This window comes from Bidens hawaiensis, unplaced genomic scaffold (genome assembly GCF_021521415.1).
Source record: "Bidens hawaiensis isolate Kalapana, Puna unplaced genomic scaffold, B.hawaiensis_p1.1 tig00023985_1, whole genome shotgun sequence".
In the NCBI taxonomy this organism is placed as follows: Eukaryota; Viridiplantae; Streptophyta; class Magnoliopsida; order Asterales; family Asteraceae; genus Bidens; species Bidens hawaiensis.
In genome coordinates this window covers 284799-356887 of record NW_027493769.1, presented here as the reverse complement: position 1 = coordinate 356887, position 72089 = coordinate 284799, and the positions used below count along the sequence as shown (strand labels likewise).

General features: G+C 36.4%; 3 protein-coding genes, 1 non-coding gene and 2 pseudogenes across 6 annotated transcripts in view; 3 read left to right on the top strand and 3 right to left on the bottom strand.

The window, feature by feature from the left end:
- Positions 1 to 31, bottom strand: part of TRNAW-CCA (transfer RNA tryptophan (anticodon CCA)) — a 72-nt gene extending 41 nt beyond the window's left edge. The window contains exon 1 of the tRNA in view: positions 1 to 31. This exon is cut by the window's left edge and continues 41 nt beyond it. This is a non-coding gene — a tRNA (tRNA-Trp).
- Positions 32 to 4311: 4280 nt separating this feature from the next.
- Positions 4312 to 5887, bottom strand: LOC143568403 (uncharacterized). Its single transcript, XM_077054569.1, has 2 exons — positions 5661 to 5887; positions 4312 to 4929 (listed from the first exon to the last, which is right to left on the bottom strand). The coding sequence occupies exons 1-2, from the start codon at positions 5800 to 5802 to the stop codon at positions 4469 to 4471; spliced, it is 603 nt and encodes a 200-aa protein (XP_076910684.1). The 5' UTR covers positions 5803 to 5887; the 3' UTR covers positions 4312 to 4468.
- A 1290-nt stretch (positions 5888 to 7177) lies between these two features.
- LOC143568410 (chloride channel protein CLC-f-like) lies at positions 7178 to 12485 on the top strand. The gene is made up of 9 exons (XM_077054576.1): positions 7178 to 7531; positions 8604 to 8994; positions 9063 to 9257; positions 9335 to 9789; positions 9866 to 9970; positions 10041 to 10253; positions 10711 to 10920; positions 10999 to 11231; positions 12109 to 12485. Exons 1-9 carry the CDS (start codon positions 7193 to 7195, stop codon positions 12194 to 12196), a joined length of 2229 nt encoding a protein of 742 aa, XP_076910691.1. The 5' UTR covers positions 7178 to 7192; the 3' UTR covers positions 12197 to 12485.
- A 27497-nt stretch (positions 12486 to 39982) lies between these two features.
- LOC143568401 (AUGMIN subunit 7-like) lies at positions 39983 to 45155 on the top strand (annotated as a pseudogene). The gene is made up of 9 exons (XR_013141573.1): positions 39983 to 40101; positions 40193 to 40266; positions 41866 to 41927; positions 42190 to 42281; positions 42381 to 42506; positions 43273 to 43363; positions 43441 to 43548; positions 44058 to 44155; positions 44830 to 45155. The product of XR_013141573.1 is annotated as an AUGMIN subunit 7-like (transcript).
- A 1261-nt stretch (positions 45156 to 46416) lies between these two features.
- Positions 46417 to 55519, bottom strand: LOC143568409 (putative WRKY transcription factor 2; annotated as a pseudogene). Its single transcript, XR_013141574.1, has 6 exons — positions 55488 to 55519; positions 53842 to 54322; positions 52900 to 53031; positions 47407 to 47964; positions 47174 to 47332; positions 46417 to 47005 (listed from the first exon to the last, which is right to left on the bottom strand). The product of XR_013141574.1 is annotated as a putative WRKY transcription factor 2 (transcript).
- A 7526-nt stretch (positions 55520 to 63045) lies between these two features.
- On the top strand, positions 63046 to 71591 carry LOC143568408 (peroxisome biogenesis protein 5-like). The gene is made up of 15 exons (XM_077054575.1): positions 63046 to 63252; positions 66846 to 66974; positions 67485 to 67614; positions 67691 to 67884; positions 67974 to 68222; positions 68317 to 68439; positions 68525 to 68683; positions 68761 to 68951; positions 69033 to 69279; positions 69362 to 69446; positions 70042 to 70151; positions 70221 to 70445; positions 70524 to 70589; positions 71064 to 71158; positions 71244 to 71591. Exons 1-15 carry the CDS (start codon positions 63136 to 63138, stop codon positions 71320 to 71322), a joined length of 2199 nt encoding a protein of 732 aa, XP_076910690.1. The 5' UTR covers positions 63046 to 63135; the 3' UTR covers positions 71323 to 71591.
- The last annotated feature ends 498 nt before the right edge of the window (positions 71592 to 72089 follow it).

The following is a 72089-nucleotide window of genomic DNA, read 5'->3' as shown; positions in this document are numbered from 1 at the left end:
GTCAGTCGCGCTACCATTGCGCCAAGGATCCTTGGTGTTACTTAACTCTTTTCATTTTATATAATTCAAATCATAATACAGAAAAAGTAGATTTCAAGGCATCTTTGATCCAAAAGCAACCAATCACCAACCTTTAATCTCATTCTTCACCTTGTTAGATTTTTTTATATGTTAGATAATAAATTAATAATGAATTAGCCATTCCAAATAATAATAATAATAGAAAATGGATAGAATATAATAATATCTTAACGTACGATATGTACGCGAATACCCTATATTTATGAAATCGATCCATGAAATCATATCCCAACATCTCGGAATCGTCAATACATATCCAATTAATCGTCGGTTCATCGAAAAAAAAAGTTTTGGATCGTTAATCAGGCAATTTTTTACTTTTTTCACGAAAACCGGTTTGCTGAGCGTTTTATTTTTGACTGAGCATTTTAGAATTTTTTGCCTTTGAGCGTTTTTTATTTTGCCTTTGAGCGTCTCGCATACCTATCGTACGTTAAACAATTATTGTACAGTGACCTTATCTACTACTACTACTAATAATAATAATAATTAACTGATTGGTTATTATATGATTGAGCTAAAATATTTGGTTAAACGATCCGTTACGCTATGATTTATTATTTAAATGCATTTGGAATATAAAATTTTGTTTATACCTCACGTAACATTTTTCAACAAAAACTAAGTGTTAAAATAGTCAGGATATTAATTTGATATTTAGAATCACTATGAATCTTTTAGCTATTATATTTTACTCTAAATCTTTGCTTGTATTTGATCTTTGTCAATTCTCCATTTTTGGGAACGAACTCATGTTTGACCATGTGGAAGCGGTCAATTGATTCGCCTGAAGGTTAGGAACTGGGAAGTATATATGTGTTTGCTTTTAGGTACTTAGTATTGTGCAACAAACTCATGATCTATTGTAGTTTTGCTTTATTATTCTAGCAAATTAATTGCCTATAACCTTCAATTGTGTTTTTTTACGGTTTTGCTTTCTAGCAAATTAATTACCTCTAATCTTCATTTATGTTTTTTTACGATTTTGCCTTCGGATCCAAAACATAAGAAAGTCTATTGGACGAACAAAATGTGGCAAATGATCTATATATGTCATAGGAGGAATTGTTAACAATGCCAAAGTTGCAATACTTACTAGGATGATAATGTAGAAGCTCAATAGATGTATATATTTGTTAAATATGATTCACTTTGGTTTGAATTATTGAATATAATATAAATGTTTGGATTATACGGATTTTATATTTGTATATCAAATATTAAATGTATATATAGTGTACTAAAAGAAATTAGTAGGCCATTGAAATTAATAAAACCAACATTTTATACATTGTTCTTCCAAAACACCCGTAAAATTGACTCTAACTCATTGGTAGAGCAAAGTCAGCTCCAAAAGCGTCGTAAATTGATACGAGGAGTTTTGAAATCGAAGTAGCATTCATAGTGGTCACCCGTCGTGACGAGAAATGATTCACCACCTAACTTTGATAGCAAGCGCCAACCATATCTTGTTGTACATATTGGTGTTCAGCAGATTGTAAACATGTTTAGAGTACACTGAGAGTAACAACCATTAACCCCCTGCATACGTGTCACGTATTATTGGGATTCATTGATTGCAATAGTGGATTGATCGACCAAGGTATGGCAAGAGGATAGGATCGTAGGGCATACTCCAATTTTTTCAATATTTTTTCCGAATACCCTTAGTCATTTATTTACTAATTGTTTTCAATTTTGTAGACCTATCACCAAATCATTGTCGCAATTCCAATAACCAAGCGAAGAAAAATATCATTGAAGCTAGACGTTTGGCGATTATAACATTATTGTCGACGTTCACCAATCGACATTAACGAATCAGGGAGTTGTGGGGCTTTCTACTATTGGAAAGTCAGAAAACAATATAAATATCTAATTAGGTGAAGAGTTGGTTTTCTTCAAATTTATCCTTATTTTCAAAGAAATTTGGAGGGAATGATGAATAATGAAATCTTGCTCATTTTAAGACTTAGATTACCAAGTGGTAGTTTGATTCATTATTTATTTTATGAGCTTTATACATTAATATATAGTTTATAAATGTTGATTACTTTTGTTAGTAGCGTCTCTGTGTATTGAACTTGCAGGCAACCGGCTCAGGTCCTTTGTCTCGGGTTATGGTAGTGTTGATCTTCAGGACATGGGTAGCTACTTCGAGTCCATCTTTCATGTAAGAGGAACTAAATGTTAGATGTATTTCAAGTTTTACAAATCTCAATTTTAAATCCAACTAGATAACATCCGCCGCGTTGCGGCGCCAACATAATTTCGCGGATTTGGTCGGTATCATTTAATTTCGTAATGACAACAACACTAAGTCTAAAAAATATTTTTGTGAGAACCTAAAACAGTATCTTCACACTTACAACTTATGATAAATGTGTCACAAATAAGCTTTGTATCAGTTAGCTTTGTTACAATAATGACACTAAACTCGACAATTAAATGCCCAAAAGAGTCACATAGCTTATGATACCAAAAAATATCATATTTAAACAACGTTTATTCGGCTGGTAAAACCAAGCGTTGTGCGGCGAGTCGATGCGAAGTCCCTCAGTTTTGGTTATGCTCATTACGGTACCGGAACTAAAAAAACTCGCATAGCTTATGATACAACAAAACATATCCAAAACGACGTTTATACGGTCGTAAAACTCAAGTGTTGTGGTTGCGAGCCAATGCGGATTTTTTCTATTTAATAACGTTCGTTGCTGTACCGGAACTATAAAAACAAAAAAACTTATAGTATATGCTATAGATAATATCAAGTTGTCGGTCCCACAAAACTCAGTGTATCGAAGCTTCACTATTTATCTATACAATGTAGCAAATCAGTCGCGTTGCGGCGGCGGGACACGAATTCCTGTTGGTGTCATTTAAGTTTGTTACAACACCAAGGCTAAATAAAAATTAAGTTTGTAAAGACCCAAAATAATATTAGAACACATAAAGCTTATAATCAAAGTGACAAGAATTTAGTTGTCATGAACTAAGTTCGTGCACATATATGATATATGCATTAAACCCTAAAAGTAAATTAATTGACGTCCAAAATAGTATTGAAACTCGTATAACCTATGATACGGAAAAAAACATGTTTAAAATGATGCTTATTCGGTAAAAGACGGACATTGCAGTGGTGAGTGAATGCGAATTCGAGAGGCATCGGCTACATTTGTTACGGTACCGAAAGGAAACTCAAAAATTAATTTCGTCAAGTTAACATATTTAAGAAAACACGGGCGTTGCGTGACGAGTGAATGCGAATTCGAGCGGCATTGGCTACGTGTGTTACGGTACCGAAAATATACGCAAAAACTAATTTCGTCAAGTTAACATATTCAAGAAAACACAGGCGTTACAAGTTGACACAAATACGTTCGTTATCAATTAGATTCATTACAAGTATGAAACTAAACCTAAAAAGAATTATCATACTTAAATAAAAACCATACTTTTATACATAAATATAGATAATAAAAAACACACAAAAGAATAACTTATAAGCATTTGTAGCCAAGGGATTAGAAGATAACAAAGAAAACAAAATGATGATAAGGTGGTTCGAACTCAGCCATATAACTCTTTTGAAGGGCAATTATTGCAATGCCACAAGCATCTACGTTGAATATCCCAACCACCCACATTTCCAATAACTCACACATAGAGGTGCATAAATTGGGTATTAAAAAACCCAGGTTTGGGTATAAAACCGGGTTCGAATACTATCGGGTATTAGAAAATCATGTATTAACAATACCCGGGTCAGGTCCGGGTATTGCCTCTTATGGCAAACCCCTATGTATCGGGTTCGGGTCTGGTATATAACCGGGTATTCTAAACCGAGTATTTGAATACCCAATTTCCGGGTATTGAAAAAACCATATTTTCGAGTTTTTTCAGGTATTTTTCGGTGTATTTTCCAGTTATTTTTCTGGTAATTTCGGGTAAAGATCAGGTATTTGAAAAACCCGGTTTCGGGTATTGGAAAAACTTGGTTCCGGGTATGGTGGTTCGAGTTTTCGTGTACTACCGGGTACAAATCGGGTCCGGTTTAGGTACGGGTTTTGGTACTAAAATGCATAAAGTATCCGTACCCTACGGGTAGGTTTGGGTACATGTATTGAAAACCTAGGTGTAAAAAAACCGGTATTAAAAACTGGGGCATAAAAAAACCGGTTCCGGTTCGGGTTAAGGTTTTTTATGCACCTCTACTCACACCCATTCACCAAGCCCAACAACACTTTTCATCTGCCTATATGGGTCTAATTGCATGTGAGGTCCAACTCTCAATACACATTACATGCATTCATTCACATACTTCACATTTCACATACACAAAATGTGTACCATTTATACATTAGTGACTTAAAACATGTAACATTTACACACCAAAAAAGAATACAAATACAAGTAACCCAAACAATATCATTAACTCAACACAAAATAATGAAGTTAATCTACTTACCATATTTCTTGCTTCCCATACTTCTTCCTTCTCCAAAATCTCTTCACATGTCACTTGCAACTTCTCCGCTTTCGTCTTCACTTCCACGGCTTTTACTTCCGCGTCTTCAAGCCTCTTCATCATCTCCATTTGTTCTAACATTACCTTCTTTTCTTCCACCATTAATTCGACTTGTACCTTGAAGTGTTCACTCGCTTTCGACATTGCTATATATTGCACCTCGACCGCCATCTTTTGCTTCATTAGTTCATCAAGTTCGGCTTTCATGTCATCGAGAGTTATATTTTGATTCAGTCTTGTTTCGGTTTCGATAATGTTGGAACTTGGATTGCATGATTCATAATCGTCTTTTCCAACATCTTTTAACTTATGCAATTCTGCAAATTAGGTTAATCTTTTGATAATTAACCACCAAAATTGTTGTTTAAAAAAGGAGAAATTACGAATAACGCGTGGATTAGAAAAAACTAGGGTGTGTATGAAATCGAAAAAACGAATCCAAAAACAAAATAACCGAAGTGAAACAAAAATTAACAGTTTGGTTCTATATTTTCTTGAAAACCGAATTTTCGGTTCGGTTATTCGGTTTGAGAAAACCAAACTTAACCGAACCTATACATTTTCATTTTTTTTATTTTGATTTAGAACTAACTTATAACATTTAATATATATAGTTTAACCTATGTAAATAAGCCAAATATATAATAAACAATTAATATTAATGGGTTTATATCAAATACAAATTAAATTAAAGTGCTAATGATGAGAATCAAGTAGTGCAATTATATAAACATAGTGCAGTGTAATTACACATATTGTAATTATGTACACATATTGTAATTACATAGTTACATTACTTGATTCTCGCAATTAGCACGCTCATTTAATTTGTACGTTAATCTTCCCCTAATATTAACTAACCTAAAAAATTAAGCACAAATTCATTCCCGTCTATCTTTGTTCAAGATTTTGAATCACATGTGACGAAAACAAACAAAAACCGAACGATTCTCAAAATCTCAAAAACCTAAACTTCTAATCATGGTTAAGCTACAACCCAAAACCGACCCATACACGCCCCTTAAACAAAAATGGAGAAAGATATTACCAATTTTAAATGCTTCTTGTGCATAATAAAGTTTCATCATAGAAATTGTCATAACATCTTCGCAATCTACCTCGTTTTCGTCGATTTGTTTTTCATCATCATCATCTATCTCAAAACTTGTCACAGATTTGGTGTCCTGCATTAAGTAGTACAAGATAACAAATTATAAACCGATATTTTAATAAGTTAGTAGCTTACCTTAGTGTTTCATTGAGACTTTGAAGATGAAATTGTCATTAAACATTTAAACAAACAAGATGAAGATGAAGAAACTTGAATATAGTAAGTACAAACATATGTGTAAATTAATTCCACGTGGATACATGTAGAGGTGCCACATGTGAGATATATAAACAGGTGGTGGTGTACTTTGTGAGTTATCTGAATTTAAATAAATTTTTGTCACATGACGTGAAAATATTTAAAAAAAGAAGTTTATATGATTCCAATGTATATCGTTATTATGCTTAGAAAATAAAGGTTGAACACAAAATCTAAAAAATATAAATTAATAAATGTAAGTACTTTTTAAATTTTAAGAGTACAATATTAATGAGTTTATAAACTATAATGCATAAAATTAAGATATTTTAAAAACAATTTTGTCTTAGATATCATTATGTACAGTTAATTTCAAAACATTGAAAAATACTTATAAATTTGGTCATTTAACTTCAATAATATTTTCTAAATTTATAGAATAGTTATATGCTTATCCCTTATTTAAAATCTAACCACTTTCATGACGTTTAAACGACTATAACTGTTTCACACTTTAATATGTTTTTAAAAATTATACTATAAAACGGGCAATTTATCCTCTTTAATTTGAGTATGATATTGTCATACTTTTTTCATTTTAAAAAGTTAACGTGTTACGTGATTACCAGTAAGGATCGACAAACAGGTCGGTTGGACGGATTCACGTAACGGGTTTAAAAGTGTTAAGGTCGGTACGAGTCGATATAAAAACAGTTAATTTGATTCGGGCCGGGAGGGATGAGTTCAGGTCGTAAGGGATCAAGTCCGAAGCATGCACCGACACCAGTTTTGCGTACAATGTCATCATCGTTTACGCGTTTGGTGTTGTGTTTGTGTTTGTGTTTCTCCATTCGTATCGTGCTGGCACCGAGTTAGTTTATATAAAAAAATAAAAATCATGTAAAAATTGTTGTTGGCTTGTTGCATCAGAAACCATAATCAATCTTTATTATTATTATTATTATTATTATTATTATTATTATTATTATTATTATTTCCGATCACCGTTTCTCTCAATTTCCGACCACCACCACCACCATTACATTAATATTACACTTTTCACACTCCTCCTACCTAACGCATAATAACAATATAATAACAAAACCTAATTATTCCTCATAATATTTTTTTCAATTTCACGCAACCGATCTCATCATCAACACGATCCAAATCTCACAATCAATCGATTAATCCGATTAATTTTCCATTTCAACAGCTTAATTGAATCATCAACCATCATGAATCGTACAGACACTACTTAGGGTTTCATTATGAATCACAGTGATGATAATGCGGTTCTTATAGATAATAATAATAATAATAATAATAAGGATGATTTGGAATGTCAAGTTTCACCGGCATCATCATCCGGTGGAAGAAGAAGTAGTAGAAGAAGTATTAAGGCTCTATGGAATAAAGTGGACCGGGCGTTTACGGATATTAGATTGAGCATTAAGTTGCGGTCGCCTAGGGCGCGGTGGCCGGATAGAGACGTTGGTGATGATGATGAGGTTTTAGGTGATGGCGCGCCTCCGGAATGGGCGTTGTTGGTTATTGGATGTCTGTTAGGGCTTGCCACGGGTTTGTGTGTCGCTGCATTCAATCGCGCGGTAATGTTGAGTAATTATGTTATTTAGGGATCGGGTAATTAGTTTACGAGTAGTTTTAGGATGTTGTTGAATCGAACTAGGCCTTGTTCATGTTTGTTAGTTAAGTTTTTTATCTGATAAACGGACGGTTCACTGATAGCATTAGTGTTTGTTCATTAAGGATCTTAAATAGGTCGACACGTCTAAGACCTGTTTAAATTCGTGTCTAAACATGTTAAAGATAACTTTTCATTTTAATAATATTCATTTAGATCGAAACAGAAGGCAAGCGGGCAACAAGCTGCGCTGCTAGCTCCTTTTGGAATGCAAAACCATGTCTTTTATAAACTAGATTGATTTTGGAGTGATAACATTACTATGTATAACCTGGTGAACTCGGCTATAAGTAGTTCCACAGCCACAGGGGTGAGGAACCCAAAAGTATCAAATGCAAAAGGAATAAACACGTGTTGGTTGTCAATGCACACTTTCTCGTGTTTGATCACTTTGCATGAAGTGACTTTTAAGATTGTTTATATTTTTTTAAAATAAATATATGCCCTACTTAGTTTTACGCGCCCTTAGACTTCCTTCCTTAGCCACCTACGGCCTTCAACTTCAGTAAATACTCAATAAACAATATCTAAATAGGTCTCTTAGCCTTACTGCCTTAGCCCTTATTTATCGTGTCTCTAAATAGGTCGTGCTGTGTAACCTGTTTCTAAACAGGTTCGGGTTCGTGTTTTGAAAAAAAAAATGACGTGATTAGTTATCATGTTCATGTCTTATCATGTCGTGTCTGACCTGACCTGTTATGCCAGCCCTAGGTTTGGCTAACAAGTTTTTGTTGGTGTTCATTTATTTATTAAATGAACGAGCATAAACTAACTGCCTGCCGAACAGTTCATAAACAATTCCCCGAACATTCGGTTCGTTTACAGTCTCATTAAATAAGCAAATATGATTTCGGTTATCTTTTTATTGTGGGATCATTTTACATGTGAACCTACACTGTTATCTTCTTACAATTACTTCTACAACACAATGCTAAACACCCCTGCAACTTTACCTGACATTAAAATACTGAATACAGGTGCATGTAATACATGGATGGGTTTGGGCTGGGACTCCAAATGAGGGTGCTGCTTGGCTACGGTTGCAACGGTTAGCTGACACGTGGCACCGGATTCTTCTGATTCCAGTCACTGGAGGAGTAATTGTTGGAATGCTGCACGGTTTACTTGAAATTTTGGACCAAATAAAGCAGTCGTCTCACGGGTCAAGCTTTCTATCTGGATTCTATCCAACAGTGAAGGCTATTCAAGCTGCGGTTACTTTAGGTACGGGCTGTTCACTGGGGCCTGAAGGCCCAAGTGTAGATATTGGAAAATCATGTGCCAATGGCTGCTCGTTAATGATGGAAAGTAATAAAGAACGCAGGTTAGCTCTCGTTGCTGCTGGTGCTGCTGCGGGCATATCTTCAGGTTATTTATGTCATTTTACAAATAATCTTTGAATAATCCTAATATTTTAACACTATCCTTTGTTTCAGGTTTCAATGCAGCAGTTGCTGGTTCATTCTTCGCTATTGAAACCGTTTTAAGACCTCTGCGCGCCGAAAACTCACCTCCATTTACAACTGCAATGATAATATTAGCTTCTGTTATATCTTCAACCGTCTCAAATGCTGTTCTTGGTGAAAAACAGGCTTTCACAGTGCCTAGTTATGATTTGAAATCTTCTGCAGGTCTTTCATCCTTACATCGTGATTCCCATTAGTGATGTTTAGATCTTATATATAGATAATATTTTTTATATATGCAGAACTACCTCTATACCTGATATTGGGCATGCTATGTGGAGTGGTTAGTGTATTATTCACCCGTTTGCTAACATGGTTTAGTAACGCGTTTGAGTATATCAAAGAACGGTTTAATCTTCCTGCTGTTGTGACCCCGGCCCTAGGTGGTTTAGGGGCTGGTATAATAGCACTTAAGTACCCTGGGGTATTATATTGGGGATTCAATAACGTTGATGAAATTTTACATACTGGAAAGATAGCTTCGGCTCCTGGAATCTGGCTTCTGGCTCAGTTAGCCGCGGCTAAAGTTGTAGCCACGGCTCTGTGTAAAGGGTCTGGGCTCGTTGGTGGGCTGTATGCACCGAGTTTGATGATTGGTGCTGCGGTTGGTGCGGTTTTTGGTGGCTCAGCTGGTGAGTTGATTAACTCGGCTATTCCTGGGAACACTGCTATTGCTGAACCGCAGGCGTATGCGTTGGTAACGCTTTTTGTTTAGTTATTGAGTTTTGTTGGTGGTTATGAATTATATTTATGAGCGTAATGTTATATTGTAGATTGGAATGGCAGCAACTTTGGCTTCGGTTTGTTCTGTCCCGTTGACTTCAGTTCTACTTTTGTTTGAGTTAACCAAGGATTATAGAATCTTGCTTCCACTTATGGTAACTTTATTTTAGAGAAAGTTATGTGAATTTAAATACGATTTCTGTTAATAAAATTTGTGATTTTTAGGGAGCTGTTGGATTAGCAATATGGGTACCGTCTGTAGCAAACCAGTCAAAGGAGAGTGATACAAAAAAAGGTTATTCTATGCTCTCACCAGTTGACAAATTTGAAACGTGGAGGCAAACAACAGGTGATTCAGATGATTTGGAACTATGCGTCATGGGACCCGATGGTAACCATGAATCGGTTGATGAAGATATTATTCTTGAAGACTTGAAGGTTATTTATATAGACTTTGTCACAAGCTAACTTCACGAAATTAATACGAACTTTACACGTTTGAAACCAACTTACATTTATTCATGCCTTTAGTAACCAAGTTACTTTTATTGTTACCAATCGTAGTAATGATTAGGTTCATGCCTTTTTTCACTGATTTTGAAAAAGATTGTTGATGTGATGTAATATTTGTCATTTCAGTGGAATATGTATTATGTGATTTATGTCATCTGGCATGTGTGTGACATTTAATAATTTTTAAATGTTATTATTTTCTAGAAAAAGATCATTTTTCCAGGAAAAAGATAATCTCTTCAACCTATAAAATAATAATTTTATTGTCATATTTTGACAATAAGTTATAAGTCCGAATCTATTTCATGTAGTTTGCCAAATTTGTCACTATACAAACGTGTTTTAATTGCGTAGTGACAGTTTCATTTATATTGTTAATTAGGTTGCACAGGCGATGTCAACCATCTACCTTAATGTCGGATTAACTTCAACTATTAAAGAGGCTATACAATGTATGGATAACGGCCAACAAACATGTGTGCTTGTCGTTGACACCGAAGAACAACATTTAGAAGGGATTCTAACCTATGGCGACATTAAACGTGGCATGTTGAAAAACTACGACGAAATTGAGGGTGTTTCAGTTCCAAATGTATGTTACTGTTATTACTTTATATTTAACACACTTTTTGTTTACTTCATTATTATAAACTGAATTGTTTTGTTGCAGTTTAGCGATAACCTTGTTTCTTCCGTGTGTACACGAGGGATAAGTTATCGTGGGCGAAAACGCGGGCTATTAACGTGCTATCCTGATACGGATTTAGCAATTGCTAAAAAGTTAATGGAAGCTAGAGGAATAAAACAATTGCCTGTGGTACAACGTGCGGTTGATTTTCAAGAAGAAAGAAAACGCAGGATCGTTGCCATACTTTATTATCATTCAATATGGAATTGTCTCAGGTGACATAACTATCTTCATTTTATATATAAGTTAATAATCAAAATAAATTTGATTATAGGGAAAATGACCAAAATGTCCATTTGACTGGTCAAAGTTACCTTTTTTTATCCATTGAAGGTCTCCCCAAAATGTCCGATCCCAAATCCAGTCGACCCGTCTAGTTAGTAATCACTACCTGACTCGATTTTCAACCAACCAGGTCGAGTCACCAGGGTTTTTTCAAAAAATCTGAGTACCAGACGAACCTCGTAGATTTCAAAAATTGTCGGATCTCCTGGAATAAACAATTGATCCGCCTGGTTTTCTGAAATTTTGGAAAAATCGTGTGACGGGATTTGTATTTATATTTCCGGATCTTTTAAAAATCTGTGTAAACTAAAAAAAATAGTGTGATATGGATTATGATAATGTTGTTTGTAGTGGGGAAAGTGGGAAAATAGAATCGGTAGTTGTATGTTCCCGGGGGCGCGCGACTTTTTTAATTAATTTTAATTAAAAAAAAATTTAATTTTCCATCGACATCTGACAACCAGACTGAAACGTGGCTGGCCGCCGAGAATATTGTCGGCAAAATTCCAGGCGGGTCGACTGTTTTTTTAAAAAATCTTGGCAACTCGACTAGGCACTGACATGTGGCGTGACCTGGTTGGTTAAACATCTAAGCGGTTTGAATGTTTTTTTTTTTAATTATAGCGAGTCGATTAGATACCGACATGTGGCGTGACTAGGTTGGTTGAAAATCTTGTCGGGTAATGATTATTATCTAGGCGGGTCGGCTAGTTTCAAATGATAACTTTGACAAGTCAAATGGACATTTTGGTCATTTTCTATTGATTATATACATCTTAATACCAATCTGGAATTATTATTGTGCAGAGAGGAACTGAATCGTAGGGGGCATGCGAGGTTAGAAGACTGTATCGAAGAAGACAGTATCGAAGATAAGATTTCTAACGGTCATTAATTCAATTTATTTCCCACATCGGATGTTTTTAGTGTTGCTTGCCAAAGCGGAAGACTGTACAGTAAGCTGACGTTTCGCATTGTACTGATCGAAACGACACAAGGGGTATACACTTTCCCAACCACGTAGGACTCGTATTTTGTGAGCGAACATGTTATATTACACGTGTAACATACCGATTCGGTATACCATTCTTTGACGCCAGTCGTAGGATTATTAACAAGTTGTGGTAAATAAAGTCTGATTTGTACTTTGTAATGTTCGAAGTGAGCCGATTATGAGGTTGATTGGCTCACCAAGATTGAACCGAGTCTAGCTGGGTTCAATCTTAAGTGAGCTTGACCCGAGCTTCAGTATAACTATAATGTAGGAGTATTTTTATAATTTAACTTATATTTATATAATAAATATCATATGTAGAATTATGATTTAAAAAAATATATTTTTTATTTATGTTACCAACTATATATCAAAAAATATAATTATATGTATCTACATAAAATAAAAAATAGTATATTACATGTTTGGAAAATTGTTTTTATAACATCTTTTAAAAAGTAAATTGCTTAAATAAAATAAAACAAACATGGAGATCAAATAAAATGACACTATCTGTCATGGGGTTTGTTTAATTACAATGTTCATTTCACTCTTATTAATTTATTATTTCACCAAAGCAAACACAACATTAGGTTAATCCAATTCATGTATTTGTATTCCAAATGTAAACCATTAGACTTTTAGATATGGATTTAGTATAAACAGGCTCGATGTAACATCCCGAAATTTCCAAAATAATATTGTATTACTTAATAATAGAGGGAAAGTTTACTCGGGTTATCGGGAAATAAATAAATAGAGTAGGAGTTGGTATGGGTCGGGCTAGTGTTGGGTAATGGATATGGGTTATGGACTTGGGTTATGAAAGAAGGAAGGAGAGTCCATGGGCTTAAGCCCATGATCCCTAAATATAAATACCATTAATCACCATTTAATCCTCATTCTCACATATTCCGTACACCACCAAAACACACACAACACCATCTTATAACCCGAACCAAGATCCGAAGGCGAAAACCCGAGCTTGTTGGTGCTGGAACGTCGTGACGGACCAAAACAACATCAAGGCTTAACCGGGTTCGTAGTTCGACTCGTTCAAGGTACGTTTATAGTTAGAAATCGTTCGTATAGGTTCGGTTTGATTTGGGAAATCATAGATCTGTGTTAGTTTGTTATAAACGAACCTAAAACAACAAATATTACTGGAATTGATTAGCATTTGATAGGTTAATTGTTAACCTAAAGGAACCCGTAACCTATATGCCTAAATCGCACCCCTTAAACATCGATGTTAGGCTGATTGGATGGTTGGGGTTTGTAGGCGCTGGTCAGACGATTACGTGGATACCTAAATCGAGTTATTTGGTTAAGAAACGAAGATGATTAAGGACGAACAGTAGCTGCAGCCGACAACTTCGCCTGCAAGCTAAGTTCGCCTGATGAACTTCGCCTGCAAGCTAAGTTCGCCTGATGACAACTTCGCCTAAAAGCTAAGTTCGCCTGATGACAACTTCGCCTAAAAGCTAAGTTCGCCTAAGGGTTAACTTCGCCTAAAGCTAAGTTCGCCTAAGGTTTAACTTCGCCTAAAGTCGAGTTCGATTAGAAAATAAATTATAAACGATAAGTAAAAGTAAGCTAATACTAGGCCACCAGATTAGATCAGGCGAGTATTGATACGTGTAACTAGTTAAAGAAGGGATTTACAACTATCGGAGGAAGATGCAGAGTTCAGGTGAGTTTCTAGCCCCATTTCCTTGTTATGTTTTCGGGGCTGTGTGCATACTCGATGTGAAGTGTGAATACACTTACCTTAAGTGGTAAGTGTATGCTATAGATGTTATACGAGGTAGCTATTATATAATACTTGTTGGTGCGTGAACGATCTTCGGATATTGCACGCATCGCCAAGGACAGTGATTGCCAAGTGGTTATTAGTGTGTATGTATGCTATGATGTGACTTGCTTATTATGTAAATGATATGAAGCATGTTGTAGATAAGTAGAGGTAGAGCGTGTTAGAAGTGGCAAGGGTGTCGTAAGAGTGATAGTGGCATGACGATAGTACGTGGTAGGGTAAGCCTATACGTGACTGTAACTATTCCGACGAAACCAGGTATACCCTAACCGGTAGACGTTAGTTACGTCATATGTAATGTTGGGTACATGAGTTACCATGGTAATTATACGAGAATACATGGTTCATTGTATTGATTGTATGTGAATATATAATTCACCGTATTGAATATGCGATCAAACGATCGATAGTTATTGAAACCCGAATGAATCGAGGGTTCAATTATAGACGAGATATATGATATTTAGTGATGTTACGAAGTATTAAAGCTTCGGGGTAAGTGGATTAAAGCACAGAAAAGGATTTCGATTTAATAGTACGTCGGTACGTTAAACGAAACCTTTAGTACCAAACCGAGCAAGAGACGATCGATCAAGCCGAAAAAGATGCGTAATAACTAATACTATGATGTTTTAAGTTAATAAATGTCATGGTTTAAGTTTTAAATCGGTTTTATATAAATTTCATTTTTTAGCCGAAAAACAACCGTTTTGGCCTCGTTTTAAGCCGAATTAAACGTTTAACCGAGAAACGAACTGAACCAGATTATCCAAAACATTATCCGGATATCTGAAATCCAAACATGTGGCCTAGAATGGAGAGGTGGGCCCCACCCCACCCTCCATGAGTTCCGATCGGTATAGGTGGGGGGGGGGGGGGTTATACCCCATTTCAATTCTTTTTTCTACATCAAAACATTCAAGATCATCAAATCCTCTCAACTCCTTGATAAAAAACCGAGACTTTTAACAAGAAAAACCAAGGTAAAGATCGAATTATATACGTTTCCATCTTCGTTTCTTGAGTTTGTTTGCAAGAAAATGAGGTTTCAAAGATGAAAACCGATTCTTGCATGATCAAGTGATGTATACGGGTTATACAAGGGATCTTGGTCCAAGAAATGAGTTAAACGAATCAAAAACGAATTTTTACGGTTAAATCTTTGTTTTTAGTATCATAACCGTAACCATGAAAGAAATGGCTTGATCGTGAGTGTAACTTGCTTGGTATTGTGGTATGTTGTTTGTAGGCTCTGTATTTAGTGGTAGATAAGGCGGAAAGATGAGTTTGTAGCTTGTAGTGGCGGAAAACGAAAGGTATATTCGGTTATGTTCGGTTTTGGGAAATGTGGACAGATTGTTGATGCTTTAGAGTTAGGTCATGAAATTTTACAGAGGTGTTAAACACATGAAAAGATGAGTTCTGTGAATTTTTGGTAATTTTTGGATAAAGGATGAATATTTGGTGAATTTAATGCTCGGTTTTGGCCAAAAATGGTGAAAATAGTTAAATATCATGAAAAATTCTGGAAATTTCAGATAAGCTTTTCATATCATGTATAAGTCACACACAAAATTTTAGGTCCGTTGGAGAAGTCTAAGTAGGCTTTTCGGTTAAACGAGTTCTAGGGATTTCTAGCTCGGTTTTGGAAAAAGGGCATGTAAAAGAAGATTTTGGTTCTGGAAAAATTACAGGGGACTATGTGGATGGCAGGGGACATCCAGGAAAAATTTGGGATTTTTCTAAGGTCGTTTGGTATTTACGACATATTTAGTGTTTAAATGGTGTTTAAAAATAGATAAATAAATTTTAAATATAAGAATTAATTCTGGAAATATTTTTATAAAATTCCCCACTATTAAAAAGTGATTTGTCCAAAATTTCAAGATCCGAGAGTAAACGGATAATTAATCGTGCTGATTATCAAACTTTTAAAGTTAAAACGCGTAAACCGGTGAAGTTCGCTTAAGCGAGCTGACTGGTGTATAAAAACCTTAAAAATGGACTATTTTCATATAATTGAGTTAAACAAGTAAAAATGAATCATCCGAAAATAAGTCGGATGATTTGGGTATTTGTAACCGATTTTAACGGTTTCCGGTACGCCAAAGACGGAAACGAGTCCCGCGGCCAATCGGGACGTCTAAACCGAGCTATAATTTCAAATTTTGAATTAAATTATCAGACAACCACTATATTCGGGTCATGTGTGACCAAACTCATTTTTTAAAACATAAAACGGATATTCGTGCTAGGCACGCAAAACGAGAAAACGACTAATAGAAATTGTGACCATGGAACTCTAAACGACATCACAATCTGAGCCTGGAGAAGTATTTCTGGGTTAACATTGCCCCCGGAACAGGTACAGTACTGGGTTAACAGTGTCCCCAGATGTACCGATTGATAAGGTTAAAGATTATATAAACAATAATTGTATAATAACGATCGTAGGGATCATATTACAGATTGGACGTGTTAATTGATAATGATTGTCGTTACCTGCTTGCATGTGCTAAGGTGAGTTTCACGGGCCCCTTTTTACTGAAATGTTTTAAATATTTTCCCGGGGCGGAAAGCATGTTTCTATCAAAATGTTTAAGTACTTGCTGATCGCATGGAAATGAATGTATTTATATAATGTTTATTGTACGGGAATCGTACGGTAATGTATTAAAATGGTAATTGTCTGAGTTGTTAATATTGTAAGGTCCCGCAACAGTGTTCTGGGTTAACAGTGTCCCCAGAGGTTATTGGAAGTGTTCTGGGTTAACAGTGTCCCCAGAGGTTATTGGAAGTGTTCTGGGTTAACAGTGTCCCCAGAGGTTATTGGAAGTGTTCTGGGTTAACAGTGTCCCCAGAGGTTATTAAAGGTGTTTATGGGTTAACAGTGTCCCCAGATAATATTATATTATGATATGGATTTATCATGGTTTACTAAAATTGTGAAACTCACCAACTATTCGTAGTTGACCCGTTTTCTCACATGCTTTTCAGGTACAACTAAGATAAAGTAATTGATTACGTGCTAAGTGCTTGATGTGTGTAAGGTTTGCGTGCTGGACGTTAGGATACATTATAACAGATAGAATTATGAACCGTATTGTATGATGTGTGTACCACCTAGACGGTAATGAAAGACGAGATAATGTAATTTTGAAGTATATTAATGCATTCGGTTTTCTTTATAAACAATGTGGTTGATATCAGAGGTGTCTGTCGCATCCCGTTTACGTTTCCGCTGCGGTTACGGGGTGTTACAGAACTTGGTATCAGAGCCATTGGTTATAAAAGAATTATGATGTCTTTAAAAGATACCTAAAAGATAACCAGTAGCTCAAGTATTATAGGATCTGAATATCAACTAATAATTTATAGTGACGAGATCTGGATGAACTTGGATGGACAAGTGAGTTATTATGGTCCGGAACATAATAACAGACTTGTCCGCATGAGGGAATTCAGGGGATGTCACGGGGTACATTAATAGGTAAAAATGGCAACATATGTGTAAAGTATATAATATTATTTATACGTGCTAATGTGTATATATATATATATATATGTACATATCTTGTGGGTACATGAATTGAGAAATAAGACCCGGATAAGGAACCGGGGGATGAAATAATAAAAGTACCGAGGATGCTGAAATTTCTAGAGCATCGGTTGATGATAAGTCTGATTTATTGGGCCATAGTTATGTTAGTACTAAGTTAGATCTCCCGTTTGATATTAACCAGAAATATCTAGTAACCGTCACTCCCAACCAAAATTGATAAATCCCTTACCCTACCAACACCGGTACCGTATATCTTAATAACTCCCTATGTTCACCCGAACTACCGACCCTCACGTAAGGACGGACCTGTACGTGAACCCATTCTTATTCCGTTAAAAAAAAAAAGTTTTGATAATAAATGAGCAGATAAAAATAATATATAGAAATATATATATGTATTTCTCACTCTCAAACATATGAGTCATACAACCTCCAGATCGAGAATTACCGATTTTAGCGAACCTAGAACGCCTGAGGACATTGACTGAGCAAGTGATAGAGTTTCCCATAATAGTAATTAATAATATTTGAAGGCAACCCATGTTGCGCGATTACCTTGAACCTATGTTAACCTTACATCCGTTAGATGCCTATACCCATGTATACTCGAATAGAATGATTACCCATACACAAAGAGGTGTTGAAATCATTATAGCATAGTTGGTTATTCGTTCGTAGGTGGTATACCGTGTATGCCGGATATACGAATAGACACGGATATTATAACTCCGTGGTACGTAATCGTTTGTTGCTCACGGTGAGCATGTATCAGTTATGCTGACATGCAGAAGGATATTGAAATCAAGCATAGTAAACGTTAATCTTTGTTGAGAAAGAACTATATGTCAGTTGGTGACAAGAGTATGAAAAATGTTTAAACGTTAACTGACGTCAGGTTAGGTCCATATGTTATTATACTTGTGGGACATATATACTAGATACTGGTGTGTGTAATATGTATGATAATATTCGGTGTGTATGTATACATGCTGTTATGATTGAACTGGTAACGAGTTATACGGTGAGATTAGTATTGATTACTGCATACGGGATGAGTACGTCAGAATGACATAAAAAGAGTAACTCCAATGATGGAGATTGATATGATTCAGTTGATTGCTCAAGGATAGCAGATGATGATACCGAATGTAGTATCACAGATCACTGCTAGTGTTGATGCAAATGTGAACGCAGAATTATAGATCGAGCAATCACATGATTATGAATATTTCAATCCTTAGTGGTATTACTAAGAGTGATAATGTCCCACCGAATGCTTTTATGACTACGAGTATTAGTTATAAACTAAACATGAATAGTAGTCGTAATGAATTAGATCCGGTATGAAGGACGTGTTTATTGGTTGTGTTAAGGGGATTATTAATGGTTTACTGTTGGTAAAGGGAGGAATAGATTAGCGAGTGGATAGAAAAGATCGAAATGGTTAAGGATATTGGTAAGAGTCTAGAACATTGTGTAGTGAAATATGCTACAGATATGTTGAGAGATTATGTTGTATCGTGATGGAACACGATGGTACAAAATTATAGTTAGAAAATTTTTGTTCAGATAATATGGTCAGGATTTAAAATTCTTGTGCTAGAGCACTTTTATTCTAGTAATTGAGTTCAGAGATTTGAAACTGAGCTATGAAAGACAGAAATGTTGTGTGCTGATCACTTAGAACGCGCTAATCGTTTAAAGGAATTGTCATGTCTGGTAACATGGCTAATTACTCCTGAAACTAAGCGAAGTAAGCGCAATATTGGGGACTAACTCCATCGATAAGGAGTATAGTCAATCCTGTAAATTATACAACCTTTGGAAGGGTTGTGTCACAAGCCAGCATTGATATATTTGACTCTATGAGAAGTGGACTGGAAGGACGTTAGGAGAAACGTTGAGTGTTACAGAAGAGAAGTGATAAAGGCATAGTGCAAGATAGGCCTTTGAATAAGTAGGTATGTCCTACAACCCAGAATTATACTGAGACTAGTTCTGGTGTGAAACATGAACCGCATGAAGGGTCCTTCCCTAAATGTGGAAAATATGGTTATCGGCAGGAAGAAGAATGTCGAGTGATAGTAGGCCACATGTGTGGTAAAGATGGACTAATGCCCTAATTGTAGAACCAATTGAAGCCAGGTGAACCGACAACCCCAACCCATTCGTGTACAACCACTTCGAACCCAACAACTTCAATAACAATCCATCCGAAGAAATCAAATTATGCCAAACAATTGTACTTGCTATGAATGTGGCAGTACAGAACGTTTCAAGAGAGATTGCCCAAAGTTGAACCAAGGTGTTGTGGAAGATGAACCTTATGACCAGCATCAACCTCTGATCAAGCAAGGAACCGTGCTTTTGTGAGTAATTCAAATAAAGCACGTCATGGTCTAAAAGGGGTATTAAGTACGTTGTAGTTTTAAATCAATTGGCTTCAGTGATACTTTTACGGTTGTCGATAGAACTTAGTTCCTGCTAACCTCCTACCCTTTGGAAAGATACCGATTAGTGAAACTATAGAACCCTATACACCCTAAGGGTTAACTAAATGGTTCGGAATTGTCCTATTATCCTGAACGATTAACCTTTCTTTATTGACCTACGACCCGTAAAATTAAGAAGTTGTGACATGATAGTTAACATGGATTGGCTAACTCAACATGAAGCTGAAATCAAATACGAAAAGAAGATGATTAGAAGCTCTCTTTCGGACGATGAAGCGATTAAATACAGAGAAAAGTGTACGGTATTATGTTGCCACTCAAATCTCATCTTGAGATGTTATAATATTTACGACAAGAAGACATGGTGTATTTAACAAACGTGATTGCCTAAGTATTTAAAAGAAAACATATAGAAGATATCCCGGTGGTGCGCAAATTTCCACAAGTTTTCCCAGAAGAACTCCCTGGATTACCGCCAGCCCGACAGGTCGAATTCAGAATCGATATAATGTCTCAAGCTGGCCCTGTTGCTAAAGCATCCTGCCGACTTGCACCGTCCGAGATGCAAGAATTATCCAATCAGTTACAAGAATTGTTGGATAAGATTTTATACGACCTAGTTAGTCACCATGGGGTGCACCAGTTTTAATTGGGAAATGAAGGACGGAAGTGTTAGGATATGTGTTGATTAGGGAGAATTGAATAAAATGACGATCAAGAGTAGGTGCTCACTTCTTCGAAGTGAATGATCTGTTTAACCAACTGCAAGGGACCATTTATTTTTAGAAAAATTGATCGTGGATATAGTTATCACCAAATGAGAGATCCAAGAGGAAGACGTTGCAACGACAGTGTTTCGGACTCGCTACGGCCATTATGAATTCTTAGTTATGCCTTTCGGGCTAACAAATGCGCCGGCAGCATTCATGGAACTCATGAACCGAGTCTGTAACTTTATTTTGACAAATTTGTCATAACATTCATTGATGATATTTTAATATATTCGCAACGTAAAGAAGAGCACGATCGACGGTTAAGGAAAATTATGGAAGTGTTAAAACAAGGGGAGTTGTACGCGAAGTTTTCCAAAGGTGATTTTGAATAAAGAATGCATAATCCCTTGGTCATGTTGTAAAGCAACAAGGATTTCACAAAGATCCAAATAAGATAGAAACCATTAAAGTTGTGCCAAGCGCCGATTTTAAGTCTCCCCGATGGAGACGATGGTTTTGTCGCATATTGTGACGCATCGCGTAAAGGGTTAGGATGCGTGTTGGCGCAGTATATTAAGGTTATAGCCTATGCTTCCCGACAGTTAAAAGTACATGAGTAAAATTACACTCCTCACGACTTAGAACTGGGAGGGGTTATCTATGCACTTAAAATGTGGAGACATTGCCTCTACGATACGAAGTGCACCATCTTCACCAATCATAAAAGTTTGCATCACATATTCGATCAGAAAGAACTAAATATGAGGCAACGAAGATGGGTTGAGTTGTTAAAAAAAAAAATTATGACTATGACATCCGTTACTACCCGGCAAGGCTAACGTCGTAACCGATGCCTTGAGTAGGAAAGATCGGGTTAAGCCATTGCGAATGAGGGCGTTGGGGATGATAGTCCAGTCGAACTTTTCGGATCTGATTCGAGTCGCTCAACGTGAGGCGTTGAAAGAGGGACAATTGGAAAAGGAGGAACTTTACGGCAATGAGAAGAATTTCGAACAGCGCGTGAACTAAATTCTCTACTTCAAAAATCGGGTTTGGATCCCGACCCTCCATGACCTTCGTGAATTAATCATTGACGAAGCGCATAGATCGAAATAATCCATACATCCGGGATCGGATTTGACTATTGATGATACGGATATCTGAAAGGATTTTTATTAATGGCCGAGTTTGGAGAAAGATATGGTTACGTGTGTTGGTGAATATTGAGTTATGCCAGAGATAAGGCTGCACACCGAAAACCCTAGGGAACGCCACGACGACAGAAAATTCGCCAATGATAGTGGGAATATATTACAATGAATTCTTGCCCAAATTCCTGATGGTGAAATGGTACCTCGTCGTGGAGTACCATTTTCAATGATCTCAGATCAAAATAGTCATCCTACTTCCATTATTGGAAGGCGGGGAAGGAAGCATCGAGAGCTTGAAGCTTTCTATGGGTGAAGTAGTTATCACCAATTAGTTAAATTGAAAATGAGCGTCAATCAAGCCATAAGATTTGAATTGATTCGAAAAACAACCAATCGGATTTATAATATTTAAGACAAGTTGAAAGCAGCGCGTGATTGGCAAAGGGTTTATGCCAACGTTCAAAGGAAACCATTGTCCCTGAATAGAGGTGACAAGGCATTTTAAGGCATCACCTTAGTGAGAGGTGATATGAGGTTTGGCAAAACCGAAAATAGCTTCTAATAAATTGGACCCCATGAGAACTATCTCCATGGTTGATCATTTAGTTTATCGATTAAAGTACTCTAGGGGCTAAGTACTATACAGGATATTTTGCCATGTATACGGATTGAAAAGTGCCTAAGCGATGAGGCAACGAAAGTACTAGTAATAAAGGTACTCATAGAAGACATGCTTGATACCATAACTAATTCCGTAGAGATAGTAGACGGGAAAACTAAACAGTTTGGAGATACCAAGCGTTATTAATTAAGATTAAGTGGAAATTCACAGCGAGGACCAGATTATACTTGGTAACGCGAGGGTGAATTCTGAAGGAAAAACCCCCCACCTTTCTCTCGAAAGGAGATTGTGGGCGTGTAAAATTTCGAGGACGAAATTTCTTAACGGGGGGAGAATGTAACGATTCCGACGAAACCAGGTATACCCTAACCGGTAGACGTTAGTTACGTCATATGTAATGTTGGGTACATGAGTTACCATGGTAATTATACGAGAATACATGGTTCATTGTATTGATTGTATGTGAATATATAATTCACCGTATTGAATATGCGATCAAACGATCGATAGTTATTGAAACCCGAATGAATCGAGGGTTCAATTATAGACGAGATATATGATATTTAGTGATGTTACGAAGTATTAAAGCTTCGGGGTAAGTGGATTAAAGCACAGAAAAGGATTTCGATTTAATAGTACGTCGGTACGTTAAACGAAACCTTTAGTACCAAACCGAGCAAGAGACGATCGATCAAGCCGAAAAAGATGCGTAATAACTAATACTATGATGTTTTAAGTTAATAAATGTCATGGTTTAAGTTTTAAATCGGTTTTATATAAATTTCATTTTTTAGCCGAAAAACAACCGTTTTGGCCTCGTTTTAAGCCGAATTAAACGTTTAACCGAGAAACGAACTGAACCAGATTATCCAAAACATTATCCGGATATCCGAAATCCAAACATGTGGCCTAGAATGGAGAGGTGGGCCCCACCCTACCCTCCATGAGTTCCGATCGGTATATAGGGGGGGTTATACCCCATTTCAATTCTTTTTTCTACATCAAAACATTCAAGATCATCAAATCCTCTCAACTCCTTGATCAAAAACCGAGACTTTTAACAAGAAAAACCAATGTAAAGATCGAATTATATACGTTTCCATCTTCGTTTCTTGAGTTTGTTTGCAAGAAAATGAGGTTTCAAAGATGAAAACCGATTCTTGCATGATCAAGTGATGTATACGGGTTATACAAGGGATCTTGGTCCAAGAAATGAGTAAAACGAATCAAAAACGAATTTTTACGGTTAAATCTTTGTTTTTAGTATCATAACCGTAACCATGAAAGAAATGGCTTGATCGTGAGTGTAACTTGCTTGGTATTGTGGTATGTTGTTTGTAGGCTCTGTATTTAGTGGTAGATAAGGCGGAAAGATGAGTTTGTAGCTTGTAGTTGTATCACCCCGACCGATGGCGGATTATACATCGGGGCGCCACGTATTGTTTCATTACTCGCGACACTATTTGGGTGTCAATATTTAATAAATACATTTCATTGCGCACGCGCAGAACATGACATAAAGTAACATAATTCATATCATAACTTAAAATATTCAAATAACATAATTTGTCTTGTTACATTTTAATCTAGGTCTAAAGAAAAAGAAAACATCCTACGTGTCCTTGAGATTCCCAAAAGCAGCTACAGCAAACCTGAACATGTGTTAAAATAAAACGTCAACACTTGCGTGTCGGTGAGAAATCAAGTTTAATAGATATAAATAGATAATAATAAACACTGCGCGCAACATTTGCTTAACTGGGGTTTAACATAGGGTGTAATCAGATTGTGATCAACCCTTAGATCATAGCTCATAGTTCAATCCGTGCTCCCAATTGAGCACAAAAACGATAAATCATACGTGCATGTGTAAGAAAACAAGAAAACCGTAAACGATAGGTCTCCCGTGTTCATCTAATGGATCCATGAAAACTTCGGAATAGGCCGTCAAAGCGGTTAATGAGTCACACATACAAATAAACAGCCAAGTAAACGTCCATAACACATGGGGTTTTGCGCACATAAAGTTCATAAACAAGTTTAAGACTCAAGTTGTACGAACACATGAACATCCCAAAACGTTAAAAATAAAAGGGGATTAAGTACGAGATTACTCACCTGTAAAAAGGTGTGCTGAAAGATAATGCAAGAACCAACTTTTAACAAGCACAAGTTAACCTATAAATAAAAGGTTTATTGGTTTAACGATTGGTTTTTATGTCTTGAATATATGCAGTAAGTATAGATTTTTGTTAGTTAAACAAATTAAAATATATAAATTTATATTTACCGAGATTCCGGGCAGAACAGAAGGGAAGACGGAGGCAAAGAGGGGCGCTGAGGATCTTCGGCAGAGAGTAAAGGGAGAAGGATTTAGGGAGAGTTTAAGTGTAGTGTGTGTAGTGTCAAAAGAAAATAGTTTAATTTATAGGAAAACCCTAGGGAACACAATCCCTTAAAAAGAGGAAAAGATCTTATCAAATCAAGCAAAAGATATTAAAAAGTACAAGAAGCCAAAAGCAAAAGATATTAAAAGATATGCCGGCAGCTGCAGGGGATGGGGAAAAGCTGACAGATTAAAGGTCAAAGCATGGGAGGCGTCAGGTAAAACACTGATCAAGACATGCAAAAGAAGATTTCAAAAGATGATGTCAGTCACTTTTTCTGTCAACCAATAGGATTGGTGCGCATGCTGCGCCGAAAGTGGCTTTTCGGACAGATGTCGGAGCTGACATACAGAGCTCAAACAAAAGATAAGATATCAAAAGATACAGGCTGGCATAAACTGAAGAAAAGACTTAGGTCTAGCGCGAGAAGATTCGAGCGCACGCGCGAGGGCGAAGGCAGACAGAGAACAATTCTTGACGCGCCGCGGGAAGAACTATAATCCTTAGCGCGCCGCGGGAAGAACTATAATCCTTAGCGCGTCGCGGGAAGAACTACCGTTCTTAGCGCGCTGCGAGAAGAACTACAATTCTTAGCGCGCTGCGAGAACAGTTCGCCTCGCGTATCGCAGGAACAACTGGTCTTCACGCAGGCTTCCTTGTAAGGAGTCTGGCGCGTGGAGCTGCGCAGACATCCTTAGGCGGGAAGGGCCAAAGGACAAGCAAAGAGAAGGGAAAAAGGGTTTCAAGCTTAAGGGTTAAGCAGAGGGGCGGGACGGCGACAAAGGGGAAAAGGAGGCGGGACGGCGACAAGAAAGAGAAAGAGGCGGGACGGCGACAAGAGAGAGAAAGAAAGGGACGGCGACAAGATAGAGAAAGAGGCGGGACGACGACAAGAGAGAGAAAGAAAGGGACGGTTCGGCGGAAAAGAAATTATTATTATTAGTAAGTAATATAAAAAAAAATATATATATAATTTATTTAATGTTAAATTTACAAAGATTAATAATCAAATTTTAAATAAAAAGAATCGGATCAGAAAACGGGTACCTGGGTCGGGTCGGATTGGGCAGTTGTCACAGTCTCCCCTACTTTAAGAAATTTCGTCCCGAAATTTATCTCGAAGTAGGTTGCGCAGAGAAAAGGTGCGGGTACTTGATCTTCATCTGATCTTCCCTTTCCCAAGTGAACTCGGCTCCGCACTTGGACTGCCAACGAACTTTAACAATAGGGATGCGACTGCGCTTGGTTTGCTTTACCTCGCGATCCATAATCTCAACAGGCTTCTCAACGAAATGCATAGACTCATCAACTTGAACTTCATCAAGTGGTATGTGAAGGTTCTCGTCAGCTAAACATTTATTGAGATTGGATACATGGAAAGTTGGATGCACATTGCTGAGCGCGGGCGGCAGGTCCAGTTTGTAGGCAACTTTTCCCACCCTCGCAAGAATCTTGAATGGACCAACATAACGAGGTGCAAGCTTACCTTTCTTCCCAAAGCGGACAACACCCTTCCAGGGCGACACTTTGAGGAGAACAAGATCACCAACTAGAAATTCGAGAGGCTTCCGCCTGCGATCTGCGTAACTCTTCTGTCGGCTTCTGGCAGTCAGCAGATGATCACGGATCTTGGCGATTTTATCGGTTGTCTCTTGAACTAGTTCGGGTCCTGTGATTTGAACTTCACCCACTTCGTTCCAACAAATCGGTGAACGACACTTTCGACCGTAAAGTGCTTCAAATGGGGCCATACCGATACTGGAATGATAGCTGTTATTATAAGAGAACTCGATCAGAGGTAGGTGTGAATCCCAATTACCTCCAAAATCAAGAACACAAGATCGAAGCATATCCTCAAGGGTTTGGATGGTTCGCTCAGACTGTCCGTCAGTCTGAGGATGATATGCAGTACTCATGTCCAAACGAGTTCCTAACGCAGATTGGAGAGATTTCCAAAAGCGAGATATAAAACGGCCATCGCGATCGGATATGATGCTCAAAGGAGTACCATGACGGCAGACAATTTCCTTGACATATAGATGCGCAAGTTGTTCAACACGGTAGGTTTCACGAATGGGCAGAAAGTGGGCAGACTTGGTCAATCGATCCACTATTACCCAAATACTATCATGTTTGCTTGCGGTCAAGGGTAACTTGGTGATAAAGTCCATTGCTATACTTTCCCATTTTCACGTAGGAATTTCTGGTTGTTCGAGCAAACCAGATGGGCGTTGATGTTCAGCTTTTACCTTAGAACAAGTTAGGCATTTAGCTACGAACACAGCAATATCCTTTTTCATACCAGGCCACCAAAAGGAAAGGCGCAAATCTTTGTACATTTTGTCAGCACCAGGATGAACGGAATACCGGGTTTTGTGCGCTTCACTAAGTACGACAGAGCGAAGATTCTCATCATTGGGGATCCAGATGCGATTGAGATAACAGAGAATTCCATTCAGGTTAGGGACTAGATGTACTTCTGCACCACACGCTAACTCGGCGCGAAGGTTGCCTTTGCTGATCGATGCGCGCTGCGCGTCGCGAATGCTCGATTCAAGATCGTTTTGGATCGGCGCGAAGTGAAGCTGCAGGCGCGGCAAGATACAGTTAAGTTGGCTGGGTTTACGGCTGAGCGCATCGGCTACCACATTAGCCTTTCCAGGGTGATACCGGATCTCACAATCGTAATCGCTGATGAGTTCGTTCCATCGGCGTTGTCTCATGTTAAGTTCCTTTTGATCAAAAATGTGCTGAAGGCTTTTATGGTCGGTGTAGATGATGCACTTAGTCCCATAGAGGTAGTGTTTCCAGATTTTTAAGGCAAATACAACTGCACCAAGTTCGAGGTCGTGAGTCGTATAATTCTTTTCATGAATTTTAAGTTGCCTTGACGCGTAAGCGATAACCTTGCCTCGTTGCATAAGTACACAACCGAGACCTTGGTTGGAGGCATCACAATAAACGACAAAGTCGTCAGTACCCTCAGGTAACGCTAGAACAGGAGCTTTGCACAACAATTGCTTGAGCGTTTGAAAAGCTTCTTCTTGCTTAGAGCCCCAAACATACGGTTTGCCTTTGTGCGTTAAAGCTGTTAAAGGCAGGGCGATTTTTGAGAAATTCGCAATGAATCGCCGGTAGTAACCAGCTAAGCCCAAAAAGGAACGGATTTCGGTAGGAGTGGATGGTGTAATCCAGTTCTTGATTGCTTCAATTTTGGATGGGTCGACATGAATACCCATCTTGTTTACAACATGACCAAGAAACTGTACTTCATCCGACCAGAATTCACACTTGGAGAGTTTGGCATAGAGTTGTTCGGTTCGAAGCTTTTGCAACACCAACTGAAGATGTTGTTCATGCTCGGCCTTGGTTTTGGAATACACCAGGACGTCATCGATAAACACGATCACGAATCGGTCCAAGAAAGGTCTACACACCCGGTTCATTAGATCCATGAAAACAGCGGGTGCGTTGGTTAAACCGAAGGGCATGACCAAGAATTCAAAATGACCGTAGCGGGTTCGAAAAGCAGTCTTGGGAATATCTTCTTCGCGGATACGCAACTGGTGATAGCCAGAACGGAGATCAATTTTGGAGAAACAAGAGGCACCTTGGAGTTGGTCAAAGAGGTCGTCAATACGCGGTAAGGGATACCGGTTCTTAATGGTGAGCTTGTTCAGCTCGCGGTAATCGATACACATGCGAAACGAACCGTCTTTCTTTTTAACGAACAACACCGGAGCACCCCATGGCGAAGAGCTAGGGCGAATGAATCCTTTATCGGTCAACTCTTGAAGTTGACTTGCCAATTCTTGCATTTCAGCGGGTGCAAGACGATAAGGAGATTTGGCTACGGGGGAAGCACCAGGGACAAGATCAACACGAAACTCGACTTCCCGAGCGGGAGGTAAACCAGAAAGATCATCGGGAAAGACTTCAGGAAAGTCGCGCACGATGGGGATTTCAGAAAGTTTCTTCTTTCCTTCATCGGGTTTGACCACATTAGCTAAGAAAGCGACACATTTCTTCCGCAAAAGTCTTCGGGCTTCAGAGCATGACATAAGTTTAAGACCGTTAGAGGGTTTCTCGCCGTAGATATGAAGATTTTCGCCATTTTCCCGAGGAATGCGAATCAACTTCTTGGCGCAGATCACTTCGGCGCGATTTTGCGAGAGCCAGTCCATTCCAATAATCACATCAAAACTTCCAAGAGGCATGGGAATGAGGTCGATTAGAAAATCATGTTCATTAAGGTTAAGCGTGCAATCTTTGATCACGGAGTTTATTAAAATAGTTTCACCATTAGCCAATTCAACTGAAAAGTTTTCGTTTAAGTTTACTCGCGGTCGCGCGAGTTTTTGCTCAAATGCGCGAGAAATAAAACTTCTATCGGCGCCAGTATCAAAAAGTATAGATGCATATTGTCCGTTAAGTAAAAATGTACCATTAACCACGTCATTATTCGCTTGCGCTTGGTGCGCGGTTATATTAAAAGCTCGGCCTCGCGTCACTTGGTTTGAAATTTGGTTAACCGGATTAGCTTGCGTAATTTGTACTTGCAGTCTTGGGCACGCGTTCCGGAAATGACTGGGGTCACCGCAGTTATAGCACGACCTGGGTCGTGGGTTAGGGTATGTTGGTTGTGGGTTTAGCGGGTAAGTTGGTGGTGTTTGCGCGATTGGGTTGGCGGGAAGGACTCTACAGTTCTCAGCAGTGTGACCAGTACGGCCACATCGGTTACATTGTCGGCACGGGACTTGAGTTGGATGGTGAAGTCTACAGGTTGGGCAAAAAGGTTGGTTTCCTGTGTAAGGTTTCTTAGTTGACGGGGTAGGGAGTGCGGGATTGGTTAAGGCATAGTTATGGACTACAGGGGGTGTTGGGTAAGTTGACAGTGGGTTAGGAGCGTGTACTGGAGGTTGGTAGGCGGGTTGCTGGACAACGAGCGGGTTGGTAAGCGCGTAGGTTTGATGATTGGGTCTGCGCTTACGCTTGAGGTTGTTACGGTTTGAGGGTTCTGGCTTGGTTTCTATTGGTTCTGGGACAGTCTTGGTGAGTTTGGTCTTCTCTGCTCCCCGCAGGAACAGGGTTCCTGCCCTGACATGGTTGTCGCTGAGCACAGCGGCCAACTCGATGGCGTCAGAGAGGGTTGCTGGGTTCCTGGCCCATACAGAATCTTGAATTTCCATGGGGAGACCCCCAAGAAACTTCTCGATGGCTCGGCGGGAAGGGGTAACTAGGTGTGGGACAAGCAAACTAAGTTCGTGGAAGCGCGTCGCGTACTCGCGCGCTTCGCCACTGTACTGCTTCAAGTTCCAAAATTCCTCCTCAACGCTTTATTTCGTTGGGAGGGCAGAATTCTCTAGTCAAAAGTTCCTTGAATTCCTCCCAGAGCATGCTAGAAGCAGTCTCTGCGCCACGCGCATGAGCTACTCCATTCCACCAAGTAAGCGCCCTTGATTCTAGGACACTTGAGGCGTATAAGGTTCGTCGGTCTGGAGGGCATTGGGTATGGAGGAAGGTGTTCTCAATTTTCTCGAGCCATTGGAGCATTATGGTGGCTCCTTCAAGCCCTGTGAATTTCGGAGGGTTACCCGCATTAAAGGATTTAATATTGTATCCGGAGGGTTTGGTATTATTTTGGTTCAAGGCTTGGGCTATCGCGGCGGCCATTTCCTGGGAACGTTGCTGCCTACGTCTGCGCGCTGCTTCTCTCCTCTGAAATCGGCGAGATAGCGGAGGCATTCTATAAAAGTTTTAATTTTTGTTAATATCTTGGTATGGGAAATCGTTTTAGCGCAAAGTATATCGTCGTAAAGCTTGTTTCGCGGAGTTAAATGCTATCAAATTTTGAAGTAAAATATGAACTTAAATGCAAACTTAACACAGGTAAAGAATTCGAATTGAAAATCGACAATTCATGTATTACCATGACTTTTCGAATTCTCAATTTAAAATATCGAGTAAATGAGCATTGAAGGTTGACAATTCATGTATCACCATGACTTTTCAAATCTTCAATTTAAAATATCGAGTAAATGAATATTGGAGATTGACAATTCATGTATCACCATGACTTTTCAAATCTTCAATTTAAAACATAAAGTTAATGGTAATTGAAAATCAACTATTCATGTACCACCATGACTTCTCGGATTTTCAATCCCCACAACAAACGAATATGTAAGTAAAGAAACGAATTGAAATTTATCAATAAAAATCGAAAGATCGCGAAATAAACATGAAATCATGTGCTGCGTAAGCGCAGGCATACTTTATAAATATCGAGTAATTAACAATTAGCGCGCAAACATGAGATATTTCTCATGCGCGAGAAGGGACTCTTAGGTATTCTAGGTCGTTACGTCTAACCACCTATCCTAAAGTCACGGAGCTCTGATACCAATCTGTAACACCCCGACCGATGGCGGATTATACATCGGGGCGCCACGTATTGTTTCATTACTCGCGACACTATTTGGGTGTCAATATTTAATAAATACATTTCATTGCGCACGCGCAGAACATGACATAAAGTAACATAATTCATATCATAACTTAAAATATTCAAATAACATAATTTGTCTTGTTACATTTTAATCTAGGTCCAAAGAAAAAGAAAACATCCTACGTGTCCTTGAGATTCCCAAAAGCAGCTACAGCAAACCTGAACATGTGTTAAAATAAAACGTCAACACTTGCGTGTCGGTGAGAAATCAAGTTTAATAGATATAAATAGATAATAATAAACACTGCGCGCAACATTTGCTTAACTGGGGTTTAACATAGGGTGTAATCAGATTGTGATCAAGCCTTAGATCATAGCTCATAGTTCAATCCGTGCTCCCAATTGAGCACAAAAACGATAAATAATACGTGCATGTGTAAGAAAACAAGAAAACCGTAAACGATAGGTCTCCCGTGTTCATCTAATGGATCCATGAAAACTTCGGAATAGGCCTTCAAAGTGGTTAATGAGTCACACATACAAATAAACAGCCAAGTAAACGTCCATAACACATGGGGTTTTGCGCACATAAAGTTCATAAACAAGTTTAAGACTCAAGTTGTACGAACACATGAACATCCCAAAACGTTAAAAATAAAAGGGGATTAAGTACGAGATTACTCACCTGTAAAAAGGTGTGCTGAAAGATAATGCAAGAACCAACTTTTAACAAGCACAAGTTAACCTATAAATAAAAGGTTTATTGGTTTAACGATTGGTTTTTATGTCTTGAATATATGCAGTAAGTATAGATTTTTGTTAGTTAAACAAATTAAAATATATAAATTTATATTTACCGAGATTCCGGGCAGAACAGAAGGGAAGACGGAGGCAAAGAGGGGCGCTGAGGATCTTCGGCAGAGAGTAAAGGGAGAAGGATTTAGGGAGAGTTTAAGTGTAGTGTGTGTAGTGTCAAAAGAAAATAGTTTAATTTATAGGAAAACCCTAGGGAACACAATCCATTAAAAAGAGGAAAAGATCTTATCAAATCAAGCAAAAGATATTAAAAAGTACAAGAAGCCAAAAGCAAAAGATATTAAAAGATATGCCGGCAGCTGCAGGGGATGGGGAAAAGCTGACAGATTAAAGGTCAAAGCATGGGAGGCGTCAGGTAAAACACTGATCAAGACATGCAAAAGAAGATTTCAAAAGATGATGTCAGTCACTTTTTCTGTCAACCAATAGGATTGGTGCGCATGCTGCGCCGAAAGTGGCTTTTCGGACAGATGTCGGAGCTGACATACAGAGCTCAAACAAAAGATAAGATATCAAAAGATACAGGCTGGCATAAACTGAAGAAAAGACTTAGGTCTAGCGCGAGAAGATTCGAGCGCTACGCGCGAGGGCGAAGGCAGACAGAGAACAATTCTTGACGCGCCGCGGGAAGAACTATAATCCTTAGCGCGCCGCGGGAAGAACTATAATCCTTAGCGCGTCGCGGGAAGAACTACCGTTCTTAGCGCGCTGCGAGAAGAACTACAATTCTTAGCGCGCTGCGAGAACAGTTCGCCTCGCGTATCGCAGGAACAACTGGTCTTCACGCAGGCTTCCTTGTAAGGAGTCTGGCGCGTGGAGCTGCGCAGACATCCTTAGGCGGGAAGGGCCAAAGGACAAGCAAAGAGAAGGGAAAAAGGGTTTCAAGCTTAAGGGTTAAGCAGAGGGGCGGGACGGCGACAAAGGGGAAAAGGAGGCGGGACGGCGACAAGAAAGAGAAAGAGGCGGGACGGCGACAAGAGAGAGAAAGAAAGGGACGGCGACAAGAAAGAGAAAGAGGCGGGACGGCGACAAGAGAGAGAAAGAAAGGGACGGGTCGGCGGAAAAGAAATTATTATTATTAGTAAGTAATATAAAAAAATATATATATAATTTATTTAATGTTAAATTTACAAAGATTAATAATCAAATTTTAAATAAAAAGAATCGGATCAGAAAACGGGTACCTGGGTCGGGTCGGATTGGGCAGTTGTCACAGTATTGGCGGAAAACGAAAGGTATATTCGGTTATGTTCGGTTTTGGGAAATGTGGACAGATTGTTGATGCTTTAGAGTTAGGTCATGAAATTTTACAGAGGTGTTAAAGACATGAAAAGATGAGTTCTGTGAATTTTTGGTAATTTTTGGATAAATGATGAATATTTGGTGAATTTAATGCTCGGTTTTGGCCAAAAATGGTGAAAAATAGTTAAATATCATGAAAAATTCTGGAAAATTTCAGATAAGCTTTTCATATCATGTATAAGTCACACACAAAATTTGAGGTCCGTTGGAGAAGTCTAAGTAGGCTTTTCGGTTAAACGACTTCTAGGGATTTCTAGCTCGGTTTTGGAAAAAGGGCATGTAAAAGAAGATTTTGGTTCTGAAAAAATTACAGGGGACTATGTGGATGGCAGGGGACATCCAGGAAAAATTTGGGATTTTTCTAAGGTCGTTTGGTATTTACGACATATTTAGTGTTTAAATGGTGTTTAAAAATAGATAAATAAATTTTAAATATAAGAATTAATTCTGGAAATATTTTTATAAAATTCCCCACTATTAAAAATTGATTTGTGCAAAATTTCAAGATCCGAGAGTAAACGGATAATTAATCGTGCTGATTATCAAACTTTTAAAGTTAAAACGCGTAAACCGGTGAAGTTCGCTTAAGCGAGCTGACTGGTGTATAAAAACCTTAAAAATGGACTATTTTCATATAATTGAGTTAAACAAGTAAAAATGAATCATCCGAAAATAAGTCGGATGATTTGGGTATTTGTAACCGATTTTAACGGTTTCTGGTACGCCAAAGACGGAAACGAGTCCCGCGGCCAATCGGGACGTCTAAACCGAGCTATAATTTCAAATTTTGAATTAAATTATCAGACAACCACTATATTCGGGTCGTGTGTGACCAAACTCATTTTTTAAAACATAAAACGGATATTCGTGCTAGGCACGCAAAACGAGAAAACGACTAATAGAAATTGTGACCATGAAACTCTAAACGACATCACAATCTGAGTCCGGAGAAGTATTTCTGGGTTAACATTGCCCCCGGAACAGGTACAGTACTGGGTTAACAGTGTCCCCAGATGTACAGATTGATAAGGTTAAAGATTATATAAACAATAATTGTATAATAACGATCGTAGGGATCATATTACAGATTTGACGTGTTAATTGATAATGATTGTCGTTACCTGCTTGCAAGTGCTAAGGTGAGTTTCACGGGCCCCTTTTTACTGAAATGTTTTAAATATTTTCCCGGGGCGGAAAGCATGTTTCTATCAAAATGTTTAAGTACATGCTGATCGCATGGAAATGAATGTATTTATATAATGTTTATTGTACGGTAATGTATTAAAATGGTAATTGTCTGAGTTGTTAATATTGTAAGGTCCCGCAACAGTGTTCTGGGTTAACAGTGTCCCCAGAGGTTATTGGAAGTGTTCTGGGTTAACAGTGTCCCCAGATTAACAGTGTCCCCAGAGGTTATTGGAAGTGTTCTGGGTTAACAGTGTCCCCAGAGGTTATTAAAGGTGTTTATGGGTTAACAGTGTCCCCAGATAATATTATATTATGATATGGATTTATCATGGTTTACTAAAATTGTGAAACTCACCAACTATTCGTAGTTGACCCGTTTTCTCACATGCTTTTCAGGTACAACTAAGATAAAGTGATTGATTACGTGCTAAGTGCTTGATGTGTGTAAGGTTTGCGTGCTGGACGTTAGGATACATTATAACAGATAGAATTATGAACCGTATTGTATGATGTGTGTACCACCTAGACGGTAATGAAAGACGAGATAATGTAATTTTGAAGTATATTAATGCATTCGGTTTTCTTTATAAACAATGTGGTTGATATCAGAGGTGTCTGTCGCATCCCGTTTACATTTCCGCTGCGGTTACGGGGTGTTACAGTGACTACGTCATTAAAGTGGCAAAGTGGCATAACGTTAAACGTTATTAAAGTGGCAAAGTGGCATATCGTTAAACGTTATTAAAGTGGCAAAGTGGCATAACGTTATACGCTATTAAAGTGGCAAAGTGGTAAGGTGGTAGGTGTAAATAAGAGGCTAAGTGGTAAGGTAAGCAGGTTAGATAGTGGACTACGTGTCTTTGGATACGTATATGATGCATGTAGTGGTTGTATGATAAGTTGCTTGATTAACTAGAACTCACTCAGCGTAGCTGACTTTTAGTATGCACGCAGGTGAGTAGGAGGAAGCATCTCGCTTGAGGAGACACGTGGCACTGAATAAGAGGCTGGCATCGGAAGACTCAAGATGTTTAAGTTTAATGTTTCGTTTATTTTGAAAGGCAAAATGATGTTTTAAGACAAGACGTGTTTTGATATGAAATGTTTTAAGAAAGTTTTTATATTCCGCGAAAGTTTTAATGAACTCTGATTTGTAAGAACTGTGTTTATGAGTAAATCCGACGCGAAAGTAGGGCTACCAGGTTCGGGGCCTTACAAGTTGGTATCAGAGCATAAGTTCGAGAGATTTAAGCATCCTACATGCTTAGACTCGAACAGAGAATGGGATTTAAAATGAGAAAGAAATAAGATGCCAGTTCAAGATAGCCATGTGTCACTCAAGCAAGCTCAGTAAAGGTAAAGTGTATGGTAAATGGTGCATGTTAATGTTGGCTTATTTGCTAAATGAAGAATGAGTGCAGGTTAGGGATAAGATTAATTGATCTTAACTGATTAACTGTTTAAGAGTATAAACAAGCACAAGTGAAATCATGAAGGGAAGTATGTAGAACCTGAGGAGTAACGCAAATAGTTAATTACACTTGATCAACGTCATTAACTACTTACCTTACGAATCATGTACTAAATAATTCCTAGAGTGATAACATTTGTGTTTCCTTAGAGATAAGATAGATGACTGTTACAAAAGAGGCGGACACGAGAAGAATCTGAGGCAGAGCGATATACGAAAACAACATGACTCCAACTGCAAAAAGTAATGAAGAAGTCACGCTTGGAGCTTGTAGTCAGATATGCTAAGAGAGTTGCCAAATTGTCACAAAAGCATCAAAGGAAGCCCTTGGAAAGACGAGACGAGACTTGAGACATCGAGAGCCTCATGGACAAGCTACCTTAAATAGCTAAAACACATGACCACCATTCGATGGCTGCAAAGTCGGGAGTAAGAGGGATAACCCAGAAAGCAAAGGCGATTCAATAAAGTGTGTAAATATAAGAAGTTTTCCTTTTATAGGGAATAAGTTAGGTTTCGGGGACGAAACCTCTTTAAGGAGGGAAGACTTGTAACATCCCGAAATTTCCAAAATAATATTGTATTACTTAATAATAGAGGGAAAGTTTACTCGGGTTATCGGGAAATAAATAAATAGAGTAGGAGTTGGTATGGGTCGGGCTAGTGTTGGGTAATGGATATGGGTTATGGACTTGGGTTATGAAAGAAGGAAGGAGAGTCCATGGGCTTAAGCCCATGATCCCTAAATATAAATACCATTAATCACCATTTAATCCTCATTCTCACATATTCCGTACACCACCAAAACACACACAACACCATCTTATAACCCGAACCAAGATCCGAAGGCGAAAACCCGAGCTTGTTGGTACTGGAACGTCGTGACGGACCAAAACAACATCAAGGCTTAACCGGGTTCGTAGTTCGACTCGTTCAAGGTACGTTTATAGTTAGAAATCGTTCGTATAGGTTCGGTTTGATTTGGGAAATCATAGATCTGTGTTAGTTTGTTATAAACGAACCTAAAACAACAATAATTACTGGAATTGATTAGCATTTGATAGGTTAATTGTTAACCTAAAGGAACCCGTAACCTATATGCCTAAATCGCACCCCTTAAACATCGATGTTAGGCTGATTGGATGATTGGGGTTTGTAGGCGCTGGTCAGACGATTACGTGGATACCTAAATCGAGTTATTTGGTTAAGAAACGAAGATGATTAAGGACGAACAGTAGCTGCAGCCGACAACTTCGCCTGCAAGCTAAGTTCGCCTGATGAACTTCGCCTGCAAGCAAAGTTCGCCTGATGAACTTCGCTTGCAAGCTAAGTTCGCCTGATGACAACTTCGCCTAAAAGCTAAGTTCGCCTGATGACAACTTCGCCTAAAAGCTAAGTTCGCCTAAGGGTTAACTTCGCCTAAAGCTAAGTTCGCTTAAGGGTTAACTTCGCCTAAAGCTAAGTTCGCCTAAGGTTTAACTTCGCCTAAAGTCGAGTTCGATTAGAAAATAAATTATGAACGATAAGTTAAAGTAAGCTAATACTAGGCCACCAGATTAGATCAGGCGAGTATTGATACGTGTAACTTATACAGTCAGCCGAGCTCAGTTAAAGAAGGGATTTACAACTATCGGAGGAAGAGGCAGAGTTCAGGTGAGTTTCTAGCCCCGTTTCCTTGTTATGTTTTCGGGGCTGTGTGCATACTCGATGTGAAGTATGAATACACTTACCTTAAGTGGTAAGTGTATGCTATAGATGTTATACGAGGTAGCTATTATATAATACTTGTTGGTGCGTGAACGATCTTCGGATATTGCACGCATCGCCAAGGACAGTGATTGCCAAGTGGTTATTAGTGTGTATGTATGCTATGATGTGACTTGCTTATTATGTAAATGATATGAAGCATGTTGTAGATAAGTAGAGGTAGAGCGTGTTAGAAGTGGCAAGGGTGTAGTAAGAGTGATAGTGGCATGACGATAGTACGTGGTAGGGTAAGCCTATACGTGACTACGTCATTAAAGTGGCAAAGTGGCATAACGTTAAACGTTATTAAAGTGGCAAAGTGGCATAACGTTATACGTTATTAAAGTGGCAAAGTGGTAAGGTGGTAGGTGTAAATAAGAGGCTAAGTGGTAAGGTAAGCAGGTTAGATAGTAGACTACGTGTCTTTGGATACGTATATGATGCATGTAGTGGTTGTATGATAAGTTGCTTGATTAACTAGAACTCACTCAGCGTAGCTGACTTTTAGTATGCACGCAGGTGAGTAGGAAGAGGCATCTCGCTTGAGGAGACACGTGGCACTGAATAAGAGGCTGGCATCGGAAGACTCAAGATGTTTAAGTTTAATGTTTCGTTTATTTTGAAAGGCAAAATGATGTTTTAAGACAAGACGTGTTTTGATATGAAATGTTTTAAGAAAGTTTTTATATTCCGCGAAAGTTTTAATGAATTCTGATTTGTAAGAATTGTGTTTATGAGTAAATCCGACGCGAAAGTAGGGCTACCGGGTTCGGGGCCTTACACTCGAATCAGTTGCAAATCGAACTCCCAAATCCCATTTTCATCCCCGTCGTTCTTTCCTTCGTCTTCCACAAACCGTACACGAAAAAACGAGGATTATGATTAATCTCTGGTGGTTTCGATCATCACCTTTGGTAGATAAACGGAACAAACAATTATGTAACCATTTAAGGACAAAATTGCCCTTCACGTGAGGTGCATGATGATGAGTTTAAAAACCAAAGTTAACGGGGCTAGTATGATCGGGCTTAATTGCGAGTGAAAACAAAACTATCAGACGAAAACCGTAAATTTGAAACTGTTGAACTACAACCACATATTTGGTCAAACCATAATGACAAAAACTGCAGTTCTCTTTTAAATTAAAATAGAAACAAACGATCGTTACACCCCTCAGTTAACGTAAAAAAACTAATCGCTAGGGTGTTCAGATTTTAATTTGCGTTCGAAACATTCAAAATTTGATTTGATTCGAATTCTGTTTTTAAAAAATTCGATTTCGATTCGTGTTCGAGTATATATATATATAATTATTTTTAATTTGTGTTAAATCCACAAATAATAAATGGGCATTACAAATTATTTAAACCCAATTGGCCGTATTATTGTTTCTTAGCCATACTATTATGGGTGTTATTGACTTATCGTTTTGAATATTTTGAATTTTATACTATTTGTATTTCAGTTTTGAATTTATTATCATGTGGTATTCTAACTACTTTAAATATATATGTTTGTATTGCAATTACAATTATGGTTTTCGAAGTTTTTGGCATAGGCAAACTTGAACCAGATCGAATTTATTTGAATTTGAGTTTCAAATACGAATTCTAATCGAATTTCGAATAGGACATAAAATACGAATACGAATCGAATAGTTCTACTTTTAATCGAATACGACTACTGCAAAAAAAATTATTCGGATTATTCAATTCGATGAACAGCCCTATTAACCGCGCTAGTAAAATAGACAAAAATGGTACGAATCATAAAACGTCAAGGAGTCTCGAACTCTCGATGCATAACTAACCCATCCTCGATGGCGAAAATAGCACTTTACTACTAGTCTTATTATTACTTAAATCACTAAATTGAATATTTCGTTTTGAACAGTTGAATTACACTACTCATTTCAAATAAAAATCAAAACCAAAACCAAAACCCTAAATCTAATCAATCGATCCAGTGAACAACAATAATAATTATTATTATTATTATCATTACAGCATCAAATGGAAGAGATACAGAGGAAATTAACGCTATTATCATAACCTAGAGCCAACGCACCATCTCAATCTCTCTTATTCGCCGGCATGGAGCGTTATTCGCTTCTCGAGTGGCTGTTTTTCAAGTAATATTAATAATGATATGTTAATTAGTCATGGATTCATGTAATTGTGTTGTGTATCTTACTTGTTGACTGATTAATTGATTGATTGCAGGTTGTTAGGTGATAAATCTCCGTTTTCACAACAGAATTTGCAAGGAGATGAGGAAGAAACCTCAAGGATACAATGTACTAATTGTTATGTATGTATGTATTATTATTATTATTATTATTATTATTTGTTTTGTTTTGCTTAGATCTATAATTTAAGTTAATAATTATGTTAGAAATTACTTAAAATTATTATCATTATTGTTATTATTATTGTTTGATTTGTTTAGTTTAGATCTTCAATCTAAAGTTAATAACGTGCTAGAAATTACTTAAAATTATTATTATTATTATTATTATTATTATTATTATTATTATTATTTGTTTTGTTTTGCTTAGATCTATAATTTAAGTTAATAATTATGTTAGAAATTACTTAAAATTATTATCATTATTGTTATTATTATTGTTTGATTTGTTTAGTTTAGATCTTCAATCTAAAGTTAATAACGTGCTAGAAATTACTTAAAATTATTATTATTATTATTATTATTATTATTATTATTAGTATTAATAATGTCTTTTTAAAATCAGATTTAGGTGTGTAAACAAGCTCTAGCTCGTTGATCATTTGTTGTTATTATTATTATTATTATTATTAGCACTAATAATGTCTTTTTAAAATCAGATTTAGGTGTGTAAACGAGCTGAGGCGTGCGCGAGCTCGGCTTGTTTTGACTTACGAGAGCTCGAGCGAGAGCGAAAGCGAGAGCTCGTTGATCATTTTATATCATTGTTATTATTATTAGTATTATTATTTAATGTATCTTAAGAATCAGATTTAGGTTTGTAAGCGAGCCGATCTGAGCCGAGCTTGGCTCGTTTTGACTTATGAGAGATCAAGCTCAGCTTGTTGATCATTTGTTGTTGTTGTTGTTGTTGTTGTTGTTGTTGTTATTACTTGTTTAGTTTAGATCTTCAGTTTAAGTTGATGATAAGTTAGAAATAACTCAAAATTTTTATTATTAGTATTAGTATTAATGTCTATTACTAATCAGATTTAGGTGTGTAAACGAGCTGATCCGAGCCCGGGCTCTTCTTGTTTTGACTTACGAGAACTTGAGCTCGAGCTAGAGTTGTTTCGAGTTCATTTCTAGAGCTCAAGCTCGGCTTGTGAGTTGTTTTTTTAAGCTCGGCTCACTTATGAATTAATTTATAATATTTTTAGTTAGTTTTATATATTTCGAGAAAAACCTTAAATGAGCCTAAGCTCGGCTCGAGCCCGTCTTGTACTTAAATGAGCCTAAGCTCGGATCTACGGGCCTAAACGAGCTTCCCATACATCACTTGAGCTCAGGCTCGATAACTAAACGAACTTTAATTAATGCCCGGGCTCGGCTCAAGCTCGAAAAAGCTCGGTTTGTTTTGAGATTTTTATCTATCTGAGCTCGAGTAGCTTGCGAGCAGCTCGGCTCGTTTACACCCTAGATTGTATGTCGTAATTGGCTGCAAAATAGATATATCTGAATAATATACAATAACTAGTAATGAACTATTTATTGATACAAATTTCTATGGTTATATTATATCATATATACGGAACAATTAGTGTCAAGTTTTAGTTTTTATAATTTGTCCAATCAGACTTTTGAAAGTCAAAGTGAATATACAATAGGATGCTAATATTGTTTCTGTTTATTTGACATTTTTGACATATAACAAGTTTTCTGTTTACAGATTTGGCAGAGATTGCAAAGTTTCTTGGCATAACCACCAGCGTAGACACGGAAGCTATTCAAGTGAGTTTGATTCTCATCATTGTTTCTAGCAGAATGCCATCTCTTTGATGATTTTGGTACTTCATAGCGTGATTGATGTTATTTTACTATTTTAGTATATTAATATTCATATAAATGTTGCATATGTTTGTTAATCTTGATTGTAAATGTCTTAGTAATTAAATCTACGAAGAAAAGATTTATTTCCAAATTGACCCAATTGACCTGTTAAATATAAAACATAACCCGAGTTGACCTGATTTTAAGTAATGATTGGTTGCAGGGACGAGGAAGTTATGAAGAACGTACCGAGATGCTTCGTTTGGTTGTAGATCTTGTGGAAGCTAGCATTTATGCTGATAATCCAGAGTAGAGGTTCATATCATGTTTCTATGTGATTTTCTTTTACATTGTTTCAATATTTTAATTTACAAGTCAAATATACATAATCTATATTTGTGTGTCTTGTGATAGTGTTGATGAACAGGTTGCAAAGGATATACAGTTGATAGATTCTATTGCTGGAAAACAAGCTCAAATATTCTCTGAAGAGTGTAAACTGTTTCCTGCTGATGTGCAAATTCAGTAAATATATCCATTGTAAGATTGTTTATATTTATTATTTTTATGTTTTCCACTTTGTCTTTGAGTTATTATTAGCAATGGTATGCTTAAAAAGGTTAATTATTTCTTTCTTTTGTATATATGATCAGGATATAAATATTAGTTTTTAACTTCTTATATCAGTTTTGCATATTATATACACATACAGTTGGATAATTGTTGTGTCTAGTTAACAGTCTGTAAATGAACCGAATGTTCAGTGAACCATTCGACAGAAAGTTTGGTTATTAAATAAACGAACAAACATGAACAAAAAATTATATTTGTTTAGTTAAAACGGTTAACGAACTAACATGAACACACGTCTCATTCGTTCGTTTAAATTTGTTTATGTTCATTTATGTTTGTTAGTATATGTTTGTTTAAGTTTGCTCGTTAATATAATCATTTTAATCATGTTCAGGTGTGTTTGTTCGTCTGCATTTATGAACCGTTGGTTTATATTGTTAACAAACCAACATAAACGAACATGATTTGTTTATTGTTCATGGATTCTTTGTTCGGTTAAAGGTAAACAAGCGAACATGTTTCTTTCTGTTCATTTACAGGCCCACTAGTTAGTAAATAGTTACTAGAGTGATCAAACAATTTTTCTGCAAAAGAAAATTAAAAATGTCAATAATTTACAATGTTCCATTAATAGGTCAAGAATCTTTCAATTTTTGTCATAACTGAAGGGTATTTTAGACATTTGACTACCAAGAATCTTTCAATTTTTGTCATAACTGAAGGGTTTTTACAGGCCCGACATATCAGATTTGGAGAAACAACTCGCGAGTCAATCTGGTCGATTATCGAGTCTGCAAGAGATGGTTGATGATTTAGCATCAAAGGTTAATCCCATAAACATCACTGTTATATTATATCTTATAATAGCATTTCCATATTATTTATTTGTTTTTAAATACAGCATTCATATAATCCTGATGAGGATTATGCTGAGGTGGACATGAAGCTGCGTGCACATCTCGAGTCTTTCTTAGAAACCACAAGATCCTTCAATACAATATACACCAAGGTTTGGTTGTTTATTTAATCATCTTTAATAATCTCCCAGTTATAATAAGAGGAAACAGTTTAGCCCCGTTTACTATAAACAGGTCGATCCAGATCAAACAAATATGCTATCTAAAGTGGAAACATGTCAACTGGTCAAACGAATTGAAAGTCACCCGCAGTGCATTTTTTTATTCGTAAAATCTTTAAGGGTGTGCATGAAACCAAAAAAACATAACCCAATAAAAAACCGGCTGTTCGTTTTATGATTTATCAAAAGGCGTAGCCAAAAGATTTAGGTCCACATGTGTAATAATCAATTAACTATAAATTATCATAAAAATTTAGACCCAAAAGTAAATCATTTCTCGAAAACCTAAAAACCGGATTAGGCCCGAATGGTTTTCAAAAAACATGAAAACCGAATTTTGGTTTTAGCCAAAAAACCTACCTATGAAGAAATTAAATATTCTGACAAAAAGTCTTTCGGGTCAACCCAACCCATACTAAAAATTAAATTCTCTTTTATAGGAAATCCGTCCATGGACACATATGATGGAGTACCTCTACTGCATGGATTTGGGCCTGCTGCACATCGCTTATTAGAGACATACAAGAATCTCAAAAAAGTAAGTTTGTGTCAAATCCTTTTGTGTGCAATTTTCATATCATATCTTTTTTAGTAACTATTTTTGGGTGATTAATAGTTTGCGAGACACTTCATAAATGCTTTCTCTTTTCGTCTTTTTGAGTGCTTAGAATATAGATGTGGCAAAATGGGAGGGTTGGGTTGACCCGAAACACATTTGGTCTCAATCTTTTTGAAGTCTTAAAAATAAGTAGTGCGTAAAATATCTTTACAAAACTTATGTTATGATTTTGAAATAAAATGACATATCTTAGGTCTTTTGCATTAAAAAAAAAACTTTGGGTAAATCGGATTGGCAAAACGGATCCCGTGGATGGACCGGAATTATTTTTTGTTTTCAGCTAATTTTTTTTAACTTTTTTTCATTACAAAATCTCATTTACTTCAAACCTATATAGTTTGAGGATTCGTATATTGTTAACGATAAAGTTGTTTCATAATTTGTGCGTGTATGACGTCATCTAGTTTTTTAAATCGACCTGACGAGTGGACATGTAAGGCAGTCGGTTCGATAACATCGACTTTAACTGACTTTCTAACCATCTTGTTTTTAGCGGTCTTTCTTGACTCACCTGTTTGACCCGTTAGAGATAAAATATAACTTGAATTGATGGGAAAGTATTGATAATTTAAGCTTGATTTTTATAATGGCAGTTTTTAGGGAACTTGAAAAACCTACGTGACTCGTATGCTGCGGTGGCCGTTGGATCATCTGAAACAATTTCGGGTCAACCATCATCTGTGTCGAGAATAATATCCGAGTGTGAAACGGCTTATACTTTTATAAACCGCGACCTCGGGATCCTTTCGGCCTCTATAGCTCGCGATGAAGCCAAGAAATCAGGGATATTTGACCAAAACAATGTGTAGAAGCAAAAGTCAAAGTCAAACCTTTCTTAATTCAATTCTTGTTCATTCACTAACAATGTTGTTGCAAATATGATGCTAAAAAGATTAACCTACAAACATACATTTGATTCGTTGTGTTTCGGGTTTTGTACATTTTCTTTAAGAAATGCTCAGCTATGGTTATATATTTGTCTTTGGAGTTGTGGATGTTATAGTCGAATAACTTTACTTCTTTCCATACTAAATAGAAAACAAAGTTACGTTTAGACGCTCGACGCTTGGAATCGGTTAAATCTACTTCAAAGTGAGTGATTAAAGAATGTGATCTACAATGAATAAATTGTTGTTTTGGCCCATGTGGTTTACGATCTATTTATAAAAGATGAATAAAAGAAAAGGAAAAGGTGAAGAAAATTTTATTTGAATTGTAAGTTTTCATACATTTTTATAAACATTAGAAAAGTTATTTTGGCTCGTGTGGTTTACGTTCATTTATAAAAGATGAATAAAAGAAAAAAAAAGTAAAGAAAACTTATCATTTATATTTTGAGTAAACTGCGGTTTTCCTCCCTATGGTTTGTCAAAATTTGCGGTTAGTCAAATAGTTTTAAATTTGCGATTTCCGTCCTTGTGGTTTCACTTCACTTACAGTTAAACCCGAATTCATTAACTTCGTTAAGTCTGATCGTTAAACCCATCAGCGTATTCTTCACGTGAGGGGCAGTTTTGTCCTGTTTTTTTTCCTCAAATACACCCCAACCCCTCATGTGATGGGCCTTGCGAATTAGAACTGGGGTTTATTTGGGGAGAAAAATGTCCCTCACGTGAGGGGCACGTTGATGGTTTTAACGACCAGACTTAACTGAGGAATTTAGGTTTGATTGCAAGTGAATGAAACTACAGGGACAAAAATCGCAAAAACTATGGGACTAAATCCGCATATTTGGACAAATCACATGAATGAAAACTATAGTTCACTCTTTAATTTCTTTAGATAATTAAATTGTGAATTTTTATACAATTTTATAAATAATTTATTATTCGTTTGTTTAAACACCCTCATAATTTTTTCAATGAATAAACACAAACAAGAAAACCTTGTTCCAATAATTAAGAAAAACTAAAAAATATTTTAACAATGTAAAATATATATTCATATCTGATAAGCCTTTGGCGGGTGGATTTTCCCCAAAATTGGAGATAACTTGGGGACACTTAAGGGATCCGTATGGCTGGATTAAGCCAGCCGACGGTGGTTTTTTGCCATTGAGCCACCCCGTACGGAGTACCTAAGCAATTCTCTATTTTTTTGTCGTTAAAAAAAACGAGCTAAAAATGTAAAAAAGTTATACCCTCTAATTAAAACTGCCATATAATTATCAACAAAGAATTTGCCAATATATATATCATAGCACATATCATCAAATAACAAGAATTGCAACATAAATAAAACCAAATAATAATAACAATATTAAGTTGTGAATAATTCTCTTAAACCACCACAAAAATTTACATATGAGGACCTATTGGAATCCCATTAATAACCTGATGATGGTAAATCGGCGAACCATTCGCGCCTAGGTTCAACCCATGGTCCGACACCGGCTCAACCTTCGGTTCACCTTTAGGCAACATCATTCCCATCTCATTCATGTGTCCAATAAACTGATGGCCATTAGGTCCCAACCCAACCATACCCATTTGACTCAAGTTCATATTCATCCCGTAACCATAGGCGGTGGGACCCGGCTGCAAACCGTAATGCGGTCTTTCGTACCTAGCCATGGTGTGTTGAACCTGAGAAGGTTGAACCGATTGAGTTTGTGTGACGGTTGAGTTAACGTGACTGCTGTTACGTGCGACTGGGACGTCATGATTGTGTTTTCCTTCGTATGTCGTGATCACGGATTTAAGGTCGTGTGAAGCACGTTCCACGTGTTTTCTAACCGTGCAGCCCGTGCTTGTGCACTTGTAGTAACTCCTGTATCAAAAAGTAGTAACATAAAATGTTATTTATAGTAATTTATAATTCGCATCTACTACTTTGCGACTTAACATTTCAGCTTGTTAAAATAAACAAGCTGGCTCGGCTCGGTTTGCAAACGAGTCGAGCCGAGTCAGCTAGGTAACGAAAATGTAAAAATTTGACCTTGGATTTGGATTTCCTTTAACGACTTTCTGTCCATATTTGCGCCAACGATAGCCGTCATCAAGAATATCCACCTCACTCGTGGTTTGCACGACTACTCTCGGCTCCCGTATAGCTCGACTGGCCCCACTAACATCCGATGCATACGCTTCAATTTTTCTAGAATATGAAAAACATGCACATTTACACTTTAAGGCGTAAAATTTATATTTAAGCTAAAAAAATATATAAACCTTCGTTTCGACTCAGATTCGTCTCCATCACCGTCACCGCCCAATGACACGCTACCATGTGTCGCACGATCATCATCTTCTCCTTCCTCATTAGACAAAGTCAACGAGCCATCCACATGATCACTAGACTCGACATGAGTATGGTTGACCGCAGTTGACGACACTTCAAGATTACCATCTTGCCCCCACTCGGTTATGGACCCAGACTTACGGCTGGGAGGAGGTTTGGAATGATTGTGCGCCCCTTTATAGATGATTTCGGTTATGTGCCCCTCGTGGGACCGTTCCACTTTTTTCGTGACCGCACAGCTTGCATATGTGCATTTGTAATAGCTTCTTGGATACTCACTACCCTTCACTTGTTTTTTGACCATATTTTCGCCAGTTATATCCATCTTCACTTGTATAATGACCGTTTTCGCCACTCGTTATATTATCCGCGTCTTCTTCATGGTATTCTTGAATAATATTTTCGTTTAAATTACTATTTTTGTTGGTTTCAACGTTTTGAGGCGGGAAATGATTCTCGGTTTGCCATGACATAAACGGTGGATTTACCTAAATGCATATGAAATAATCGCGATAAGTTAAATAACATATACTTGCATTTTTAGATATTTAAATGACTAAACGTATTAGACAGAGATTTGTGTTATATATGTAATTGATTGTTTCTAATATTAGATGTAATATATGTCCTATATATATATATAGGGCCTCCTATTGTATACAGATTATTCAGTTAATACAATTAACAATTACCGATTATATGGTATCACAGCCACCGATCATTCAACCCTAACAGCCGTCTCTTTTTTTTTTTCTGTTCTTCCAAACCTCTTAACAATGGCCATCATCTCCTTCACCACAGTGGAGAAAACCAACCACAACTCTCACAAGTTCGGGTTTACCCTAAGTCCCACCAATTATGGATATTGGAAAACCATGATCAAACCTTTTCTCATCACCAACGGCCTGTATGTTTACATTGATGGTTCTCTTCCATGTCCATCCCAAACCATCACTGCTAATTCTTCCTCGTCTGGCAAAGATCCAGAGCCACCCACAAAACAACCGAACCCTGACTACCCAACATGGGTTTCCAATGATGCCCACGTTCGCATGCTCTTGCTGTCAACGATCTCTGAAGCCTCCTTTAAGCATGTACAAGGTGATACTTCTCGTGACCTATGGCTTTCTTTGGAACGTGCTTACGCACCACATACATCTTCTCGAGAGTACACACTGAAAACCGAACTCCTCAAGATGGAGATGCAACCTGATGAATCATCAGCTGTTTATATCACACGAGCCCAAGAATATAATGATGCATTAGCAAACATTGGTGAAGCTATGCAAGAAAAAGATGTCGTTATGCTGATTATTTCAGGTCTTCGGGCAGAATACAACAACTTGAAGCCCACCCTTGTTGGCCGACACCCTCCTGTTACCTTATTGGAATTACCTGGGCTACTCGCTGATCATGAATACATGACAAAGAAGGTTGATCCCACTCTTCCTGTTGTTACCCAAGCTTTCATGGCTACAACCAGCCGTGACTCAGCTTCGCAGAACAACCTTCAACTCCCGCCTGAAACAGTACAATCACTTCAACAACTGATGACACAGTTAGGTTTCAATGTGCAACCTGCACAACAGCAAAATCAGGCCTATAACAGTGCTCGTGGACAGTCCAACCGTGACCGTGGTTCATATAACAACAACCGACGTGGACGAGGCAACTATAACAACAACCGGAACACGTGAGGAAACTATAACAACAACCGGAACACGGGCTCCTCATCAGGTAACAATTCCAGATTTGCTTGGGCGTCTAATCAGAATACCGTCTATGGTTCTTGCAACAGGTGTGGCATTGCGCACATTCCATCTATGTGCCCAAATCGTGATCCAGCAACAATTCGTCCACCACGAAACGCTCCACAAGCGAACTTTGCTGATCATCGCTCACAAGCATCATCATCATGCTGCCTGACACTGGTGCAAACAGTCATGCAGCACCTGATCTCACTGGCTTTGACAATTTTAAGCCTTACTTTGGTAAGGATTCCCTTCTTGTTGGTAATGGCAACAGTTTACCTATTCTTCATATTGCCTCCACCGCCTTTAATTCACCAAATAAAACCCTTTCTATTAATAACATCCTACACGTTCCACAAATTAAACGAAATCTTCTTTCAGTACAACGTTTCTGTCAAGATAATAATGTCTTTTTTGAGTTTCACTCTACATTTTTTTGTGTGAAGGATACGGTTACGAGAACTATCCTCCTCATGGGTCCAAGTAAAGATGGTATCTACTCCTTTCATCTACCAAAGATTCATACTGTCTCAAATGTTGCATTTTCTACTGTTCGAGCTTCTCCTACAACTTGGCACCAAAGACTTGGACATCCTCACTTGCAACTTTTACAATCCATGATTTCAAAGAATTGTCTTCCTGTTAGCAATAATTCTGCATTTCCTTTTTGTAACTCATGTCCCATGGGAAAGTCTTCAAAATTGCATTTATCTTCTTCAAATTATAAAAGTACCCATGTGTTGGATTTGGTTTTTTGTGATGTTTGGGGACCTGCTCCTGTTACTTCCTTTTATGGTCATCGCTATTTTTTACTTTGTGTTGATCATTACACTAGATATATGTGGATATTTCCCATTAAACAAAAATCTGATGTATTTAGCACCTTTAAACAATTTCACACAATGGCTGAAAGACAATTCAAAACACAACTTAAATCAGTTCAAACAGATTGGGGTGGGGAATTTCGACACTTGTCTTCTTTCTTTACAACACTTGGAATTCTACATCGTCTCTCATGTCCTCATACAAGCAAACAAAATGGCTTTGTTGAGAGACGACACCGCCATGTGGTCGAAACCGGCCTCACACTCTTAGCACAATCGGGTGTTCCAATGCGTTTTTGGAACTTTGCTTTTGAAACCGCCACATACCTGATAAACCGCATGCCTTCTCGTACCTCGTCCCATATCTCTCCATTTGAGCATCTTCTCAATCGTAAACCTGATCTTTCATTTTTACGTGTTTTTGGGTGCCAATGTTTTCCTCATCTTCGTCCATACAATCCACACAAAATGGATTTCCGTTCATTACCATGTATCTTCCTTGGGTATAGTCCTTCACACCACGGATATCAATGTCTTGATCCTACCACAAATCGTATTTACATCGCTCGACATGTACGATTTAATGAAACACATTTTCCTTTCCTTCGAGCATCTTCTCCTACACCTACCCCACCCTCTCCAGATCCTTACTTTTCATCCTATCCTTTTCCTACAACACATGAACAACCATCATCTTCTACAAACGACCAACATCATCACTCATCAACTCCCACCCAAACTGAACCAACTACCAACTCAGCTCAACCATCATCACCCTCAGCCCGAACCAATGTTGTCCAAACACCCACTACCTCGCCCCAACCAGACAACTCCCCACCAACAGCCCCACCTGTTGCCACCTATCAGCGCAGCTCTACTATGGCTACTCAACCCACAGTTCCAGCCTACCAGACTTACCAAAATTCTGCTCAAACAGCCCCATCTACTACCACATCCTTTCCATCATCAACTCAACCTTCTGCCCAAACAGAATCCACTTCAATCCCCACCACAACCGACACCCAACAACGTACACGCCCTCCAAATCTAAGACAAAATCCTAAGCAACGGACTTCCTACAATGCTTCTGCTTTTCACACTTCCACTCACTCTTCCTCAACAGAACCATCCACCTTTGCCATTGCTAACAAAAGTCCTCAATGGCGTGCTGCCATGACAGAGGAATTCAAAGCCTTACTGAGAAACGGTACATGGACTTTAGTACAACCAGTTCCTAATGCTAATGTTGTTGATTGTAAGTGGGTATACAGGCTGAAACATGATGAAAATGGGAATATAAAACGTTACAAAGCCCGTTTAGTGGCGAAAGGTTTTAACCAACAGCCGGGAATTAATTATCATGAGACATTTAGTCCGGTGGTAAAATCCACCACGGTTCATGTGGTTCTGTCGCTTGCCGTTACAAGGAAATGGTCTCTTCGCCAATTAGATGTTCAAAACGCTTTTCTTTACGGTGATCTCAAGGAAACCGTGTACTTACGACAACCACAAGGCTTTATCGATCCTCAAAAGCCAAATCATGTGTGTCTGCTTCATAAGTCCTTGTATGGCCTCAAACAAGCTCCTAGGGCCTGGTTCAATCGTCTTTCGGGAGTCTTGTTACAACTTGGGTTTCACGGGTCTAGAACAGATCCTTCACTGTTTATTAATTCCCATAATGGTCACTTATTATATATGCTTGTTTATGTGGATGACATAATTCTCACCGGCAACAATTCCCGACTCATTGACCACTTCATTCAACGGTTGAGCACTACTTTTGCGATCCAAGACATGGGTCGGTTGTCATACTTTTTGGGCATTGAGGTAATCTTCAAAGACAATGAGTTGCTTCTCTCACAGAAAAAATATATTGCTGACATCATTCAAAAAGCAAGTCTCTCTCAGTCAAAACCTGTTGACTCGCCTATGGTCCCTAACTCTAATTTAGCTCTCGGAGATAGCCCTCAGTTTGACAATCCAGTGAAATTTAGACAAACAGTTGGGGCTTTACAGTACCTAACTCTTACCAGACCTGACATAACCTTTGCGGTCAACAAAGTTTGTCAATTTATGCACTCCCCTACAGAAAATCATTGGTCTGCGGTCAAAAGAATTCTTCGGTATCTTCAAGGAACATCTAATCTTGGTTTGTTGATTCAACAAAAGTCAGCTCCTGTTGTTCATGCTTACACTGATGCTCACAAACGGTCTCTCACAGCCTTTTCCGATGCAGATTGGGTTGGCTCTCTCGATGACCGTCGATCCACGGGGGGATATGCCATCTACCTTGGGTCCAATCTTATTTCATGGCGTGCTCGTAAACAACAAACTGTCTCTCGGTCATCTACAGAATCCGAATACAAAGCCCTAGCAGACACTGTTGCTGAGTTAACATGGCTTGAAGCACTTCTAAAGGAGCTTCACGTTTCTATGACATTGCCACCTATCTTGTGGTGTGATATCTATCAGCCAATCCCGTTTTTCATGCGTGCACAAAACACGTGGAGATTGACTTTCATTTTGTTAGAGAAAGGGTCGCTAAAAAAAGCTCTCAATACAGTTTATCAAGACAGATGATCAAATCGCAGACGTGTTTACAAAACCCCTATCCTTACAACGATTTCTACTTCTCAGATCCAAGCTAAAAGTTGCTCCCCGTCATTAGCTTGAGGGGGAATATTAGACAGAGATTTGTGTCATATATCTAATTGATTGTTTCTAATATTAGATGTAATATATGTCCTATATATATATATATATAGGGCCTCCTATTGTATACAAATTATTCATTTAATACAATTAACAATTACCAATTATAAAACGAGTACAAGTGTATAACAACTACCTTGTTAGAAACCGAAACAAAAGCGGATTCAAGAACAGGTTTAAACGCAAAAGATGAAGTGTTGAAGTCTTCGAACGAATCATCTTTATTTTGAGCAAATGGGAATTTCCCGGTTGTCGGAGATGGATGAGCCTGCAAAAAAAACCAAGAAAATATTCACAAATTATGTTATATTCAAGAATCTGATTTAGAGGTGTGCATGAAACCGAAATAACCTACTGGTACGTGAAATAACCAACATAACCAAACAAAAATAATTGAACCCAACCCAAAATTGACGATTTGGTTTTATGTTTTTTTTTTAAATCCAACTTTTTTTTAAAATTTAAAAAAAGGATCTAATTACAACAGAGATGCAGGTAAGCGGGCAACAAGCTGCGCCCACCCCCTTTTGAAGGGCAAAACCGATCCTACTGAAAACAAAGTCATCGTTTTTATGTTATATATTCATAAACCAACTTTCCGGCTCGGTTTAGGTTTTACATATATAACAAAAATAAAAAACACCGAACCAAACCCCTAAAAACCAAACCGAACCGAAAAAATGTCTTTTTGTCATCGAATTTGTGGATTATAACTTTTTTTAATGCTATCTTGTTAAGTGAATTTACAAAAATAAATAACAAATGGCGTAACTCGAAAATTTAAGCCCATACGTGTAATAATCAATTAATTATTAACTAACAAATAAATTTAGACCCAGAGTTGGCCAAGTTTATTATTTTTGTCCGCGTCAAGCGCAAATGACAAAACCTAAACCGAACAGAACACATTTTGAGAACCAAAAACACAAAACAAAACGATTTTCAAAAACCCAAAAATCGAATTTTCGGGTTTCGGTTTGGTTCGATCCGAGTCCAAAACCAACCCACACACACCCGTAATATGATTATCACAACACTTTCAAAAAACAACAAAGAAAGCGGTTTAAGCAACTTTTACCAGCGAATTCGACAGAAAAACCGGCGAGTCAAGAAGTGAAGTCGGACTGAGACCAGGAGGGATCGTTAACACAGACGACTGTTTCGCCACGTCAGCAGGAGGCCTAATAATATCAGTGTTCAACCTAGGAGCATTATAACCAGCTCTAGCAGCCATTCTTTCAACAAGACCAGACCTTGAGCCTGCTGCTTTCGGCTCACCAAACGGGCCGTATTCGGACCCGAACTTTTTGTCTGGTCCATGAAATGTGAACCCACCATTTGGGTTATCTTTAGGTGGTTCCGCCACCGACCCGGATCCGGACCCAGATTCACTCAACATAGCCAAAAAGAAAGACCTTGGGCTAGGACTAGAACTAGGAGCCATCCAATCTCCCTTTATCCCAACATGATCATCAAATCCACCCATTAAAAAGCAAAAAGTTTACACCTTTATATTATTATTATTATTATTATTATTATCAGCTCCTGGTTAAGTGCAACTGCAACACAAATGAGTGAAATAAAAATTAGTAATTGGAATTGGGATTAAAAAAAAAAGATTATGAAATTGTAACTCAAGACTCATAAATTTTGAAACTTTATGAAATAAAGAATAATATCATGTTGAATAAATAAACATATTATGAGAAAGATTATATAAATCATGAATTTTTAGACCTTTTTGCAAAAAAAAGAATAAATTCAATGGTGAAACAAGAACATATGATGAGAAAGGTTGTTAAGTTGTGACAAAAATATTTTTAATTTTAGACCTTTTTGAAAAAAAAATAAAAGAATAAATTCCATGCTGCAACAAGAACATATCATGAGAAAAATTGAAAATTTGCAACTAAAAAAAAAAACTAGTGTTTTTTTTTATTTTTGCAAATTAAGAACTCAAAAACAAGAGCAATTGATGAATAATTTTAGACCTTTTTTGCAGAAAAAAGAATAAATTCCAGGCTGCAACAAGAACTTATGATGAGAAAGATTGTAAATTTGTAACTAAAAACTAAAAAAAAAATTATCTTTTTGAAAATCAAGAACTGAAACAAGAGCTAATGATGAAAAACACGGTGAATTTGTTACCAAAATACCATAATTTTAAACCTTTTTTTGTTGCAAAAAGTAAAGAAATCCCTTACAGAAACAAGAACAATTCATGGAAAAGATTAAAAATTTGTAGCTCATAAATCATAATTTAAGCCTTTTTTTCTGCAAAAAGAAAAAGAAAAACTTAGCCCCACACAGAATCATGAACTGCATAACTCATATGAATACAATAGTAAATAGTTTCCATGATAAATTGACAACTAATTAATTATTAATAATATTAATAATTAATAATCAATAAAAACAAATATGGGTTTCAATTTTCAAACTTCTTAATCATCCACCCAAATAAAAATTTTCAAAATGTTGATCAAAACATTATTAATATTATTATTAATATTATTATTATTATTATACCCAAAAAAGACCCATCTGATCAAAGATCTGCAGATCATCCAAGAAACCCAAAAAAAGACATAAAGATTGAAACTTTACACCACACAAATTAAAAGATTAAATTTTTATAAACAAATAAAAAACACCCAACTGAAAAAAGATAATATAATAATAAACTAATAACTGATCACTGATTACTGAATACTGAATACCCACCTGGTAAGAGAGACAAACAGTCAAAAGGGTGTAAACTGTTTTTATTATTATTATTATTATTATTATTATTATTATTATTATTATTATTATTTCTTGTTGTGTGTCCGATTATTATTATACTATATATAATAGGAAAGCTAATGCTACAGTGCAGTTTCAACTTTTGTAAATTTAGTCCCTTCATTTTTAATTTTTTTAAATTAGTCCCCTTAAAGTTCTAAAGTTTTTTAAATTGATTCCAAACATAATTTGTTTTTGCTAAACTTTGTTAATTCCCCCCAACACCAAAAAAAAGTATTCATGGTTTTAATATGTTCTCTATTTTGTTATTATACAAGTATATTTAAATTACTGATCTTTTTAATGACCACCATATGAAGTTTCTTTTAGATCTTTTAATATGTTGTTACGACATGTTTAATTCATCCATGTCGTGTCGTTAAAACGAACGTGCATTCACAATAAAGTACATAAGTTTTGTTTTTTTAGATTCTTTAGTACGCCGTTACGACATGTTTATTTCATCTATGTCGCGCTGTAAAAACGAATGTGCATTCACAATAAAGTATATAAGTTTCGTTATTTTAAAATTTTTTGAATGTCATTACGAAATGTTTACTTCATCTATGTCGCGCCATTAAAACGAACTTGTATTCACAACAAAGTATATAAGTTCCATTGACCAAGTTTTTTTATAGTTAGATAAACATTTTTTTATCGAAGTGATAGTCGTTATGATGTGTTTGTATATCTGCATTTTAAAACTCGAGGCCACTACCAAGTTTCTCGCGCAACTCTCGATAGGAACATACTAGTTAATAATAATAATGAACAGCTTCTTTCATTCCTTGAAAACAGGGGTTTTTTAAGAGGAAAAAAACAGAGTAATTGTTGCTGTTGATTTGTCCTCTCAAAATATTTGAAGACAAATTTGTTTGATAAGTGTAATGGAGTGTTTAAAGGAAAATTAAAAAAGGTTGGATTATTATTATATTGTGGTGGACCAGAAATGATTGGAATCTTTAAGAGGGAGGAGAGGAAGAGTTAAATTGAGTTATTAAAGTTTTTTATATCTTCTTTTTTTCCCACAAAATTTATTATTATTTTTTAATTTTTTAATGAAAAATCGTCATTTATAAAACTCAAAAACGATTACAATAAAGTGGTAGGCAAACGGGCAACAAGTTGTGCCGCAACCCCCTTTTGAATAGCAACGCCAATCCAAACTTAGGGGTGCAAACGAGCTGAGCTGCTCGAGATCGGCTTGTTAAAAGGCTTGATCGAGCCCGAGTTTTACTTATCGAGTTCAAGCTAGCTCGCGAGCCTAAACGAGCCTGTCATTTATATATATTTTTTAAATATATATTTAATAATAAATAATAAAATATATAGTGTTATGAACAAATAAATATAAATGAACTAAATAATATATATTATTTTATTCATAAAACTATAATAGAAAAAATTATATAAAAATAATTATAATTATAAAAATTTATTAATAAACAGGTGACAAGTCGAGCTCGAGTTTGAAAATTTACTCACGAGCCGAGCTTGAACTTTGAAAATAGAGCTCGAATTGAGCTAAGCTCGAGCTTTGTGTAAGTTAGAAGAGCACCCCTACACACACTCTATAATAATGTTTGGGCGTTCGAAGTATCAACTTCAAACCTGATCTTGACTATCATAACTATATATGTTGAACGATAAATATATGTTATCATCTAAGTTAGGGACATGAACGTCTCTCGTTTGGTAGATCAACAGACATGTTATTAAGTTAACCATAGTGTTGTAGACTTTGATGTCGTTTGAGTATTCACACTACAATAACCATAGACATCTACTGGTTTAACTAAGATATGATTAGTGTGGACCTTATCAGTTGGTCATAAACAATTTATTACCAAACTTCAACTTAACGGTGACATGAAAATCATTTAATGATTCGACAATCATCAAGCACGTCCATATTTACTACATATATCCAGCTAGAGTCGTACTATCTTTTGAATTTGATTTGTCAATGTATATGATATAATGATAAGTTATTTTGATTGTTTCATACAATACTCGTTTACTTGCCTCTCTTTGAATCATTTTATTATAACATGAAAAGTTTATTAAAAGAATATTATAAAAGCATATATAAATATATTTTAAAAAAATATATTAGTTATTATCATTTAATACAGTCAAGATGGTTGGTTATAATTAGAAAAGGATGATAATGGAAAGTAAAACTCATTAAAAACATTTATTTTGGAAACATAAGGCCGAAGCTCGAAAGGACAATATTAATTGCAACAAGTTTACTACATTACATTGATTTTTTTTCTCTTCTATTTTATTATCTAAAAACAAAATGTTTATTTTAAATAAAAGTAGCTGTTATCTACCATATTACAGGGTCTGTTTTACATTATTCGTTTATAATATTTATATATATTTTTGGACTTAATTTTATTTATTATAACGAAGTTAATAACATACTTAGGGTCTTTCACAAATAAATGCGATGTTATAACCCAGTTTAAAAGTTATCTGACTTGATGACTCGTTTATTTTTTCAATATAAAATTGTTTCTTATAAATAATATTTAACAAAAACGGATAATAAATTTTAAAATATCTCTATTTTATAGGATTTTTTCATATCAAATATTTGGTGAGATTAGTTTTTAGTTTGATGAAATGTTATACCTCGTTTAAGGGTTATTAGGGTTTGGTGAGACCCATACCCGTGAATTCGGGTCAAATGCATGAAAAGCCTCAATTTACAAATAAAACAATCTGGTGGATTGAGAGAATGTCAAAAGCAACCAAGGCGCTTTTAAAGGTTTCGTTTATATATATATTTAAGATAAGTATGCTTAATACAATTTTAAGTTAATTAAATCTTACTTTTTTAAATTTTCATTGTTTGGTCATATCAAATCTTAAGCTATGTACGGTGGAACCGCAGTTTGTATGCTAAGCCTCACCACGTAGGCATCTTACGCGCAAGAAAATGATACACAAGGGCGTGAAAGGGGTCACATGGCAAAAGATCATTCCGAACGTGGGAAAGATAATTATGTAATTTAGCTTCATATCATCATTTATTTTTTCAATTTCTTATTATTCACTCCGTTATATTTCGCATTACCATAAACACGCATTATTAACGGTGAAATTTGAAACTCATCATTGCCTATAACACATGATCTTATATGAATAATAATTAACTAGTTTGTTGTAAACTTGTAATAATAATATGTAACTCAAATCACCAAATAGTATATAACTTTTTGTAAATATTGATAAGGTAATTTATACCAAAAATAGCCATGCATTGTATGTTTGAAACCATAGCAGTACCGTCACATGTGTGGCCAAAATATGGTACAAAAAGGAAATATTCATGATTTTGTTGGGTTGTGTAGGAGTCATGCCAATTGTGAGGATAATCATACCTATCAAAAGAAGCCATCATTGTTTGTCATTTTAAACCATGCACTCTTGGTTATTAGTTATTAACTAATATTTACTATTTTCAATTATTTTTTATTAATTTTTTTTAAACAACTAACTTTCTAAAACTTACAAATAAAAACCAAAATTACATCATCAAAAACGGATTTTTTTAATCAATTAACGAAACTTATTCTAGCTTTGAAATACCTATTAGAATGCCATAAAAGAAGAATAATTAATATTAATAATATCATCAGAGATAGAATCACATTTACTTAGGTGTGTAGTGAATATCATGTTGTTTCTATGTTTCTAAATCACCAACCAAGTAGTCATGTTTATCATATTGACATCCATAATCAATCTTCTTTCTTTACTAATGGTAATTGTATCAATCTAAAAAGTCATAGATGAAGGAGCCAAAAACGAAGAAAAAGTCGCCCAAGCTAACAAGCCATCGCATTCTAAATCCAAAAAAAAAACATTGAACTAGAGATGAATTGTGACCAAGTAAAATGAAATTGCAAGAAGAGAAGACGAGACAAAAAAGCGTTAGTATGAAAGTTTGTGTTCAATATGAATCTCTTATAAAAATTTTGAGTCTTCCAAAGAAACTCGTTTGCTTCCAGGATACAATAGTCATAATAGTTTGTGTACCACATAAAAAAATTATAAGGTGCTTTTAGTTTACATATATATATATATATTTCATAAAATAAAAGGTTTTAAGCTATGTTGTCTAATTTTAAAGCGAATTATTTAAAAGAATCTAAAATTACTATCTAGTAGACATGTAAAAATCAGGTTATATTCCAAACTAGTTCGGGCTCAAAATCTGTCCGGGTTGATCAACCCATGATCAAAAACAGTTTGAAAGAAATCTGATCAGGTTTAAAACCGATTTGAAAGTGAGAAGGTGCAACCCAATCAAACCTGTTAGATCGGGTTGAAACCAGTTTTGAAGAAAATAAACATATTTTTTTAAGTATGTTTTCCAAACTGGGTCGGGTACAAACCGATTTAAAGAAATTAAAATTGTTTTATTATCTAGTGAAGTATAAGGGGAAGACACCTTAAAGTTTACTAAGTATATCCAATTCAGTAAAGCCAACATATGTGTCGGATTAAAATAAAAATGAATATAAAACAATTTTAAGTTTTCGATTTATTTATTCATTTTAGTTTGTTGGTCAGGACACAAGGATGGATTGACCAAGTCTTTGTCTCTAGCTTGTCTCTCTAGCCTCTCATTTTCAACCAAGGAATCATTGACGAAGCTTGATCGAAAATGTTGAGGAGGTCGGACTCAAACTAAATAGATGTTTTCATAAACGAGGGCCAGGGGGGACATTCTCAAATTTTCGGCCAAAACCAGTAAATTTACACTACATATACAAATTATCAAGCAAAAAACGTTCTAATTTAAACCACTGCACAGACCCTGCCCCTCAATAAGCTTTGTCCATGCAGGGAACACAACCATCACGTTGCAACGACGGTGCAGTGCGATCCAGTTGGTATCAGGTAGATTTGTTACGACCGCGTGTCTTTGGTTAATCGGACCTAACTTCGGCCGCGTGTCTTTGGCACTGTAGTTTACTTTGCTAAATTATAATACACTATTTAGTCTCCACATAAGTAACAAAAACCTGGGCCTGTGGCCAAGTTTTGTTGCATATAACTATATAAGGTCATATAATTGGGCCAGTAATCAAATCTGTACCTTCAAGGCTTCAAATGCAAGTCTAATCCTATTGTTATTTGTTCATGTGAAAATCTCTTCTAAAACCCCTAAAACTAATATGAGACTAACCAAATTTATTCAAATGAAAGAACAATTTCAAGATTTGAGAAAACAACACAATTGAGGTCTAGGTTTGAATCATACATTAGTATTGAGTTTTTTTCTTCTTAACAATCCTACTTTGAGTAAGGGCTTTTTTTACCAACGTTTTAGAACAAGCCAAATCTGAACGAAATTTATCATACCTTATAGTCAAAGTATGGTCTAGAGCCTAGACGAAGCCTGTTCTGATAGTTGGATAAATGAAGGTCCAAATGACACAAATTTTGTGTCATCACTAGACTAGACAGTAGTTATTCCTAAAACAGAGACTACATGTCTAATGAAAATGACCAAAAAGGGTTAAACAACGAGCAACGCAAACTAATCGGCATGTTTAAAGAGTTTAAACGTGTGAGTGGATCATATTTAGGAGAAATACTCGTAGAATATTATTTATTGCTTTATACAAAAATAAAGATAACTAATTATGTGGTTAAACGTTAATAAAAGATTATCTAGAATAAGTGTTTTTAATAAAACCATAAAATAAATTTAACATGTCATGAATAATTACTATCAAGATTTTATTGAATGTCAAACTTTATTCAAACAGCTAGGGAGATACTAAAAGTCAATAAATACAACGAAAGTTGCATACAGTTTTTACACAAATTTTCCTTACAGAACTTTTAAACGTAACAATCGGGTATGGTACATGTATATGTATTGTCCCGATCTCATCCCTATTCGCTAGTTTCTTCACAGTCTTCGCAAAGTCTACAATTCACCGAGCCCACTTCGATATTTCTTTCTGATAAGCCAACAGGAATTGATAACCTTTTTCGAAACCCAACTCTTCCACTTTTATAAAATTGTTTTGTGAATGTGAACAAGAGTTGCTTCACGGATCATTGGTCCAAACTATAAGTGCACAAACCGGTGTAAAATTAAAAACCGGTTTGGGTTGAAACCGGTTCAGTTTGGTCAACAAAAGTCAAAGCTAGTTTATGATCGGTTTTGGTTCGGGTTGAAACTGTATTTTTACCAGGTTACGATCAGCTTTGGTTCGATTAACCGGCTTTGGTGGAGAAAGTTACAAACCGGTTCCAAACCTACGATTTCATTCGGTTCCAAACTGGTTTCTACATAATCAGTTTCGGTTAATGTCTGTTTGATTAACCGGTTTATTTGCCCACCTTTAGTTCAAACCAGAGGTGGACAACTAAAGCGGCTAACCATACCGACCTGAAAACCGAACTGAAACCGATTATGTAGAAACTTTTTGGAATCGATTTAAAACTGTAGGCTTGGAACCGAACCGAAACCGGGCAAAAACCTGAGCCGAAACCGATTGTAACTTGGTCATGAAACCAGTTTCAATCTGAACCAAAACCAATCATAAATCGATTTTGATTTTTGTTGCCCAAACTAAACCAGGTTGTTCACCTCTAGTTAGGGGTGTTCTTCGGGTTCGTTTTTCGGGTTTTTCGATCGGGTTATTCGGGTTTCAAAGTTTTAAATCTTGACTCGAAACCCAACCCAAATCTCTCACGGGTTTTTCGAGTTTCGGTTAATCGGGTTTCGAGTATCCTAGAAAAAAAGCACAAAACCAAAAAAATAAAAACTACAATGCTAAAACTAAAACAACATATTCTTTTTTGCTTATAACACAAATAATCAAATAATAAACTAACCTAACTTGTTAAATCAATTCAAAAGAAGAGTAAAACTAACTCGAACCATAATCGTATTCAATTGGGCGTGATTTGCTTGTTCGATTACAGTTGCTATTAGTAATAAACGAAATTCATAAATTAATAATAAACAATCGATCCATTAATTAGAATGACAACAATTGATTAGAGCCAGATTCTAATAACTTTAGTGACTAAGACTTAACTTATTATACATAAAAATATATATTTAATTTCAAAACTAAAAGTTTATTCGGATTTTTCAGGTTAACCCAAATCTTATAAATCAAACTCGAGTACCAACCCAAATTACTTCGTTCGGGTTCGGGTTATTTCAGGTTCGGGTATATGCTTTTTCAAATCGGGTTTCGGGTAAAAGTGACCGCCCTACCTCTTGTCCAAACATTTTAATAACACGGTCAAATAACAACCACATACGACTATACGAGTTATTAAGTACACAATGTTCGGTAGCGATGCAATTATATTATAGATTTATTATATTTATTTATAGTTTATACACAAATGAAAATATAAATATAAAATTGTTTGTTTAGTTTATCTTGTGAAAGAAGAACGCCCCATATATAATTTGCTCCATTATCTCCATCTAGCTTCTACTACTTCCATTATTATTATTAGGTCCAAACAGATTATCGATTGCTATCCAAACCCTAGCTCAATCGAACCAGAGCTCACAGTCAATTGACCGATGGCGATGCGTGATTTAGTCACCGGCGGTGCGGCGTGTGCCGTACCTGGCTCTTCTTCGTCGTCAAATCCGCTCGGTGCTCTTGCGAACGCGCTAATTGGCTCTTCGTCTCAAAAGGTACGGCTTATTTGCCGTTAGTTTTGACCTAATTGGAGTTAATTATGTTGAATTGAATCGTGATGTTAGATAGAAATCATAGCAGATAGTTATTAGTTATTTACTTATTCAAGCTGTTGTAGTCAGGTAGTTGTTATTACTTATTATTTTTATTATTGGAATTGGATTATGTTTATGATGTTTAACTTGACTATACATGAGCTTGGCGAATTTTGACCTAATTGTGCTTAATTTGTTGATTTCAATCGTGAAGTTTGAAATGGTTAGGTAGATAGTTATTTACTTATTCAAACTTTTGTAATTAGGTTATTTAATTATTATTGTTGTTGTCAGAATTGAATTATATTAGTGATGTTTAACTTGATTGTACTCGAGCTTGAAGATGATTGCTGAAGCAGAATTGAGTTGTATTTATTGAGTTCTGTACTCGTCCAAAAGCTTATCGTTAGATTGTTCTATTATTTTGACCTGAGTGTACTTAATTATGTTGATTTTAATCATGAAGTTATTTAGTTGTTCTAGCTGTTATAGTTAGGTTATTCTAATATTATTAGAATTGAGTTATCTTTATGATGTTTAATTTGACTGTACATGAGCTTGGAGATCATTGATTAAGCAGAATTGAATTGTATTCGTTGATCTTGTACTCATCCAAAAGCTTATCGTTAGGTTGTTCTATCTATTATTATTGTTATTATTATCGGATTTGAATTATGTTTATGATGCTTAATTTGATTGTACATGAGCTTGGAGATCATTTCTAAAGCAGAATTCAATTGTACTGTACATAATTTGTGGTTCTATTGCTGTTAATTTTGACCTAATTGTACTTAATTATGTTGATTTCAATCGTGAAGTTAGAAATCGTAGGTAGATAGTTGTTTAGTATTCGAGTTGCTGTTATTAGGTTATTGTTATTGTTATTGCTATTGCTATAATTATTGAAGTTGAGTTATGTTTATGATGCTTAATTTGATTGTACATGAGCTTGGAGATCATTTCTAAAGCCGAATTGAATTGTACTGTACATAATTTGAGGTTCTATTGCTGTTAATTTTGACCTAATTGTACTTAATTTTGTTAAATTTCAATCGTGAAGTTAGAGTTTATAGGTAGATAGTTATTTAGCTATTCGAACTGTTGTTATTAGGTTATTATTATTATTGGAATTGAATTATATTTGACTGTACATGAGCTTGAGGATCATTTCTAAAGCAGAATTGAACTGTATATATTGAGTTCTGTACTTCATTTGTTGGTGTGATTTGTGAAGTTAGAAATCATAGACGGATAGTTATTTAGTTATTCAAACTGTTGTAATTAGGTTATTATTATTGTTCTTACTATTATTGGAATTGAATTATGTTTATGATGTTTAACTTCATTGTACATGAGCTTGGAGATCATTGATAAAGCAGAATTGAGTTGTATTTATTAATTACTGTACTCATTCAAACTCTTTATCATTAGGTTAATGTATTATTAGTTTTTGTGTGTTCATGCCTCATCTCAAAAGTTACAATTCGTGGATTATTTGCCGTCAATTTTGACCTACTAGGTTAATTTTGTTTACTTCAATCGTGAAGTTAGAACTTATAGGTAGATAGTTATTACTTACTTATTCAAACTATTGTAGTTAGGTTATTTTGTTATTGTTATTGTTATTTTTATTATTATTGGAATTGAATTATGTTTATGATGTTAAAACTTGACTGCAAATGAGATTGAAGATCATTGCTAAAGCAGAATTGAATTGTATTTATGGAGTTCTGTACTCATCCAAAAGTTAGGTTCTATTATTATTATTATTATTGTTATTGTTGCTACTGTTGTTATTGTTATTGTTGTTGTTGTTGGAATTGAATTATGTTTATGATGTTTAACTTGATTGTACATGAGCTTGAAGATCACTGCTAAAGCAGAGTTGAATTGTACTACACATAATTTGAGGTTCTATTGCTATTAATTTTAACCTAATTGTACCTAAGTTTGTTTATTTTAATCGTGAAGTTAGGAATCATAGGTAGATAGTTATTTAGTTATTCGAACTGTTGTTATTATTATTGGGATTGAGTTATGTTTATGATGTTTAATTTGATTGTATATAAGCTTGAAGATCATTTCTAAAGCAGAATTGAATTGTATTAGTAGGTTATTCTATTATTAGCTTTTGAGTGTTGATGTTTGAAATAGGAAATTGATTGTTGAATTATAAACTCTCGAAACTTTATTAATATCTGTGAGACTATTGAATTGGTGTATAATAAAAATACGTGCTCTCGGTGCTCTAGCTAACGCTCTAATCGATTCTTCATCTCAAGAGGTAGTTTTATTATATCATAATATGTAGTTCTGTTGCCGCCAATTTTGATCTAGCTGTACTTAATTTGTTGAATTCAAAGAAATTATAGGCAAATTATTATATTTTTCTGTTGAAACTTATGGTGTCCAGTTTGATTGAATATAAGCTTGAGGATCATTGCTGAAATAGAATTGAATCGCATTTATTGATTACTCAGAGCTCTATTATTAGCTTTTCTGAGTTCCTTGATGATTGAGAAGCTATGTAGATGCTTGAATTAGGATGTTGTTTGTGTAATAGTCAACTTTCAAAACTTTATTAAGTTCTGTGTGACTATTGAACCTAGTTCTTACATACTTAATATGCTGGTTCTAATTGTGAGGTTAGGAAACATAGGCAAATTATTATATAGTTATCGAAGATGTATTTCTGGACTTTATGCTCATTTCTTCAGGAAAAAAAATTCAATTGGAAAACTATCGTGTTTAAATTGATTGTATATAAGCCCGAGGACCATTGCTAAAGTAGAATTGAATTGTATTTATTGATTATGGTATTGTTAGTCATTCAAAATTTTATTATTAGGTTGTTTAATTAGTATATATATATATATTTTTGTTGCTGAATGATTAAATAGTTATGGAGATGCTTGAAATAGGAAATTGTTTGTCTAATCATAGACTCTCAACACTTTTATAAGATTTGTGTGAGACTATTGAACTTAATTCTAACATACAAAAGGTACTTCCATCATATTGCAATTCGTGGTTCTCTTGCCCCCAAATTTGAACTACTTGTACCTTATTTGTTGATTCCAATTGTGAAGTTAGAAGTCATAGACAAATAGGCAAATAATTATATATCTAGAGTTCATCTGCCTCAGAGAACTATGGTGTCCAGTTTGATTGTATATAAGCTTGAGGATCATTGCTAAATTTGAATTGTATTTATTGATTTGTGTAGTCATCCAAGCCCTTATGATTAGGTTATTTTATTATTGTGTTTTCTGTGCTCCTGGATGATCAAGAAGTTATGGAGATGCTTCAATACAAAATTGTTTGTGTAATTATAAACTCTCAAAACTTATTAAGATCTGTGAGACTATTGAACTGGTGTATAATAATAATAATACGTGGAAATCTTTGGCATCTATAAACATTATCAAGTTTTTGAGCAAATTTGGTTCTTCTTGATATACTATTCTTATTTCTGATCACGCATCATAATATGGAGGATGTGGTTATATGCATGATTTGACCAGTTCAGATAACATACATTTTATTGCAAGCAGGAAAGGCTGCAGGAGATTCCTACATCAGCACTTAATTCTTCTGGCAACAATTTGTACCCGGGAGTCGTAGATCCGTTGGCAGCACTTCCTGGTTCCGAGTTGGAAGATCCTGTGCATCAACATAATAAGGTTTTTATTTTACTAAATTCAATGGTTCATGAATGTTTATAAACAACAGCAAATGTACCCAGTAAAATCCCACCCATAGCAAAGCTGTTGGTAGGGTCTTGGGAGGGTGGGATGTAGGCAAACCATACTTCTATCCCATGGGATAGAGAGGTCGCTTCCGGTGAGACCCTTGGCTCTAGATAACACCTGCATACCAAGCAAAGTACCGAATATATAGTGCTAGTGTGCTATTAATATCATCCAAACTGCAGAACTAGGAGCTATCACTAACAGAAGATGTCTAGTGAAACTAAAGGTAATCATAGATGTAACCTAACATACATACATCATTAGTAAATGACAAAAGCAAGCCCATTCTACCTAAGGTGTACACTCCCCTAAGGGTCCTTAATCCTAATCCTACGTCTCCACTCTCCACGAACTCCTATCCTGGACCATGTCCTTAGAGAGATGTAATTCTGTTAAATCCTGGACCATGTTCTAGATATTTATGTATATTATGCATTTCAGGGATCGGAGTTCATTAATGGTTTCCATGCTGCAAATGACAACAGACTTGCTGAAGTTTGGGACGGAATCCAAAACCCTCAGATGCCTCATTTCCCACCAGGGCAACCGCAGCTTCAACCAGAGTTAAATGGTAAAGTTAGCAACTTATCATATACGATTGCTTTGGATATATTGGCCATCTTGTTTTACAATTTGTTGTGATCCAGGTCCACCTCAAAGAGTATTATCAAGTTTTCTACATTCATTTGTTAATAGCAGTCATGGTGGAGTTCCTTTCGGTCCCACTCAACTTCCTGTATTAGGGTTGTCTGAAGGGGACAAACGATGCATACGCGATCGTAGTAGCATTATGGCTAGACATATATTTGCTGACCGAAGTGAGGATTTCATAAATGGCCAGGTTTCTTTCTCACAAATCAAAGTTATATTCTTTTCTTTCTTGTTTTCTTTCCAACTGACATCTATGTATTTATGTATATGCTTATTTAGGTGAATGCTCTGTTATCTTCTTTAGAGATTGATAGTCAGGGTATGGCTAGGGGCCCGATGCCTGGAAGATACCCCGAGCTTGAACAATATTGGGGGGAGTCACAAGCCATGCCACCTAGACCACTCGGTGCAGACGGTTGGGCTGACGAATTCGCCCAACACAGAGTCAATCAAGGTGACCCTAACGCGTGGGCCCTATCGTTTGAACGCCAACATGGCGCTGGTGGTTGGGCTTCTGAGTTTGAACACGTATGGACATATTGTAGCTAATTATATCGATTTATTATTATTATAATTATTATTATTTTTATTTTGTTTTAATACGTGGTGAAATTGATTTCAGGAGCAAAGGCAGATGACATCTGTTGATCGAATGGCTGGTCAAAATATTCCATCCTTGGCTGCTATGGAACAGACTCGTAAGCTAGCACACACGTTAGCTCAGAACAACAATCCTAAATTTCAGGTTATATGTCTAGGTTCATTACATACTTGCTTTTCAAGTATCGGTGTGAACTTATTTGATGATGATATTATTTTGTTACTTGCAGAACTCAAAGTTCCTTCAATTTGTTTCAAAGATGAGCCGTGGGGAGTTGACTATTGAAGATAACCAAGTCAAACCTGCAAGTGGTGACTGGGCAAATGAATTTCAACAACAATATAACGCGGGCCCGTCTTCTTGGGCCGATCAGTTTGCTCATGAACAGGTAAGTAGAACTTTCCGGGCTTGCCTACATGTGTGGTCAATATTATATTAGTGAATAATGAATAATTGTGTTTTTAGGTTTCTAGGGGTCCTGAGAGCTGGGCTGATGATTTTGCAAATGAGCGCGTGCATCATGGTCCAGTAGATGAACAGTGGGTCAATGAGTTCTCCAAGCTGGAAGTCAATGATTGGGCAGATGAATTTGGGCGCCAGGTTGGCGAAGGGATACTAGATGATTCTGCTGATAACTGGGCCAATGCATATGATGAGTAAGTCTCATATTGGTCAAAGTAAAGTCAAAGAAGACGGTTATTTGTTTGTAAATTGATAGTAACGAGTAATTTTTGTAGGTACTTAAACGAACAAACTGTTTTGAAGCAAAAAGGCGACAGTTCAAGGGGAGTTTACGTGTTCTCTGATTTGAACCCTTATGTGGGCCATCCTGAACCTCTGAAAGAAGGTCAAGAACTGTTCAGAAAAGGTCTTTTAAGTGAAGCGGTTCTTGCTTTAGAAGCTGAAGTTTTAAAGAACCCTGATAATGCTGAAGGTTGGAGGTTACTTGGTGTTGCGCATGCTGAAAATGATGACGACCAACAGGTTTCCATTATTATAATATATTTATCATTAGTTAATAATTATTCAACTCTATATTTATCATTAGATTCAACTGTTATAACAGGCAATTGCATCAATGATGCGTGCACATGAAGCTGACCCGAGAAACTTGGAAGTACTTCTTGCACTTGGAGTGAGCCATACAAATGGTATATAATATGCATCTTAACTATTTATTTTGTTTTGAGAAAATTGCACAAGCTGTCCCTGTGGTTTGACTTGACCGTATTGCAATTTTGTCTCTAGATTCCAAAAATTGCAAATTTAGTTCAAACATTTGTGGGAGCGTTGCACGTTTATCCCCGCTGTTAATCCCTGTTCGTTTTCAACGAAAAAGCGATGTCATGTGTCATTCATGTGAGGGTAGTTGTGTCTTAATAAATTTGGAACCCTAATAAAACTCTTACAAACTTCAGAACGCATAACGTCGATTTCAACGCCTACGATTATAGTCGACGTTTGAAGTTTAAAAAAAGTGTTTTATTAGGATTCTAAATTTGAAAAAAAAAACACAATTATCCTCCCATGAATGGCACATGACATCACTTTTCCGTTAAAATCTTGAATTAATGGCGGGGGCTAAAAGCGCAACCCTCTCACGAGTCTCACACATGTTTGAATTAAGTTTACGGTTTTTAAAATAGGGGGACCAAAAATGCAACTTGGTCAAACCGCATGCACCATGTGTGCAATTTTATCTTTCTTTTATTACAAATGTTTTCTAATCATTTTCTAATAATACAGAATTGGAACAACAAGCTGCATTAAAATATTTATATAGTTGGCTGCAAAACCACCCAGAGTACGGGAAAATCGCGCCACCTGAACTTGCGGATTCTCTATATTATGCCGATGTGAGTGCTTTAATATCATATATGTAATCCTATACTATGACTTTTAACGGTGCTATTATAAATTTACAGGTGGCTAGATCGTTTAATGAGGCAGCTCAAATGTCACCCGAGGACGCAGATGTACACATAGTACTAGGTGTTTTGTATAATCTTTCAAGAGAATATGATAAAGCAATCGAATCGTTCCAAACAGCGTTAAAACTCAAGCCACGAGATTACTCGTTATGGAACAAACTTGGTGCAACACAAGCAAATAGTGTTCAGAGTGCTGATGCAATATATGCATACCAACATGTAATTGATTATTATTATTATTATTTATATTTTATCATATTTAAGCCAAATAAATTATGATATGCTTTTGTGATGCAGGCATTGGATTTAAAGCCGAATTATGTTCGCGCATGGGCGAACATGGGTATTAGTTATGCGAATCAGGTAATCTTTCTTTCTGTTTCTTTGTATTTACCATTTATTTAGTGATAGGGAATGAATTAATTTTGTAAGATAACTAGTTTTTTACCCGGTGCGTTGCCCCAAGCATTGAGCCGGTAAGTCGACGCGAATTTGGTCGGTTTCGATAACGCGTGATGTTGTACCGGAATTAAAACCAAATATAAAACAAAAAAGTATAAAAGTTGAGGTGGACCAATAGGGTGACGTCGGTCGGTAAAACATGAGTCGGTAAAACATGAGCGTTGGTAAAAGCCTATCGTTGTCGATCCAGAACTAAAACAAAATAAAAAATTGCCGTTCGCTCGTTTTCGTTACATTCGTTACGATGACTGAACTAAAGAAACAAAAACACACTTTGTGGACCAGTTCGGTGCCGCCAAGTGGCCCAATAAGGCACTTGCGGCACCAAACTTTCTATTTGTATTTGTTATATATGATAATAATTTAATGTTACAGGGTATGTACGAGGACTCGATTCGTTACTACGTTCGTGCGTTAGCGATGAATCCAAAGGCAGATAACGCATGGCAATATTTAAGAATTTCCTTAAGGTGAATAATATTACTTGATATTTAATTTACCAATATCTATGGACTTCTTTGTTTTTATTTAAAAATATAATAATTTTGTTTGCAGCTGTGCTTCGAGGAATGATATGATGGAAGCGTGTGATTCGCGAAATCTCGATGTTCTTCAGAAAGAATTCCCGTTATAAAGTGTGACGTTTAAACGGTGAATATCAAGTCTGGAGATCATTTTCTGATGTAACACTTGCAGGTGATTTATATGTTGCTATATATAATATAATATCTATAGGTTGGTTCATTTAAAGATATAATAAGTCATGTAATGATCCTATTTAGTGATATTTAAAGCCAATATACTTTTGGACCAAATTGTGATTAAGAAGTTGCAATAAATGCCATTGAGAATCATTTTGTATTATAGATAACTGGTATAAAATAAACGAGTTCATTATGCAGATGGTTCGTGTGGTTTGTTTATAGGTATATTGGTTTTTATTAATCTCAGTCTTCGTCATTTGGTCGCTGCCAGTCACACCTAACGAACACTTCTGACTGTCTCAACCTTTAACGTATTTGTTCGTAACGGTCCATGACTAACATAATTCTAACATCATTAGTTGCAGATCGCCGGAAAAAACGTTTTTTGCCCACAAAACTCAAAGTTTCCGTCTTAGACATTTTTGTAACTTTGTATCGGAACTCTAGAAACCCTTTTCTAGTAAAAGCCCCAATTATTGAGATCGCCGGAACTCTATAACCATCGTTGGAATCGGTTGGTGGTGCTAGAGTGATGGTGGTTGCTTGGTGTGAGTCAATTGGTGGTGGTGGTAGTGTTCAGGTGGTGTTTTCCGGCAATAAATGTGACTTTTCCGGTAAAAAAAACGTTTTTTCCGACGATTTGCAATTAACGTCGTTAGGATTATGTTAGTCGAGGACTGTTGGGAACAAATACGTT

What these genes read in the sequence shown, in the direction of transcription:
- LOC143568408 (XM_077054575.1), top strand. Translation starts at nt 63,136, where the DNA reads ATGGCGATGCGTGATTTAGTCACCGGCGGTGCGGCGTGTGCCGTACCT. An exon ending in TTGGCTCTTCGTCTCAAAAG is followed by an intron (nt 63,253 to 66,845) that starts GTACGGCTTATT and finishes TATTGCAAGCAG; the next exon opens with GAAAGGCTGCAGGAGATTCC. An exon ending in GCTTCAACCAGAGTTAAATG is followed by an intron (nt 67,615 to 67,690) that starts GTAAAGTTAGCA and finishes GTTGTGATCCAG; the next exon opens with GTCCACCTCAAAGAGTATTA.
- LOC143568410 (XM_077054576.1), top strand. Translation starts at nt 7,193, where the DNA reads ATGAATCACAGTGATGATAATGCGGTTCTTATAGATAATAATAATAAT. An exon ending in AACCGCAGGCGTATGCGTTG is followed by an intron (nt 9,790 to 9,865) that starts GTAACGCTTTTT and finishes GTTATATTGTAG; the next exon opens with ATTGGAATGGCAGCAACTTT. An exon ending in TTATTCTTGAAGACTTGAAG is followed by an intron (nt 10,254 to 10,710) that starts GTTATTTATATA and finishes ATTGTTAATTAG; the next exon opens with GTTGCACAGGCGATGTCAAC.
- LOC143568403 (XM_077054569.1), bottom strand. Translation starts at nt 5,802, where the DNA reads ATGCAGGACACCAAATCTGTGACAAGTTTTGAGATAGATGATGATGAT. An exon ending in ACAAGAAGCATTTAAAATTG is followed by an intron (nt 4,930 to 5,660) that starts GTAATATCTTTC and finishes CCTAATTTGCAG; the next exon opens with AATTGCATAAGTTAAAAGAT.